A 72,089-nucleotide genomic window follows, 5' to 3' on the forward strand; every position below is an offset into this window, starting at 1 on the left:
TAGTTACAGCAGCAATGGCAGGTCAGAGGAGGCAAAGTGAAACAAAATAATTATTCTTTCAATAAAATCGTTTTCAATTTATTTTCTGTTTTGTGGTTTTTATTGATCTTATTGCATCAAAAGTTAGGATTAACGTGCATGGGAAAAATGCAAAATGAAGCACAGCTCACAACAGATTGTGGATTCGAACTATGTTTTCCCCCTGGTCACTTTGAGTTGGCGTGCAAATCTAATGGTAAGACTTTTTTTTTTTTTGCCTGGTGGTTAGTTTTCCCCAAAAAGCCAGTTTTACATGATCCACCACCAGTGTTCTTGTTTCGGTTCATTTTCTCTCTTTCACCTCCAACAACAGCACATAGTTTGAAAAATGAAAGATAAAAATACACTATATACTGTGCAAATCCAGTAAAATGCCAAACGACGAAAAAACTATCACTCACAGTGAGACCTGTCTGGTCATGGGTGGCCCTGATATTTTTAGATCCCTAATGACTCATAAAACATTTTGATAAAACTGGACTTTGGTCGAAATCCCTTGACTTTTCTTTAGTCTTAATTCAAAACTAATTAAAGTGCTTTATCTTCTATCAGGCGTTCATTTGCTTCATACATTGTTTAATCGTACTGCACTTGTGCAGACATAAGTTAAGAAAATTAATCAAGCAGAGGAAAAGTTACATCAAAGGAATCCAAATAATTGAGAAACAAATCAAATTAAAAGGTTAAAAAAAATCCATCCAAATTAAAATTATTTTCAAAATGACTTCTGAATATTTGTAAACGTTTTTTTTTAGATTCTGTCTGTTATTAAAATTTGCCCTAAAGCATCAATTAAGCATACACCAATTTCAGACGATCTCCTGCATTGTGTGGACATAGGGGGTTTTAGGAGGTTGGCCATTTCCTTAATTTGAAGCCAATATTTTCCACTGATCACATCTCCCACTGGAGCATTGTTTTCTTGACGACAAGGGCATATTGTACAACAACATCAACAACAACAACAACAACAACAACAACAAAATAACCATAAAACAAGAGTGGACTCCAAACAAACTATGATCGGTGCACACCAGTGCACCAGTGACTCCCCATTTCACTCCTTGGCCTTCAGTAGTAGGCTGAATCGATCCAACACTTAAAAATTATCTTTTTGCCAAAAAAGTTTTACTGCAACTACAGCTTTGACACATGTAAAATAAGGCATCAATAATAACCTCATACAATTGTAAAATATTTAGAACCAGAGCCACATTTTACTCACCAAATATCCCTTTTATTTGAGCACAAAATCCATCCTATCGTTCCTCAGACAAATGTATACCACTGTCGTACACATTCTGTGTGTTTTAGTTCCATCAAGAAATTGTTTTAATCACCATTAAAGCTAATGCTGAAAGTTGAACGAGACCTGTTTTACTTGTGGCATGTTTTTATTTTTCCGATTCAAGGCTGAAGAAGTCAGTTCAACAGAAGCAGAGAACTCCTTTCCCAAGTTCCACTAGCGGGTGCTGGCCCTGTCAACTCGAAATCTGATTGACTGAACCAACAGCTTCATTGACACTGTTGTTATGCCTCAGGGCCTTGTGTAGTCCTCTAGATATATTTCTGACCCTGGCGACATATAATGGCTTAAATGTGATTGGTTACATACTTGAATATAAAAGTACACATCTGAAAGCAGCTCAACCAGGAGAGGGACAATGAAAGGAACCTAACATTTAATAATATGGAATTATTAAATATGTATTTATTGACACAATATAATTAACATCACATGATTCTGATATTTTTTAGGCCACCATAAAAGGACTTGCAGGTCCTAAAGCCAACCACTGGTAAACACAGCCATATGTGTAGCCTGAGTTAAATATTCCATTAATATCTTAAATCGTATTTGCTGTAGACAACTTATCACTCGGGAAATATACTGTAACATTAATGAGGGTTGGATTTCATAAATGCTGTGCATATTGACTAATTCTCAGGTTCAAAGTCTGAATTGTATAATTTAGAATAAGTCAATTTAGCAAATCTGTTCTTCGGTTTATCCCATATTTTCAGTCTTTTCCATTTAAGCTGGGAAAGTCTGGGGAAGTCCTAGCACAGGCAGCAACCCACCTTTCACCTGACGTCAACCAGAATAAGCTTAAAACCCTTCCAAACAGGCGGTCTTGCTGCTGAAGCTCAGTGTGAGATGTTGTGAGAAGCTGAACGTCGGATGCAGGCAAGGTTGAGGAGCTGTCCAGGCTTCACTACGCTGATTGTCTCATCTGTCTCGGCCAAGTCAGCAGGACGTGACAGCCGCCTGCTCTATTCTACCCACATACCACTTGGCTTGGCATGACCTGTCCAAGCACAACCTCTACCATAACTCCATCCTCAATTTTGCAGAATTTTGGCCAATAATTTTGCTGTGATTTTGCATTTTACTATATGTTCAAGCAGTTATTTAGTTTTACTATATTGCTATATTTTTAGCTGGAAAAAAAAAAAAAAAAAAAAAAAAAAAATATATATATATATATATATATATATATATATATATATATATATATATATATATATATATATATATATATGTATATATATATATACAGGTATAAATGCATGTTACAGTTACAAGGGTGTTCGCTGGAAGAAAGCAGAGATACTAAACAATGTTTTATGCAAAGATAAAATTGGGCAATTTGGCAGCACACTAGACAAGGTCTAACAGCACACTGGTTAAAAATAATCCTTCTGTAAATATGCATTTTGGAGCTGCACAGCATCTCTTTGACTGTCTTTCAGGTTGCTTGGTTGATTTGGTTACTGCATCTCCATGCCTGTCATTCGCTGAGATATTGTACATCAAACAGTTGTATGTTTTTCTCTCTGCGGGGTCAGAATAAAATCATGTTTGGTTTGTTGTAGAACATGAAATATTATTTTGTGGACTGTTTCCCTTGTCAAAAAGCTGACAATAATATTACAATTTGTTTTTTGTTCTGCTTGTGTCAAGTTGCATGAAAACAGTCCCGTTGCCTGGTGCATATATTAATAAGAACATCTACAAACATGAGGCATGGACAAAGATTGGATACTAGTTCAACATTGCATATTTAGGAGCACAATTGTCTTTCATAAGGGAGTTGCTGTAACTCATTGGACTGTTTACATGAGTGAGGTCACATGGTGAGGTTCATGGCTTGTGAAGTAGATTTGAAATTTATGAGCCAAACAGAGCGGCACATTTATCATTAAGCAGCAGCCTTGCATTAAAAAAAAGTAAATTGGAATTTTCTGACATGATGTGTGAAGCAGAGCTTTCTTTTTGTGTTCTACCTTTGTTTCATACTAATCATTTTCTTTAAGTGTAGGTGGTTTTTAACGTGAAACACAAGTAACATTCCTAATATTCTGAAATATATAATACAATACATATATATGTATACACACACATATAAAGACATAGTAGTATTTATTCAAATAAAACGCTAAGAGTATTTAAAAGAAAGTATCAAATTAAGTAGATCTTTTAGCAACAGATTTGTCATATATCTTTGGATACTGCTCTTGTGCAGACATAAATGAAGAAACTTAATCAAGCATAGGAAAAGTTACATAATATGAGTACGAATGAATGAAAACTTTTATTTTGAACATTAAAATAAAAACAGGACAAAAACAATGAGTCAAAAACAAAATAATGTCACATAACATGTTCGAAAAGGGGTAGTCAGAAGCAGATGCTTATTTTCCCTATCCCTTCATCTTCCCTATTAAATACATTTTACAAATCCACCTTTCCGCTTGTGTCTAATACAACAAAATCTCATGGATATACTTATTACATAGGTATGATATCAACAATTATAATAATTAAAATAATCACATATTTTATACACTACTCTTAGTAATACCCATCCCTCAACGTCATAATGTGCCTAGTTACCAAATGTCACTGCGGCACCAATGATAACAACAATAATAAAAGTAAACCTAATGTTTATAATAACAGTTCTGATTTAATAATAGCAACAATAACAAGTTAACCATAGTTTTAATCGCAGTATTTCCAATCTCCATCATATCCCATTTTCTTCATCCCTGTATTTCCTTAGTAACGCTTTTTGTATTTGAACACATGGATAGTTGGACATTGTTTGATCTCATCTCGTAAATTATTCCAAAGTTTGACTCCACCCACAGACAATTGAATTCACACAAATAATTAATAAATAATCAAACTAAAAGGGTAAAAAAATCCATCCAATAGCCGAGAGTTTTTTTACAGCAAGTGTAATGTTGTGTAAGATAAAAAACTAGTTTTATAAATGAGCTTGTCCCACTCAGCAACAAACAAGAACATATTAAGTCTTGATGCACATTGACCAGATTCGTTCTCAATCAGCACCTGACATATTTTGAAAGTTGGGGTAAATTTTAAGTGGTTCACGTTAGACATGTTTTAGTTTAAAAAAATGGACGTATACAATTGTACCATTCCACTGTTAGGTTTTTTTTTTTTTAGTATAAACTGTTGTAGCTCCGAATGGAAGGCAGTGTGTATCAGTGGCGAAACATTTTCTGCACATGTTTTTTGCAGGTCCATCTAACAGCAAAGTAATATTTGCAGTTTTGGTGACATGCTGTTTAATGTACTGCACCTAAGGAGCTAATGAGCTACGTAACCAGCACAGCCATGTTAGCGTTGCACTTTTCTCCATTAATGTTTGGTCGCTTGTCAAACAAGCTGAGGTGCAGTGGCAAACAGGTGTTCATGTTTGTATGCAAGCAGGAATTTTTAGTAAGAAAGGACGATTAACTTAGTCTGAGGCTCAGTCCAATCATCTTCTTTCTTCACTATGCCCTTGAAAATTAAGCCATGCACCTGTCAACTTCAGCCAATTGTTCCTCTTATTAATTATTACTTATTAAGCAAAAATAAACCTTGCAAACTTAACACAGCACCTATTAACTCACAGCAAGACAGACTATGTAGAAAGCATGAGAATATTAGCAATCTACATAGACGTTGTAGTCTGCTACCAGTGACCGAGACGATCCGGATTTGAGCCAAAATGGGCAAGATGAGATTTGTCCGACTAAAAATGATTTTCTTTTAAATGTGGACTTTTTTTCTTCTACAAAAAATGTAATACCACATTCACAATTTGAAATGATACAAAAAATGTATGAAATTCAGGTAAAAATGTATTTAGTTAAAAGGAATTAAGTGTTTTCTTGCACCTTGCGCATACATGATATTACAGTAATCCCTTGTTTTTCATGGGAGTTTAAGTCCAAAAAAGACCCCTTATTGGTAAAAATCTATGTAGTGGAATTTGTATGTTTTTAATTATTAAATAATTTCTTATACATTGAAAACAAACAAACAAACAAAACTGTCACGAGGCGTGGTGGAGTGGAAGGGGTGACCGGACCGGAACGGAGGCAGGAGGCAGGAAGGGAGAACTCAATTGCGTAACGATCCAAAACTTTTATTCACCAAAATAAAAGTTGTCCAAAACTCTGGGACATGACAAAACAAACAGTTGTTTCTTCCAACTCAACTAAACAGGACAAGGCATAACAGAACGGACAATGTTTAAAACTAAAACAGGACAAGGCATAACAGACCGGGGAATGTGTATATATAATGAGCCAGCACCCGCAAAGCCCACAATCCAGCCTTAAATAGCAGACACGCGATTAGTTGAACTGCTTCAGCTGGTGCCCAGGGGGCGGGGCACACCGGTCGCCAAGGCGACCATGACAGAGCCCCCCCTTTAAGGGACAGCTCCCGAGGTCCCAAAATGAAAAAATTACTACCTCGCGCCCCGGAATGGTTCGACGCTCACGGTTGGGGCAACCCCGCTCCCTCCTCTGAACACGCAGGAACGGGGAGAGGCAGGCGCCATCTGCGTCGGGCGGATCGGAATCGGCGCTCGGCAGGGGGGGTCCAGCAGGCAAACTGAACCGGCGAACACGAGGACAGACAGAATCAGAACCGGCGAACACGGAGGACAGACAGAATCAGAACCGGCGAACACGGAGGACAGACAGAATCAGAACCGGCAAACACGGAGGACAGACGGAATCAGAACCGGCAAACACGGAGGACAGACGGAATCAGAACCGGCAAACACGGAGGACAGACGGAATCAGAACCGGCAAACACGGAGGACAGACGGAATCAGAACCGGCAAACACGGAGGACAGACGGAATCAGAACCGGCAAACACGGAGGACAGACGGAATCAGAACCGGCAAACACTGAGGACAGACGGAATCAGAACCGGCAAACACAGAGGACAGACGGAATCAGAACCGGCAAACACAGAGGACAGACAGAATCAGAACCGGCAAACAGGCGAGAAACAAAATCAGAAACGGCAAACAGGCGAGAAACAAAATCAGAACCGCCAAACAGGCGAGTCAGAATCGGAACCGGCAAAAACAGGCGAGTCAGAATCGGAACCGGCAAAAACAAGCGAGTCAAAATCAGAACCGACAAAACAAGCGAGTCAAAATCAGAACCGACAAAACAAACGAGTCAAAATCAGAACCGGCAAAACAGGAGCAGCAGAGTCGGACTGGCAGGCAGCAGAGTCGGAGTCGGACTGGCAGGCAGCAGAGTCGGACTGGCAGGCAGCAGAGTCGTACTGGCAAGCAGCCAAGTCGGAGTCGACCCGGCAGGCAGCCAAGTCGGATTCGGCCCGGCAGGCAGCGGAGTCGGAGTCACCCGGCAGGCAGCGGAGTCGGAGTCGGCCCGGCAGGCAGCGGAGTCGGAGTCGGCCCGGCAGGCAGCGGAGTCGGAGTCGGCCCGGCAGGCAGCGGAGTCGAAGTCGGCCCGGCAGGCAGCGGAGTCGGAGTCGGCCCGGCAGGCAGAGGAGTCGGCCCGACGGGCAGCGCAGTCGGAGTCGGCCCGACGGGCAGCGGAGTCGGAGTCGGACTGGCACGCAGGGGAGACGGAATAGCAGGCAATCGGCACGGGAGTCGGGCAGGCAGGCATGAGAGTCGAACAGGCAGGCGTCAATTCTTCCCGGGACCCCATTCGAGGCACAGCAATGGCCACGACGGGCGGGGCCGTGGTTCGAACGGGCAGGGAAGGTTACCTCAGTGGGCGCTTGCCAAACTGCGTTCTCCAGCTCTCCCCAAGTCGCGCTGGGATCGTTCGCTGAGTTCTAGTCGAGGCTGGCTCATTCTGTCACGAGGCGAGGTGGAAGGGGGCTGTCACGAGGCGTGGTGGAGTGGAAGGGTTGACCGGACCGGAACGGAGGCAGGAGGCAGGAAGGGAGAACTCAATTGCGTACCGATCCAAAACTTTTATTCACAAAAATAAAAGTTGTCCAAAACTCTGGGACATGACAAAACAAACAGTTGTTTCTTCCAACTCAACTAAACAGGACAAGGCATAACAGAACGGACAATGTTTAAAACTAAAACAGGACAAGGCATAACAGACCGGGGAATGTGTATATATAATGAGCCAGCACCCGCAAAGCCCACAATCCAGCCTTAAATAGCAGACAAGCGATTAGTTGAACTGCTTCAGCTGGTGCCCAGGGGGCGGGGCACACCGGTCGCCAAGGCGACCATGACAAAAACAAGAAACACCATTTACAAACCGAGTGTTTGTTAAACAAATAAAATAGCTGTTCTTTATAATTATTTTTCATTTTTTTCTTTCAATTTACAAATCACTTCTGGAATGTCAAATAATAATTTTAAAAATACTCTTTCTGCTATATTACACTATTGATTCCAAAGTAGGAGTGTAAACGAATTTAGGACACCATTCACTCTTTTACTTCAGATAATATTTAGAAGCCACAATGCGGACTTAGATGGAAAGCAAAAATGTCACGTAAAAATATTAATGTGACAAGAACTTTACAAACAGCAAATAAAAGCAACATAATTTGGATTTTTAAAAAATGTTTTACACAAATTTCTTTTGCACTGTAGAATTATAATTTTAGAAATAGTCTTGCTTTTTAATTGCACTATTGATTTTAAACAGGGTTGAAAGGGATTTACGGAGACTATACAATTTTCTTTTTTACTTCAGATGATAATCTTTATCCATCAAATGGACTTTATTTGAAAACAAAAGTATGGCGTAAAAATGCTTTTACTTTCCTTTATTATGTCGAGAAGCCCAACTTTGATAGAGAAACAAAGCATCTTTTTCTGGCTTTTGGGCCTGGCCGCAGTTGCTTTTGTCAGTCCAGAGCATTTTGTTGACATAATGGCATTTAGAAAAACTTAAAATTAAAAAAGATTTACGATTACATAATGTAGGTGTGCACGTAGGTGTACAAATTAGACCACAACGTTTATGACAGACAGGCAGACACAGGCAAAAAAGGAGCTGTTTACCCAATAAGAATGCAGAACACAATGCGATGCTAATGCGTGAAGTAGCGGAAACCATAATACAGTAAGGGATTACTCTATAACAACTACCGTAAATTCAGGACTATAAGCCGCTACTTTTTTCCCAAACGTTCAACCCTGCGGCTTATTCAATGATGCGGCCAATTTATGTAATTTTTCTAACAGCGGCCAGCGGCGCTCGAGTACAAAAGGTAAGATTTAGACCGGTGGAATATATGCGCTGAGGACTTCCTAGCTTGTGCACAATTTAAATTAGCGTGGACATATCCTCATCATGCAAATTGCAAAAAGAAAGGCACATGACGCAGCTTTCGAGCTAAAATCAATCGAGCAGTCCGACAAAGAAGGAAACAGAGCTACTGCAAGTAAACTTCACTTTGCGAGTGTGTTGCTAGCGTGTTTTTGAATAAGGGAGCGTGGGACGACGTCTATATGTCAAAGTCTTTTTCCCATACTGCGGAAGACGACTTTGATGACGTCAAAGGGGGAAGATGAGGACGGTTAACTGTGATTTCTATAAGTACCGTATATTTTTTTTAACAGACCTGTTGCGTGATCCTAGTAGCATTTTGCTATCCTTCACAGGCACGGTTTGGGATGAAAGTTATTAAAGCTTTGAAAACTCTCTCGGTGTACCGTCTTTCTTTGTAAATATGTGTAACCATGTATAATATGTATTTGCAACTGTATATTTTAGTAATGTAATTGTTTTAGAGACTCTTTCTGATATGTTTTCCACGGGCGAATCAAAAAGAAGGGGCGAAAACAACGGGGGCTGATGGGGAGTGGAGTAAAGGTGAGACGTGTTTGTGGACGCAGCGGACAATAGTGGATATATATTTTTCCCACCCTTACCTCTGGAAATATACATTTTTTTCCTTGGATTATTTTCAACAGGACCCGGGCTCTGCAGGTCTGCATCAAACCTTAAGTACCGGTATCATATTCCGTTCATTATATTGTGGTTTTTGGACTGTGTACTTTGTATTCAGTTACTATCGCGGGACTCAAAGTTGGGTTTGGGTTAATTTTGTGATTGAGTTACATATTTTAATGCTGGCGCATGCGGCTTATGTACAGTTGCGGCTTGTGTAAGTACAAAAGCGGTTATCCTCTTAAAATTTGGTGGGTGTGGCTTATAATCAGGTGTGCTATATAGTCCGGAATTTACAGTAAATACAATCAGAAAATGGGTTGAATTCAGACAACAATTTGATGTAGCAGGTGTTCCTTATATTGTGACCAAAAAGTGCACAAGTAAGGCACTTTTCCAACAAACAGTAATCCTGCTACTCATTGATTAGAGCAGAAGATCATGCTCGCCACTTGGTGTCTATTAACTGTAACAATTTTCTTGAGACCCCATTCTACCCCAGGCCAGCTTCCAACCTCTTCCCTAATTGCATTGATTTTTATAAGCGTAAATCTCACTGTGTCACACTCTGTTCTACTAGGCATGATGTACTGCTCCAGCCTGTGTAGCCGCTTCCAAATTTGCAGGCTGAAAATTGGGGTGAAAAAACGATTGTGGAATGATAAATGGTTAAATTAATGAATGGCTAAATGCATGCTAATTGTTTAATTGGTCACCCAATCTATATAAGATAATTTATAAATTAAATGAGTTGCAAACTTTATTGATTAAATGTGACAATGAATTATGTGGCTGAATAACCGATTTGCAATTTTGCCAATTAAATTTGCTCCTTAAAGTGCAGGGTTTGTAAGTGTATGCTATTTCTATTTTTCATGGTTCCTGGCAGTTTGAAATGCTAATGATGACTTTGACACATTCGTTTGTGTTACTTGTATGTTTTCATCATATAGGTAGTCATTTATAGGTCACAAGGGCTACTAGGTTCATACTGCAGAGAAATCAGATTATTTTGCAAAAACGTGTTCTGTATCCGATCCGTTAAAGTCCTTCTGAATGGCGCAAATGTGATATTTTTTTTAACACGAGACCCAGGCAACATTCATATGTGGTCCTAAATCCGATGCATATCTAATATTTTGAAATGCGACTTCTGTATGAACGACCGAGGTGTATTCATGCGACTTGCACCTAATAGAGAGGGGGAAGGAAGCGTAAAACTCAATGTCTATGGCGGATGAAAACAAGGAACGCATTTAATGGAGGGAAAGTGAGGATTTGGGTTCATTTAATATTTGGCGGGACAACTCTGTTGAGCCTCCGGAAGAAAAAAACTTTCAGATTGCTAGATACGCTACGCTGTTAGCATCCATGAGTACTTCCTTAAATAATGAGCAAAATGCGTGTAACGGCAGGTGTCCTCTTCTGCCGCATGCAGGACACTTGTCACGTTCACACAAGAGACGTATAGATTCAGATTCAGATTCAGATTCAGATCTACTTTATTGTCATTCTAGTACACGTGTATACAGAACAAAATGTCGATACATCTGACCCGCCCAGTTTCCTTGAATGTACAGATATAAGTAAAAGTTGTATTGTATTATGGCTACGTATAGTATTTTACCATAGTGCCGATAGTGCAAGAGGAGTAGCTAACCAGATGTGCAAAATGGGCAGTCAGGTTAACTAGTCAGGTAAACAGTAACATTAACACTGTAACAATAACGCTGTAAGTACAATAGTGCAGAGAGCAATTGTGCAAGGAGTGGCAAGCTATAAAGAACTGCCAGCAGTGCAAAAAGTCAAATTAGCAGCCGTTTAGATTTAGGTTAACTACCAGTATATGTTAGATTGACCATTTAACAGTCTAATGGCCAGGGGGACTAGACTACTGCGGAACCTGGTGGTCCTGCACCGCACACTGCAGTACCTCTTCCCAGAGGCTAGCAGAGTGAACAGTCCATGATGGGGGTGAGAGGGGTCCCCGATAATGTTCTTAGCATGGGATAGGCAGCGCTTCTGGCCAATGTCCTGAATGGAGGGAAGTGTAGTCCCGATTATTTTCTCTGCTGTCCTCGTTACCCTCCTCACACTACCCCAGTCGGTAGCGCTGCAGCCTCCACACCACACAGAGATACAGCTGGTCAGGATACTCTCTATGGTGCCCCTGTAGAATGCGATGAGGGAAGGTCGGGGCAGGTGGGCTCTCCTCATCCTCCGCAGGAAGTACAGGCGTTGCTGTGCCCTCTTAACCAGTGATGCAGTGTTCACGGACCAGGTGAGTTTGTTTGTAATGTGCACCCCTAGGAACTTGATACTGCTGACAACCTCCACAGCCTTGTTGTTGATGCAAAGTGGGGCATGGTTGGGCTGGTTTTTCCTAAAGTCGACAATGATCTCTTTAGTTTTGTCAACATTCAGGACCAGGCTGTTGTCCCTGCACCAGCCCACCAACTGCTCCACCTCCTCTCTGTAGGCCAGGTCGTTGTCGTCCCTGATGAGGCCCACCACTGTTGTGTCGTCAGCATACTTCACGATGTGGTTTGTGGCGGACCTAGGGACGCAGTCGTGTGTCATCAAGGTGAACAGCAAGGGGCTCAGGACACAGCCTTGGGGGGAGCCCGTGCTGAGGTAGATGACATCTGAGATGTTCTGACCTATCCGCACTGATTGGGGTCTGTCACTGAGGAAGTCCAGCAGCCAGTTCCGCAGGGGGGTGTTGAAACCCAGGAGTCTCATTTTGTCTACCAGATGTTGTGGGATGATGGTGTTGAATGCTGGACTGAAGTCCAGGAACAGCATCCGCACATGGGTGTTCTTCTCCTCTAGGTGTGTCAGGCTCAGGTGAAGCGCAGAGGAGATGGCATCCCTGGTGGAGCGGTTTGTCCGGTAGGCAAACTGAAAGGGGTCGAATGAGGAGGGGAGACTGGAGGTGATGTGCTCTTTAACCAGTCTCTCAAAGCACTTCATTATGATAGGAGTTAGTGCAACGGGCCGGTAATCGTTGAATGATAAGATCTGGGGTTTCTTTGGCACTGGGATGATGTTGGCAATTTTGAAGCATGATGGTACTTTGGCTTGGTCTAGCGAGGTGTTGAAAATGTCTGTTAGTACACAAGCCAGCTGATCGGCGCACTCCCTAAGTATCTGCCCCGGAATGTTGTCCGGGCCTGGAGCTTTCCTTGTGTTGACCCCTCTCAGGGTCTTTCTCACGTCAGTTGAGTCCAGGTGGAGTGCTCTTTCGTCCTGATTTGGAACCGCTTTCGCTGCAGGGGTGCCGTTTTGTGCCTCGAACCTTCCAAAGAATTTGTTGAGGTCATTCACGTCACACGTAGCGTACAAGTCACATTTAGTCGGAAATGTGAACAATCTCACAAAAGCATCGGATTCCACCCAAAAATCGGAATTGAGCATCAAGCTCTGCAATATGAACCTGGCCATGCATCATCAGCAGGTATGGAAAAAAAAATAGATTCATACAATGATCATTATCTTTACATTTTTTTTAACAGAACTGTACCTAGAGTAACTTTTTTCTCGTATTACTAAATATGTTCCACCCTATCTTATTCATTACATTGTTATTAAATATTATTATTAAAGCTTTTTCATTATATTTTGAGGTTGTCAACGTATGTCCAACTATTTGCAGACAAGATCAATTCCACCCTTTTTTTACCTGTATTTTTTACTGTATTTTTCAGCCTGACGTTCTCCCTGGAGCAATTAACCTTGTCGCTGAGGAGTGAAACATTAAAATTGATGTACTTAGGGTTGTCTTTTTTTTTTAAGACCTAACTGAATATAAGTGGACAAAAATGGAAAATATTGATCTATAAAAGTGATTTCAAAGACCCAAGTAATGTGGCATGTAAGCAAGATTAGCAGGTAATTTATGTTTACCATTTTGCCTTACCTGCCCATTCACTTTCTATAAAGCTGCTTTCTTTAACAAAGTCTTCAGTGACTTACTCTCCTGAGAGAATAGGAACTGTCTGGAACAGAGTAAAGTGATGTGTAAAAAAATATAAAACTCAAAAACATATAAAGATGTCTTCCCCAGAAGTCTCACTGTCTCTGTAAGTAAATGAGCAGTAAAGGTAGCTTAAAGGCCATTCTGTTAATAAACTGGAATTATTGTCCAGGTGGTAAACATTCCATTGTCCTCAGAGAGGAACGCTCTTTTGCCAATGTTAACGGTGTCTGTCGCGAGGTTAAATGTGTAGCTCATGGTTGTGTTTTTGTTCAGGTTTTTGTGCTTTCTTGGAGGAGATGAAGTGTAATGGGGAGAATGCCAGTAGCAATGTCTTCAAACGTAGCTTATTCTGTGCTGCCAAGCATGATTTACGATGAAAATGGGAGGTGGAGTTAAGGGGGATATCTCTGACATAATTTTCTTACTTTTACTTTCCTATATTGTTTAAAAATAGTTTACCACTGTAATCGACAGGGCACTTGATTTGCAAACATTTTGTTTGAAGAGGTTGCAAAAGCATGTTTTCCGAACAAGCAACTGGTTTGATAGAAAAGAGGGCAAATAGAGATCAAAAAGGTTCGTGGGAATAGTCAAGGCATATTTTAATATTTTAAAATATGGTTCATCTTTTAAAACTTTAAAAGTGTTTTGTAAAGTCTTAAACATGTTGGAAAAATGAATATAGGGCTTTATACACAAAATACACTTTTCTTGTACAATAATCCCTTGATGTTTTGCGGTTTACTTTCAACAGTTTCAGTACTTTCCGGATTCTCATGGTGCATTTGTTTTACAGCAGACAACACACAGGTTATCATGGGGGAGGAGGGCTGTGTGTGTGTGTGTGTGTGTGTGTGTGTGTGTGTGTGTGTGTGTGTGTGTGTGTGTGTGTGTGTGTGTGTGTTTGGTAGGCATGATTGTCTGTATGCGCGACTGTGATAGGGTAGTGTATGCTATCAGTCAAAAAGCTGGAGTAGGTGAGCGCAAAGTCCACCACCTAAAACACTTAATGGCCACAGCTTTTATTTAAACAGCACGTCACGAGCTGCTCGTTACATTGAAAACAAATTCATAACTAATTGGACTCTGAAGAAAGTCAGATGATTGCAAAGCAGTGCTGATCACCAGCGGGTGGTCCGTGAATTGTCATTGAGTCCGGGAAGATACTGAGGTACCCATGCTAAGCCTGCATCTCACCAACGCCGTTACAGGTGAAACAGAAGAACTGGAGCTACAACTCACGGGAAACTGCTTCATTCTTGATGTTTGTATTTTAATCGGCACAGAGAACTGTCTCAATTTGAGGATTCAGATGCTAGTGTGAAGAATGAACACATGTATGTACGGTAATGTAAAATCAATATCGGTTCCATTAATCAGTTTGAAAACAATGGAACAACATATATTTCTTTACCTCCATTACCGATAAAAGAATAATGTAGAAAGGTTAATAGTTGCTCATTAACTATCTTTCTAATTCATTGAGCGAGCTACCAAAGGTTGTTCCTTTCGCATTCAACAGGATGTAAATGGTATTAAAATGATGAAAAGGAAAGAGTGAACATACTGCAGGTAAGAAAAATCACAGGAAGTGTTTGAAAGTTTTGATTTCTATTGAAGGTTTTTTTGGCACAATTAGGTGAAAAGAGCGGTCATTAGTAAGACATTTCTCTTATGTTTTACTTTTATATGGCTTTATAGAATATTTAAATCTGGCCATTTTGTACAGAACTGTCCTCAGAAATGGTTTATTCTGTTCCAAGAAAACTCCGAAGTGTACGTTTTTCAATTGAAAAGCTTAATTATTAGGTCGTAAACATTCCATAAAGGTAAAAAAACGTTTTTAAAAAAAATGAAAAAATTGGACATTTTTTTTTCCTACATGAAAGCGTCTTATCTGTAAGCAAGAATGTCTGTTTGCCATTACAAAATCACCTGTGTTGAGATTCAAATCATTTTTTCAGTGGCATTTCCCTTTGTGGCAGGGCCATTGGAAAATGAGAATGTCAATTCCACAGTAAGATTGAGTCTAAAATCCTAAAACGGGGTACAAACAGCCCAAAATGTGACAGTCTACATAAATATTGTATGAAAAAAGAATAACCTCAAGATGCAAAGAATCTAAGAAGAAAACATAAGAAAACTAGAGACTGGAAGTTGCAAAGAAGTGGTGAGTCAGCTTGTCTTTGGGGCACTTTTTACATCCAGGGTAACCTACTTGACTGCCTGTGAAAGAATGTGGTTAGATCTAAACTACTTTCTACAGACAAATAGACAAACATTGGAAAATAACAACATTTCCTGGAAAGCCCAAGTTAGACACAAAGCAACATCTCCGAAAGCTTTGCAGGGAAAAACATTACTGGATGAGGACACACTCCGTACTTTGGACTGTACCATGGTCCTTTCATACTTGACATATCCTGGTGAATTGTGTGGATCAAAATATAGTGGGACCATCAGTTACTGTACAAAAACAAGCACTTGGCATACGCACGAGCTGTTTCTGCGGTCTAAGATCTTCAGGAAATTTCAGGATCTTGTCAAATATAATACATTTAGAATCTTATTTAACAAAATGTTGCCCATAAATGTACCGAAAATGTTTGAAATTGAAGAAAGGGCTCATAATTTAAAAGGATATAGATAATTTGGAATGAAATTTGAAAAACGCATAAAGGCTTTTATATGTCTTTACGTAGTGTGAAACCAGGGGTCAGCAACCTTTTCGGTGTGGAGTGCCACTTTTAAATTTCCTTGTAAATCAGTGTGCCACACCAAAATTAATGACTCGCACATTTTTTTTTTATATCCAACTGAGCTGTCGTTTTACACTAGTCCAAATATACAACATGGATAGACATCGAAATTGTGTAACTGACCTATTTATCTAGCACTATTCTTCATCAATAAACTAAAAAATGAATGTGAGCAACGCGTGGAAAGGCCTGTAGACATCCATGACTTCAACAGTTCGACCACAAGAATCAACCATTCTTCATCAACAATGAACTACAATCAAAAAACAAGTGATATGGACAGCTACCATACAATTCACCAATGAAATCTTATCGCAGAAAATATCAAATTGAAACATATACGCACACGCACACGCACAAACACACACACACACACACACACACACACACTTTGTGCCAGGCCCTCCTCTTGACGTTCAACACTTCTGGCTGACATGGGAATGTGCTTTATTCTTGTTTTTGATTGTCTATTTGCTAGGCAAGGCACCAAACAAAACATCCAAATTGGAAAAGAACGCTTTTTTAATATATACTCATTAAGTAAAAGATTTTCCATGCCACGCTATGCAGTGAGCAATGGCGTTTTTAGCAGTGACAATGGTTTTTAGGGTCTGTGTTTGTTTGGCGTACCTGGACACAGCTTGTTTTAATGTCTCCGCCTTGTCAGACTCGTCCTTGAATTCATGTTCATGATTCGTTACGTATTGACAATTAACACTTGATGTGCGAGGTACAACTCTCTCGAGGCATAATGCACAAACAGCACGGTCATTTTTTGCACAAAGCCCCAGTCATTACCCACGCTGTCTGAAAAGAACAACATTTTTGTCGCTGGAGGAGCCGTCATGATTCATTCGTTTATCGCGCGCATGTTTTTCGTTGGCTGGGTTAAAACACGGATTTCTCCTCCTCACCTCTGCGCTGCGCAGACACACGTTCACAAACGGAGCAGAGGAGGGCCGCGACCGTAAAGCCTCTTAAAGACACACGCGCAACTGAAAATGTCTAAATTTCAGGTAAATGCGCTTAAAAAAAGAATCATTGTTATTTTTCCATGTGCTCGTGTACCACTAGTTAACCCCTCACGTGCCACAGCTGGCACATGTGTCATAGGTTGGTCTGAGCTAACAACTGAAACAAATCATAATCACAGGTTTAAACTACTTTAATACGTTTTAGTAAATTTCACATGTGTACAGAAACTGCCTGAAATTAATTAATAAATAAAATTGAGTACGTTTTGTTATCAAAACGAAATTTACAAGTTACAAATTACATTACCATTATATTTCATATGTGCACTCAATCGAAAGAAAATCAACTTGTGTTTTCTTGACATTTTCAGTAAAAAAAAAGCATGCCTACTTCAATGCTTCATGGACTCGCTGACTTAAAGTGTATTTGTACCTGTCAAATTGATTCCCATGCCAGGTTAAGAACAAGAGTAGTAACCAAAGTTACAGCGCTTCTGATAAAAAAACGAGGTCAAGGTATTCTTTATTTCGCTGAGTGCCGCAGAAGCACGGCCACTTGGGATATCGCCACTCGCTATATAGGACATCAGCTTGCTAAAACACCCAAATGCGCCTCTATAATCATGGCTTGAAAGCTCTTGCTGGTACAAATCAAGCACCCCGAGGCTTACATCATGCGACTCGAGGCCTAAGAGGTAATAGCATGAAATATAGATACAGAGGTGACAGATGTTTACATGACTTGCGAGACGGCATTGAGACACTACGCAGTGGCTCCCTTCATTGGAGAGGAACCTGATGAGGAATAGAGGAAGAAGATGTTGTGATAAAGGAGGTGCTTTGCCAGTGTTTGCTGGCAGATCATTAGGGCTCCTCTTTAACTCAACCCTCAGTGACAATCTATTGCTCTCTTCCCCTGTCAGTGAGTCATTATGGTCTGATCATTAGTGACATTGCCACATGCCCATCACTCAGGTCACTGCCATATTGGCAGATGAACGGCCCTTGTCCAGACCTACTCATCTCCGTTCTTAAGACAGGAGCGATGGGGGAATGTTCTCTCTGCATCTAAAGCGTTCAGTCAAAATGGCCTTACATTAACATTGTTAATGTATCATTATTGCTTTCTGGTGTTATTGAGGATTAAATGGCTTTTAGAAAAATTGTATTTGCCAAACTATAAAGCACACCCCCCAAAAAAATAGTCCCTTGTAGTATACACGCAGAATGGTCTGGCTTTGTTTAGTGATTTTTTTTTTTTCATTGGGAGTGCCTTGACACCAAACTTAGCTTAAGACCCTCTAGGAGAAGATTGCATTCAGTTGCTTGTAGTGGTCGATGGTCATGAGCTGCTGAACCCAAATTTGGCTGCTAAAGGGCGATAGAGAACCGATAAAAGCAGACCACAAAAAAGAAGATATTTATTGATTTTGTCGGTATTTATTGGGAAAATCTTAACAGAAAAGGTGGCTAAAGACACTTGTTAAAGCCTACAACTGTTTGGATTTTCACGGACATAGGTTTAGCTGTTTCGGCGCCTATAAGTCACATACAAACACACACACACACACACACACACACACACACACACACACACACACACACACACACACACACACAAAAATCAGGATTTTTAAAGTAGTTAAGACTAGATTTAGATTAAATTTAGACCAATGTGTTGATTGATTGGTCAACAGGTATCGCTGATTAAAAACGCGAAGCATAGCATGCAAAGGGAATTAAACGCTGATCACGGAAGCAAGGGCGCCAGCATTTTACCATTACACCAGCTGTATCGCACTATTTTTATCTACGGTACTAGAAACCCTTAGTTGCATGAAGCATTCTTATAGGTTAAACAGTCTCTCCATGTCTTCACTTGTGTGTCAATAACCTCTCAGTTGAATATGTGTATGTACTTAAAAGAGTATATATAGCACTTTCTGCACTTTCTGTTTTTCGCAACATTATTAACAGGCACGTGCAGAAGTGAAGAGACTTTTTTAATGTTTCGTTCACTATGAGTAAAATCAGTGTGATAATGAGATAAGCTGTAATGCCTTTTCATATGTCATCTCTACCAGGACCAGTAGGTGGTCGAGTGGAAAAGTGTTGGTGCCCTCACCGCCATGACCCTTGTTTGAATCCCGTTGCATACTATTTATTGTGCTATATGCCAGTAATGATTATCTATAAATCGATCAACGCTCAAATATAGAAGTAAACTGTAAAACTTAGTGGAGTAACGGAAACATTTGAATACTGTATTCATTTCCAATGTTCTTCATCGTATTGTGTGGTATATAAATGAGGCGTACCAGGTAATAAAGTGCACTTTCAAATTTCTGATAAATTTGGGGTTTTTAGGTGCACCTTATATTCCAGAAATTATAGTAATCGAATGTATTTTGTTGTATAAAATATTAATCTTTGCATTCATTGTTAATAGTTGCTATCACATAGATGTAATTATGCTGAAGTGCCGTTTGGCACTATTAGAAACAACTACAATAATATTACACAAATTATCAAACAAACTTGGTGTATGAATATAAAAAAAAAATGTGTGCCCTTTAAAACTGATTTTCAGGAAATAAAAGCAAATAAAGTAGCCAAAATTTCTGCATTTAATTGAAATTATTGTCTTTTTTTTCTTTAAATGGTCTAGTTTGTTTGTTATTATTTTTTACAGCATCTCGTTGGATTTTTCTCTAAAAATAGTAACTGCTGTACTATACTACTACTAATAATAATATTTAAAAATAAAAACAATGGAAATACACACTCAGGAGATTCATTTTTGAGGCAGATTATTTGGCTCTTTCAGAGTATTATTTTCTTATCCTACTGTTTTTTATAGTGAAAGAAAACCATACTAAAACCAAACAAGTTTATTCATTTCTTGCATATCATAGTCATTTTACTAAAATTATTCTTAAAATATATCTTAAAATAGGTAGAAGAAAAGTATCAGCCTAATTATCTGCAAGTGGAGGAGTGCATCATTTGAAATGTTTTTTTTGTTTGTTTTGTTTTTACACAATTTGGATAAATATTTTCCCCTCAATTTTCTAACATGAAATTTTGCAAACTAATGGATTAAAATAAAGAAACAACACTCGCTAAAGACAGGAAAACAAAATGCAGAAGTTGAATTTCGAATAGTACAAGTTTTGATATGTTTTCTGAGTTATAAACTGAAAAGTACTGATGACAGGTAAAAGTTGTAGGTCAGTTTGTCTAAGTGGGATAGCTGTGTGTGTCACGGTTGCCATGGCGCCCAATTTGTGCCAGCTGCGGCTCGTTGACAGATTGGCTTCCCTTCTGTTTAAGCTCAGTACTCTCACTCACCCTTTGTCAGTCCATCAACGAACCTCTGCACCCGCCAGGCGTGGGTTTTGACTCTGTCCGGTTTCCCCTTTGTGTGTCCTGTCCGGTTTCAATCCCTTCTGTTTCGTCCTGTTTTGATTTCAGTCTCTGGTCTCCAGTGTCTGGTATCGTGCCCGTCATTCTCGTCCTGTCTGATATATGTCTCCAGTCTCCTATATCTGTTAGCAATCCTTTCAATCCCATTCTGTCCGGTATCAACATCATCTAACGATCTCATTGGTCTCTTGCTTTCTGTTGTTCCACGCCAGACTTCTGTCTTTCTTCTTTTGCCCGGCGATCGCCGAATCAAAGGTGTTTTTGTGTTAACGTGCATGGCTGCCCCATTTCTCGTAAAATAAAAGCTCGTGTGAGAAACATCACACATTTGGGTTCTCTTCCTGTTCCGGTTCCTGACAGCGTGTTTAAAAGACCAAACTGTTCATGCAAACTCCTGATATCTTATGATGGATATACAGTAATACGACAATGAATTGCAATGAGCAGAAAATAAAAAGCAGGGGGTTACATGCAAACATCAGCTGAGTAAATTTTAATTTGCTGCATCTTTAATCCACAATTTCACATTTAACATTGATTATAATTAAACGGTACATGAGTAAAGAACCAAAAACCAATGCATACTTGGTTAGCCTGCCATACCACAAGCGGCATAAGAAGTAATTAGTTTGAACATAATCTTTGCGTTATGATTGATTTCATGCAAGGAAATGTCGCACGGCTCAAAGCCGTTTTGAGACGTTTTAACCAGAATAGTGATGCTTGGCCTCTGCTCCGTGACCTGTAAATAATAGATAAATCAATTTTCTTGACTAAAACACTAAATAATAAAGCAATGCTATTTCTATCATTGATGGGTTTTTTTGCGGTCTTGATTGTTGACTTCACTTAGTACAAATCAGCATTGCAAAACACCAGGCCATTTTTCAATTAGAAGGTCCAGATGTTTTTGGAGGCTCCAGTACACACAGGCAGTTGTGAGGAATGCTTTATCCGAGTTGTAATAATCAGTAGAACATCAGCTCCGGGCTCCATTTGTATACTCATGTTTTATTCCAGCCTTCTTTCTAATGCACGGCTTAATTATAGCCAGCGCAGACAATGCCAGACCCCCATAGCTCTGAATGTATTAGTGCGCTGTGTGAAGCTGCAACCATCAAACCCGGTTCCCCCCACCACCACATCACACGCTCATCTCTCCTCTTGCACAATAAAATGGATCGCGCATAATGATATTACATGAGTAAAGTGTAGCAGCCTTCTATTTTATAGAACACATTGAAAGTCCAGTTGTAAAACAAAGGGTTCAGCGTTTTGTCTTACAACACAGAATCCTTCACAGAGAGATTTGTAAATATTTGATGAAACCTTATTGGCAGTGCGCTTCATTGAATTTGGCATTCGGGTGATTAGTTTTATCCTGACTTTAGAACATGGAAACAAGCTAAATAGGTAAACAACAATTATCATGCAGGGCTTGTATTGACTTACAAATAAAACAAATAATCATGTAAGTCTCGTGAAAGGGTCTCAAACTCATGGCCCGGGGCCCAATTGTAGCCCCAGGATGATAGTTTGAGGCCCCAGCTTTAATATGAAAGTTAAAGGGACAGTGTGTATAATGTCTCCACCTGATGTCGCTGTATTTTATTGTGCCACCAAAAATGAATGCTCAACGTGATCAAAACACCCCTTATTCACTTTTGAAAAGAAGATAACTAAGAAAAAAAGAAGACACACATATTTAAAAAAAGAAATAAAGGACAAAAAAAGAAAAATGAAAAAAAACATGACAAAAAAGCAATAAGTCAAAAAGTAAAACTCACAAAAAAGGAAAAGAAAAATGAAAAAAGGGAAAAAGGAAAAAAAAGAAAATGGCAATTTGTATTTCTCTTTATTTCCGCTTTCATTTTTCTTTCCTTATTCTTTCTCCGTCACTATTTCCTTTTTTGTCTTTATTTTCCCATTATTTCCGTTTTATTACCGTTTGTCTTTCTTTGAGAAAAAAAATCGGAGGGTGGTTTTTGCTCGCTTCAGTCTCTGTGGTCTGTAGTCTTCCCTGGACTAATCTTTGCTTGCACTACACATTAAAGGGACATCTAGTGGACACTGTCTCTTTGAGATTAGCAGAACGTTTTTTTCAGCACTGTTTTTGTGGAAATTCCCATTTGTCCCTACCTCACTGGGTTCCTAGCTACAGCGGCCCCCAACTCAATAGAGTTTGAGACCCCTGGTCTAGTGGCATTTATGAGAATCAGTTAAAAAACTAAGAAAGATTGACATTGCTGTTTTTTAGATCAATACTACTATGAGTACTGACCTTTATGTTAGTAACCAATACCTACTACTGTATTAATATTTATTGTTAATCTGTCTGACTTGTGTCTGTTAGGTTTCCCATTCATAAACTACTGGTGTCAGGTCTCATCACCATAACTGTATAATGAAGCACGGCTGGCTTTATCCTCAATAACTGTCATTAGTACGCCTACCTTTCAAGGTAAAACACTTTGATTCTCTCAAAAACTCAAACCGAAGTATCTCTCGTTTGTTATGTTTCTGCCCCATTCATTTGTGGCTGTGTTGCCCTTAAGGCAATCATTTATTTTTCTTTAACAAATAATTGTGTTTAAAATATAATAAAACATTTCAAAGTTATTACAAGTTCATTAAAGGGTGTTTACCATAAATAATACCTATTCATTTGAGCTTTTAGTAAAACGTAAACAAATATTCACACCATGGATTATTTAATGGTTGCATGTCCAATCCGTCTCCATCCATGTTGAAGGATTAACAAGGCAAACCATAAGTTTTGTAAGTGTTTTTTGATGTCTAAACAACTGTATTGAGTGTTGGTTCAGACGCATGTGAATTTTATGCACTTTATTTTTGCGAACATATTGGTAGATGTTCCCAATGAACTGCACTGTATCGTTGCAGTTTTCACCATCAGGGGAAGTACATTAAAGATTCAATTACAAGTCCCCTGTGGTCCCCGTCCTTTTTTAACTGTTTAACTCTGTGTCATATTGATGACAATACAGTATCTTTTAAAGACATTTGTTATTTACTTAATGTAACACCACACATACCAGTACATACAGCTGTTCTTTTAAAGTAGCGAAAGCATCTAAGAAATTGCCATATTTATGAAACTGTGAAAGCAACACCTAGCAGTTTTGCCTGTCTTTCCCTGTTGCCGCGCATTGTTTTGACATACGGCTAGCATTGCTAAAACAAGCATGACCACACTACTGATATGTACTTGAGATAAGGCTATAGTTAAGTAGACAATTAAAACAAGGAGGGAAGACATCAATGAATTTTGAACTTCAGGGAGAACAGGAGAGTACTATACAAAATAACGCTCTGAATACCAAATTCAAATTATGTTCTAAAAGCAATCCCCAGATCCCTTTGTTTTTATTATATCTCAGAGGATACAAAAAGCACACCCTAAAGGCTGTGGAAATTAAGGAACAGCAAAACAATTTGCTAGTCTCATCTCATCTCATCTCATTAGCTGTACTGCTTATCCCTATTAGGGTTGCGGTGGGGCTCGAGCCCATCCCAGCCATCTCAGGCAGGGGACACCCTGAACTGGTTGCCAGCCAATCGCAGCAATTTGGTAGTAGTGATGATTATTTAAACGGTGCATAATAGTCAAAATAACAAACTGGCTTCATATGAAATGTCTTTTGCAAGTGTCTACTATTAAATTTATGAAGGGGACATGTTAAATTTACAAATGTAACTGATCAATCTAACCTTTTAAACAGCCACAGGGTGAAAATTATACATTTAAATTGTGTTCGCCTGAAGAAAATGCATGACTACCATAGTTTGAGGTTGATATTTTTCTACTGGCGTTACCTGTTTGCTTAAAGCAGCAGTGCATATAATTTATCTGTGTAGTAATTTTTATTGCAACATCAATTGAAGCCTGGTCATTCTGTAAGGGGATTACCTCATGTGCGGTCCCTTCTCAAGGTTTCTTCATTTTCCTCATGTTGAGGTTTTTGAGTTTTTCCTTGCCCTCATGTAGGTTTTAGATCAGGGGGTTGTGCAATAATGTGGTTTGCAATAATCTGTGGTGTGTGCAGCCCTTTGAGACTCTTTGTGATTAAGGGCTATACAAATAAACATGACTTGACTTGAATCGCCACATAGTGGTAAAAATAAACTGTCATTAATTTAAATTATTATCAAAAAACAAGAACTAACATACAAACGTGCAATTTTTAAAAATACTTGTTAGTCGACAAATTTGCATTTATTTATTGTTATTTAGTTGAGGCTCAAAGCACGGCGGTGCAGTGGTTAGCGCAGAGGTGGCGAACAAGTTTGTCAGAAGGACCAGAACAGAACAGGAAACCCCAGAGCGTTAGTTACAGTTCTTTATTTAGGGAAGCGTACAGGGCTAGCGGGAGACGCTGAGCCAAGAGGTAGAATGACGTGCACGCCGTAGCACCTCTCTCGTAGGCGGCCGTTCCCCAAAGACGCGCTCTTCCCGTGAGGTGATTAATGGCAAACGCTACCTTAGCTGCTTCAGTGGCAAAGTTGCGTGGCTGGAGATCAAATATGAACCTACAATTTACTATGAACGGGCGGATCTGAGAGGGATCTCCCCCAAACTTCTCTGGAGCGCCCACCCGTGGCTCAGCGAATCCAGCGCCGAACAAACCGGGAGAGGGCGGGGCAGGATTTCGCCACCCGGACCCCGAAGGAGCGCTGTCGGTGTCTGGCACCGATGAAGCGGCTTGTTGGACCATTGTTTGCGAGAGGTTTGACCAGTCTTGATGTAGCCAATCCAATTCAAGCCGTTGCTGACTCACTTGCTGAGCCAGATTGGCGACATCGTAAGCGGCTTGCCGAACTGCATTTTTTGCAGAAGAAATATGCTGCTGGTCCTGGCTTTCGTAGTCGTCAGAGGGCAAATGTACGAACGCGGGGTCCATTCTGGTCTGAGGATTCTGTCAGAAGGACCAGAACAGAACAGGAAACCCCAGAGCGTTCGTTACCGTTCTTTATTTAGGGAAGCGTACAGGGCTAGCGGGAGACGCGATGGCTGTCGGACGTCAGCAGCGTAGCCGTGAAGACAGCTTCGGAACACGTAGCCAATCGGAGTGCGGAAGTCTAGCAGGTCAAGTTTACCGGGACTGGAGAGAAGATCGTAGCGTGGGACGGAAGCAGGTCGGATCGGAGGCAGGCAGAAACAGGTAAACAGATCAAGACGGAACAGGTAATCAGGAGAGTCATACAGGGAACAAACGTAATCCTCAGACCAAGAGGTCTCAGCATAGCGTGCTTAAAAAGGGAACATAAACCATTCAGAAGGCGTCCACGTGATAGCTCCAGGTGACTCTAGTTAGCAAGCACGACAAAGTTTGACACGAAGAGCCGACATTTTTAACTGTGAGAGTCAAAGAGTCACACCACGCACTTGAGACTGTCTTTTTACCTGTCCTTTCAAGGTGCTCAATTTTTGCTTGCGTAGTTCAGTACCTTTGGGGAATTCCGTGTCAACATTAGCATGGGCTGTGCTAAAATGACACTGAAGATTTGAAGTCTTGAAATGGGATATTATGGTACTGCATAATAAACAGTGATTTGCCATTCCGTTCAACAAAAAAGTAAGCATCTTCCCATTCTTCCTGAAATGCCCTGTGTTCATCTTTATATTTCCGTTTCGCTTTGCATTTTGCCATTTTGACCATGAGGGTAACAGTCTGCACGCTCATGAAATGTTTACTTAATTTCCCGGCATTAGACGTAACCTACACAGATGATTGGCAGTCAGTTATGCATTAAAAACAACAAATCTGTTAAATTAATTTCAACATAATATTTATTATTTGTTATTAACTTTTTAAGGGAAAAAACTAAACATGAAACTAGGCAACGAGCTCGGTTAGCGCGTGTGCAGCACAGTTCTGAGGCCATGAGATAAAACCTGCTTGTGTGGAGTTTGCATGTTCTCCCCGTGCTTGCGTTGGTTTACTCCGGGCACTCCGGTTTCTCCCACATTCCAAAAAAATGCATGTCAGGTTAATTGGCCTGTCCAAATTTTCCTTTGGTGGTAATGAGCGAGTGTATTGTCTGTCTCTGTTTGCCCTGCGACTGGCTGGCAACCAGTTCAGGGTGTGCCCTGCCTACTGCCCGAGGATGGCTGGGATGGGCTCCAGCACCCCCGCGACCCTACCGAAGATAAGCGGTGCAGATAATGGATGGAAGGATAGATAGTTGAGGCTCAGCTAGAGGGGGCTAACGTGATTAGCTGCCATCTTGCTTGTTATTGTTCCTCTTTTATTATTTTTGCTGTTTTTTCTTACCTTTTTTTCCCTTTTTTCTTCTCTCTTTCCTCACTTTTTCTTTAACTTTCACGTTTTTACATTACATTTCATTTTTCTTTTTTTCTTTTCTTTTTTCTCATTTATTACAATTTCATTTTATTTCTTCCTCTCTCTTTTCATTCTTATTTGCACTCTTTTTTTTACGTACTTATTTTTCAGAGGCTATTCAAAAATTGAGAAGGAAATGTTGCAGTTTAGCCACTTTAAGTCTACGTAGTTTGTATCCTTCTTTTTAGTTGCATGACACAATACAGTGACATCAAGTGCTTAAATATTACATACTATCCCTTTAATGTATTTGCTCTGGCTACTTAATAAAAAAAATCGAACACAAATGCATTCTGGCATCCCATACTTGGAGAGGTCACAAGCCCCGTTCTAAAACAGCGAATCCTCAAACACTCCTCCCCCCACACACACATATACACACACACAACAATGACAGTAAAAGCTGCCCAGCGCGAAAGAAATATTCTTATTTAGATGACGGCTCGGCGAGGGCTCCAGAAGTGAAAAATACGATGTGGTGCGAAGCGCATTGAGTGCGACTCGGATGCTGGCCGCTTTGCAGAAAGGCAATCAGATCTGGCAGTGGTGTGTAAAGATACTTATCTGCCTGGAGAGGATCTCAACACCATCTTTCTGGAAAAAATGGATATCAATGCTGACAACGGCGTGTCAGTGCTGTATATTCACAACATCTGATCTCAATAGGGTGAAGTCCTTTCAAAATGGTGGAAAAATGAAGAGATATTCCAAAGTAAAAGGCCATATTGTGTGATGTGTATAAACTCTCAAGCAGAGCTGAACATAAGGGCGCGGGTAGGTCAGACTTTTTAGCATTGCTCACCAAACGAAAATTACTATATGTATATATATATATAAATACTACTAGAGGAAAACTACAGGAATGTCTAACTGAGAGCTTAAATATAGGGACCTAATATATAATTTTGCTTTCTTTATGAAAAGAAAGAAAGCCATCTGCTGCTATTCTATCAGTGCCTCCCTCATGTCCCTTTCCTCCCATGGTTTGTATGTGCCTTGCCATAAGTGTATTTGGTTTGTAACTTTATTTGCTACCTTTTTTATTATGTTTTTATATTATTTTAACCAGTGAGTGTGTCCATATATTTGGTGTTCCAAGTCGTTGGGTTGGAATAGGAAGGGGTTTATTATCATATTGTACTCTGAATTCAAATAGTAGTTTTAGTGACAATTCACTTGCTAAAAACTGCTACATTTTGATTTGGTTTGGCAATACATATTGCAGTAAAGTACCACTACAACAATACTATGAAACAAAATACTACTACCGAAATACGACAAAAATACCACGACTGAAATACTACTAATTATTTTCACCAATACAAAAAAAAAACACTACACTAATACAACAAAAAATACTACAAAAGTAAGTATAAAATTAGGTGCTCAAACAGGGACATAATATATTATTATGCTTTTATTGGGAGTGTTTTAAAGCCAATTTGATGACAATATTATAACACATATTGTATTACTATTTAAAAACAAATATAAAAACATATAATATTTACATGTCTGTATGTATATTTATGCATAAATGTAAATGTGAAATACTGGATAGGTCTCTGGAGCATTGGCCAAATTTTTTAAACCCGATTCGGCCCTGGCTTCAAAAGTTTTCCCCCTCACTGCTGATTCCCAGTTTCTTGCCAGAAATGTTGTGGGTAATGTTGTTTCACAAACGTTCTGCCATTTTTTTAAATCTCAAAATAAATATGCCAATTGTGTTTGCTCCTCTTGACATTTATGAATCCAGTGTCAAAACAAACTACGTTAACCCTTGGGGATTCGAGAAATATGACAATACTCTACTAAAGAGATATTTTGGCAGCGACAAAAGCACTCTTGGAGACGCTATTCCTGCAAACGTAGAATTATTGCCCAAGCGGTGAAATGACTTCAGAATTTCAGCGTGCAGTGTTAATCAGATTTTCCCACTGGAGCTGTAGTTCATTGTCATTGCTAATGGAGCTTCCTCTGCAGGTTGTTGCTCTTCACTAAATTAGCGTGAAGTCTTATCCCCAAAACATTGACTAATACTGCACTTAATCTTCGAAACTCTCAACTCCGGTGAAAAATCTCATTCGGAATGACACTGATGCATCGGAGCTCTCCCAAGGATTGCATTCATCACGTTGCTGACAAAATTAATCTCGACAGACTCCAACCAAATTACACCTGAGTTCACACCCACAGCTAACCACAACATTTAAATAATAGATCGTATTTATCAATGATATCAAAATGTTTTAAGGTGCGATTTTGTCATGTCCATTTGCAAAAGGACATATTTATAACAAGGAACAAATGTCATGTTCAATGTCTCTGACTCGGGATACACGGAAAGTTAGCTTAATTTAAAATCTGACGTATAATGAAAAAAAAAAAATCCTCTAATTTACACTCGCTCTTGATAATAAAATTAGTCCGGATCCTGAAGATTGTCCAAACTCTGAGGTAAGAGAAGTAAATGTTGTGTTTTCTTAACATGATAATGGCATGAAAAATACCCATCTTTAGTGCTGCTGAGCCAAAACAGACACACGCTATTTATCTTCCAAATGAACCCATTTTTCACCATTAATTAAAAGACGTTGAGATGAAGGAGAACATGGATGAAGGAGAGCAATTGTTTCGGATGCCAATGGTCATTCATTTCGCTTTGGCTTCTGAAAGACGAGCCTTGTATGAACACAGTACGGGTGTGAGATGGGATTGTTTGCATTGTGCTCACATGTCACACGATTTAAAGTCTTCTCCTGAGTGATGTGGAGGCAGGAAAGCCAGTGCCTTACCTGTCATCATTGAAATATAAAATTGAAAAAATGTTCAGAGGTCATGGGTTTGAACCCAGTTACTAGCCTTCCTGTGCGGAGTTTGCATGTTCTCCACAAGCTTCCTTGGGTTTCCTCCGGGTACTCCCACATTCCAAAAACATGCATTTCAGGTTAATAGGCCAGTCCAAATTGTCCCTAGGTGTGAATGAGCGAGTGAGTTGTATGTCTCTGTGTGCACTGCAACTGCCTGGCAACCAGTTCAGGGTATCCCATGCCTACTGCCTGAAGATAGCTGGGGTGGGCTCCAGCACCCCTGCGACCCTACTGAGAAAAAGTGGTACAGATAATGTATGGATGTTAAATGGTGATTTGTATTCAATGTTTAGGTTATTTCTAAACTAACATCACAATTTGTGTATGTTTTTTTTCATAATCACTGAATTATCACTGAATATGATGAACACAATCAGTATGTAATGTATTACTGTGCTGAGCAGATGCAGAGTGACACATGCAATTCTCTAGTCTCCAGGCTGAGGGCGATAGTGAGACCAAAGATTGTGATTTGGCGCACACCTCAGCCCCAAACAATAGAACAATATCTTACCATCACCATCCTAAACAAGCGGGAAAAACTCGCTAAAACATATATAGCTTGCCAGTTGCATTGAAATATGGGCACTTGTATTGCACTTGCTAAATGTTATCCCACTACTTTTCTTTGCACAATTGTTAAAATGCACAATTTTTTAATGCACTATTATCCCAATTTAAGCCAGCTTCCAACAATAACCTTGTAAATATTGTTTTATATACATGGCAGAGTTGGCACCAGTCCAAATGTTGTCATCCCAGTTCTTTTTCCGTCTTCCTCTCCTTACCCCTTGAACTGTGCAATGGAGAATGATCTTGGCCAGTTCTGATAATCTTGGGACGTGACCATATCACTAAATTTTCCCTCTGCGCAGAGTTGGCAACAGTTCTTTGCAGCGTCCAATGTGCCCTCTGATGGTGTTGCGCAACGTTGATTCCTGTAGCATCACATCTCCGTGGCCTGGATTTTCTTTTCCCCTTTTGTTGTGAGAGGAAGCGTAGAGGAAAATGGAAGTAACCAGCGCTTGCATGAGTCTGCTCTTTGATTTAATTGCTATGTTCTTGTCCCTCCAGATGGGTTTAAGTCCGGCAAGTGCAGCTGTGGTTTGATCGAACTTAGCCACGATTTTCTGGTTCCGGCCCCTCTTCTGATAGGAATGCTCCAATTTATTTAAATTTGGTGTTAGGTTTTAGCTCTCTGTGGTCAATAGTGATTTTTGTGGTTATACCTTGGGGATTGTTTTTTATCTGTGCTGATTTCCATCTCATACTGGCTTCATGATTTTTTTTTATTGGCATACATTTTCCCTAATAAAGCAAGATTACCTATTACCTGTGATTTTTTTTTTTACAAAAAAGAGCTGCACATAGACTTAATTAATAGTTTAAGCAGTCAGCAAGAAGCTGCTGACGGGCGGGATACGGCGGTCCCTAGTGACTCCTTGGCTCTTTTAAAAAAATGTTTGATAATGGAAAATTATATGGTTTCTGTGGGAGTACAAATATGACATAAACAGGATATATAAACAGTTTTGGATGCTTGTTTTTGTGGCTCCCAATTTTTTTGGGCTCGTTTAATATTTTGGGTTGCCAACCCATGGGTTAAGGTGAAACATTAATCCATCCATCCATCCATCCATTATTTGCACAGTTTATCCTCAGTAGGGTAGCAGGGGTGCTGAAGCCCATTCCAGCTATCTTCGGGCATTGGGCAAGGGACACCCTAAACTGGTTGCCGGCCAGTTGCAGGGCACACAGAGACAGACAACTCACTAGCTCATTCACACCTTGGGACAATTTGGCCTGGACAATTGACCTGACATGCATGTTTTTGGGAATGTGGGAAGAAGCCGTAGTGCCCGGAGGAAACTCAAGCAAGCATGTAGAGAGCATAAAAAATCCACACAGGAAGGTACAATCTCATGACTTCAGAACTGTGCCGCACACGCGATAACCACTGCGCTGCCGTGCTGCCTAAGGTAAAACAATAAAACCTTATTTTCCTTTTTATTTTAATTCTTTTAATTACCATAAATTCCGGACTATAAGCCGCTACTTTTTTCCCAAATGTTCAGCCCTGCGGCTTATCCGGTGAAGCGGCCAATTCATGTCATTTTTCAAACGGCCGCTCATGACGAGGAAGACTTCAACTTCTTAGATTATGCAAAAATTGTCTATATGACTAAGGGTCTTTCAGACGCCTCTCATAGCGACAATTATAGAGAGGAAGATGAGGACGGTATACCGTGAAATTATCAATAACAGTATGCTTCTTTAACAGATACGTTTGATACGTTTGATACGTTGCGTGCGTGTTCATAGTAGCATGTTGGTACCTTTCAAAGGCACGGTTTGGGATGAAAGTTATATTATTATTATTAAAGCTTTGAAAACTCTCTCTGGTGTACCTTCTTTCTTTGTAAATAAGTGTAACCATGTATAATATGTATTTGCAACTGTATATTTTTGTAATGTATTTATCTGTATTTATTTGAGACACTTATGCTGATTTTCACGAGCGAATAAGAAAGAAGGGGCGGAGCAAACGCGGGCTGATGGGAACTGGGGACGGGTAAAGGTGAGTGTTTGTGAACGCAGGAGACAATAGTGGATATATATTTTTCCCACCCTTACCTTTGGAAATATACACTTTTTCTTCCTTGGATTACTTTTAAAGGTTACCCCGACTCTGTGGGTCTGCATCAAATCATAAGTATCATGCTCTGTCCACTCCACGCATTGGTCCGGTATTGCAGTATCACTGGGAAATATGCAATTGTGGATGTGCTTGGTGGCTGTTGAGATTGTCGTGTTTGTTTTGCTGCTGTTGGTGTCGGTGGATTTGTCCAGACCGAGGACAATCGACTTTGGCTTGGACGGATCTATTGACACTAACAAAGATGTTATATAATGAAATTGTGAATATGCTTGATTGCTAATAAGATTTTCGAGAGGGTTTGTTCAAACCTCACTTTGTGTTTGCTGTTAAAAACGTAATATTGGAATATAATATTGTGAATGTGCTCAATTGCTGTTGAGATTGTCATGATTGTTTTCTGTTTTTAGTGTCAATAAATTTGTTCAAACCAAAAAATAGCCATGATCTTTGATTTTTGCATTTCGGAGATGGATTAAGAGCTTGCTCTGTCCACTCCACGCATCGGCCCGGTATTGCAGTACCTCCGGGAACGGTGCATTCGCAATGATCGCAGCAAGGCTTTAGGGCTCGGACCTTAGCTTGGCCTCTTGGCTAAGAGTAAGTGTCCCGGCTCCTAGGCTTTGTAGCGTATTTTGACCTGACCGATTACGGATAATGAATAACGAAGACAGAACAATAACCCTTAAAAACCCCCATCTGTGTTTTGCTGCTGTTGGTTGTTGGTGTCGGTGGATTTGTTCAGACCGAGGATAATCGACTTTGGCCTGGACGGATCTATTGACACTAACAAAGATGTTATATAATGAAATTGTGAATATGTTTGATTGCTAATAAGATTTTCGAGAAGGTTTGTTCAAACCTCACTTTGTGTTTGCTGTTAAAAACATAATATTGGAATATAATATTGTGAATGTGCTTAATTGCTGTTGAGATTGTCATGATTGTTTTCTGTTTTTAGTGTCAATAAATTTGTTCAAACCAAAAAAATATCTTTTTCGAGGTTTGTTCAAACCTCACTTTGTGTTTGCTGTTAAAAACGTCATATTAGAATATAATGTTGTGAATGTGCTTAATTGCTGTTGAGATTGTCATGATTGTTTTCTGTTTTTAGTGTTAATAAATTTGTTCAAACCCCAAAAAAAAAATACATATCTTTGATAGTTCCACGGCCATTTGGCCAGGACTTTGACTCAATTCCTTAAATGGGAGCAAGTGTCTCGGCCTATTGGCTTTGAAATGTATCATGAAATGACTAATAAAAGATAGTGAACGATTGATAAAGAATATATATCAAATACATTTTAGAAAATCCCCCCGTCAACAGAATAGTTCATTCAAAAAACATCCATTATTTACTGTGGGCGCATGCGGCTAATATACCGGTGCGGCTTGTGTATGTACTAAGTCGGTTTTCCTCCCGAAATGCGGTGGGTGCGGCTTATAATCAGGTGCGACTTATAGTCCGGAATTTACGGTATGTATTTCTTTCTTTACCTGCTAGACAAATACTGAATAAGATGTAGGTTTATTTATTTGTAAGTCTGACTGTTTCTTCAGCAGAAATGAACCTCACAGAACATCACTGCTTCTCTTTACAATTTAAGTCACGGGTCACAATGGGTTGAAAAATTTAGTTAATGGGCCAGGACAGGAGGAAAAAAAAAGATTATTTTTGTATAATAATAATAATAATAATTTCCTTTGTATTGTCATTCTTTGTAAGAACGAAATCTGCTGATATATAGTCTCTAATCCGATACTTCAGCAATACATGAAGAAAACAAAGGCACATGTGTGGGTGATACAAAACAACACATTTTCACTAGTAGAATTTTAGTTATCAATATATGTAGTGTCATTATATTTTCACTGATTGCCTTTGGAATGCCGGATTGATCAGCCTGCCGGGTCCCATGTGGCCCACAACCGTAGTTTGCCCACCCCTGATCTATAAGGGCAGAAACAGGTATGTTTATAAAAAAAGAATTCTCTCTGTATTCACTCACAACAACATTTTTTCCATGATAGTCTTGAAAGTGTGGGCATGTCAAACTAATTAATAAGAGAATAGCATTTCACAAATCATCCCTTTAATTAGTTGGATGGTCGCCGCTTGCAAACAATGAAACAGGGGTGGGGGAACAAGCCGGAGCGAGGGCGGAGGAATAAGGAGGGCCGGGGGCTGTCTCAGTGTTTGGGAAGGCTGGGGAGGAAGCTGGCGCGAGGGGACCCACACAGTCAGTGCCGCCCCAGGCAGCCTGCACAGCACACCAAGGTGCCGCTGGCAGCTGGAGTCCTTCTCCAGCTGCTTGCAACAAAATTTCAATTCATCATATTAATTCTTCAGGCTTTAAATTTGCATAAAAAATACAAAAAAATATATAATTATAGTAATTAGATGTGTATTACAATTTGTATTGATTGGTATCATTTTTGCTGTTTTAATTATAGTCTACAAAATACCAGTTTTAAAAGAAAAGTCAATGATTTAAGTGTAAGGTTGCACAACATATTTTGTCGAAAATAAATTAGTTTCATGTACATATCAAATAAATCTGTGGACTTTACTCATTTCTAGTGCTTTTTAAAGGTAATGTACTGAATTTAGAATGATGGACTCGTTGCTGCCATCTCATGGCTTCTGTCATCATTGCAGCCCTAGTCAGTTTGTTCATGATGCAGGTGCTGGTATGTGCATTTCTTAGATTAACTCGAATAAACTCTTTTTTTTTACATCTTTCATGGAGTTTGGGTTGATTTTTTAACTTTACTTGAAGCAGGACTTTTCTTACTTTTGCCATGTTCATGCTACACTAACAATTATAAACAAAACAAAAAATGCAGGAAAAAGCATCACTCACTCTCCAGCACTCCCCCAGTCCCCATTCCTCCTACTTAAAGTATTTCCTCCAAACAGCTTTCCTAAAAGTAAAATAAAAGCAGAAAGACACAGAGCAAAAAAAAAGCATGAGGGCTTTTTGAACTCAGTTGGGTATTGATAACACATACTAAATAGAGAAAATTTAACTCTCAACTTTTTAAAGACATCTCAAACGCACCCCAACTTTGATGATCATTTGCGCACAGTATTTTTCAAATCTTTCCACAAAACTCTATACGATTGAGGTCCGGACTTGGGCTTGGCCCATCTAAAATCTTTATATTTTTAGTTTTAAACCATTCCTCTGTAGATTTTGCCATATTTTTAGGGTCGTTGTCCTGCTGGAAGATGAACCTGCTCCCCATTCTCAGGCATCTTGCTGACTCAAACTGATTTTCTTCCAGAATCAACCTGTATTTGGCTCCATCCTTCTTCCCATCAACCATAACAATCTTCCCAGTCCCTGCTGAAGAAAAAAAAAATGATGTTGCCACAACCATGTTTTACAGTGGGGCTGGTGTTTTAGGAGTGATACGCAGTGTCACTCTTCCGCCAAATGTAATGCTTTGCATTTAGTCAAAAATATTCCATTTTAGTCCAAGCTGACCAGAACACCTTATTCCACGTGTACTTTGTGTCTCCCATGTGGCTTCTTGCAAACAACAAATGGCCCTTAATATGGTTTTCTTTCAGAAAAGGCTTTCTCCTTGCCACGATTCCACACAAGGCAGATGTATTCAGTGTATCACTAATGGCAATTTTATGCAAATATTGTCCCACCTCAGTTGTGTATGCCTACAGGATATCCGATGTGTCATGGGTCCCTTGGTCGCCTCTCTGATTAGTTTTCTTCTTGTTTGGGCCAAAGGTTTTTAGGGACGGCCAGGTCTTGGTAGGGTTTTTTGCCAGACACAATCCATGTCTTGCCGTGTGTTCAACTTCCGGGATTCGGACTGAGTATTTAAATGAAGAAAAAAAAGAGTTCAAGAGAGCAGTTCAGTTGAGGGCTTTTATTACAAAGTTACAAACAAAATAAAACTGATTATTTCCTGGGCCTGTTGATCAGGATGAGGTCATCCCTCAAAATGGTAACGAAAAAAATAGCTCGCCACTGTTTTGTACGAAAGGGGTGTGGATTCACACAACAAAATGGAAAATTAAAATTTCCTAGGCAAAGTAAGAGGGTCATATCTTCACAAGAGACCTATACTAAGACTAGACACACAGGTAGAAAAGCACCGAAGGAAATAAAGGATACATTGAAACAAATGAATACAGCAAGTTAATACTTTATTCAAATTTGTGGATAAACATATTGTGCATTTATAACAAATAAATAAATGGTGTAATTGTCAAAGTAATGATGTGATGATTGAATAATAAAGCAAATAGAAGTGGAAAACTGATTACATAATCATGGGCATATTTTAACGATATGACAGTTTGCAGTGCTTTTATGCCCTCTCCATTTTGATATGTTTGCTCTCACAATGCTCTTTGAGATGCGTACATTTTGTGAAAACTTTTTGTATCCCATTTCTCTTTTGAACTTGTTCCCAATTTGATCCTGAAACTGCCCAGTGTGCTCTTTATATTCATAATGCTGCCTGTTCTACAGTGTCTGCTTTCACAGACCTCTCAGCCCATTACAGATCAGTTGCATTTAAGGTGAGACTTAATCTATCTATCTATCTATCTATCTATCTATCTATCTATCTATCTATCTATCTATCTATCTATCTATCTATCTATCTATCTATCTATCTATCTATCTATCTATCTATCTATCTATCTATCTATCTATCTATCTATCTATCTATCTATCTATCTATCTATCTATCTATCTATCTATCTATCTATCTATCTATCTATCTATCTATCTATCTATCTATCTATCTATCTATCTATCTATCTATCTATCTATCTATCTATCTATCTATCTATCTATCTATCTATCTATCTATCTATCTATCTATCTATCTATCCATCTAATGCACTCTGTCTGTAATTGTTAGTCATTGAAGTCGACATTGGATCATTCGGGACAATCAGAATTTCTGGAGTCAATTGGCTGAGCTGAGAGATCAGAGGTAAATATTTTTCCAAAACCTACTTTCATTTTTTTCATCGTAATGATAACATAAATTGTTCAAATAATTTGATTCTATTCTTTGATTGTGCCTCACATGTTGTTGATCCTTAGAAAACTTTTTCAGTCTTTTAGCTTTAAGTTCAAAGCATGAAATGTGGCAATATGACTAAAGGTATTTAGGGGTGATAACATACTTCTGCTAGGCACTGTATACCATGGTATGGTATCTCTTAATGTATTTTTAAATCCAATGTGCCATATAGTCCAGTGCGTCTTGTATTTGAAAAACACATGTCAAAAGACTATTTTTGGGGGGTCCGCCTTTAAGTGTTGAAAATACAGTATTATTTAAAATATGTAGTCTAGTTCCAGAGGGCCCATTAGAAGAACTTCTAACTTGAAACATTTTTGAAAATTAATGTATGGTCATCGTTTGAGAGTCAAATATTAACATTTGCAGCCTTTATTTAACCACTTTCCTTTCCTTTTTCTGATATAATGAGACACATTTATTTCATAATTACACATGTAGCGCATTGTTAGAATTCATGTGTGTGAAGGAGCTCCCCTTCTTTTTCTCAAGACTGAGGTTGCACGGTGCCTGTTATCAATTTTCAATGATTTAAACGGGTGAAGTTCTTTTTCCTCTTATCTGATCTTTTAAAGGGCAATGAAAAGGCCCATCTTTTCATTGAGACCCATCCTCAATCACTGTTAATGTTAGCCCCATGTACACATAAGAGGGCTGATAAAGAATCATTAGTCTCGTTAATGGAATCAGTGCCCAATCCCTCCATCCTTTTCCATTGAAAAGCTCTCCTTATTTCAAAGTTGTTCTGCTTTATTAAAGCTCATTACCATTTCCCTTTTAATAAGCACTCTTTAAAGTCATTACCTGCAGTGGAGTTAAAGGCTCGCCTATTAAAAGGTTACTTTAATGTGAAAAATGTCCTCGCGATATACTCAAGTTAATTACTATTGGATACTGGTTTTGTTTTAATTTAATACCTAAACCTTAATGAAAGGTATGTTGCTCCACAATAAAGAAAGATGAAAAGAAAAAAACGGTTCCCATTCATATAGAATTTTTTTGTTATCTCTTGTCATATATCGTCGTCACTAATTAACATTTTCGCTTCTTTTAATTACAGCAGCCCCATGTTGTGAGGAATAGCAATGGACACTTACTTTCCTTGTTTAATGGCAATGGAAAGATTTTTTTGTCAACCTACCCCTACGGCCTCCTAAAACTTCCTATTTGCAAACAATCTTTTTCAATTGAGATATTAATCTTGATTTAATTATTTAATAAAAAATAATTATTTAATACAACAGCAAAACTAAAGAGCTAGATTATGTAATTTATCTTATGTCAGATATGTTGTCATATGAGTCTGTTTTTATTTTACTAAAGATGTATAATTATAATACTTAATTACTCACTTACTTACTTTAATATACATTTTTTGTTTGTGTATAAGTTTATTATTTACTTTATTGTTTAATAAGTCAAGTCAAGTTACGATTATTTGTATATCCCTTATTCACAAGTCTCAAAGGTCTGCACAAAACACAGACTATTACAAACAACAGACTATTTTTACACCACCCCCTGATCTAAACCTTACATGAGGGCAAGGAAAAACTCAAAACCTCAGCATGAGGAAAATGAAAAACTTGAGAAGGGACAGCACATGAGGGAACCACCCCTACCAAGATGACCAAGCTACAATGAATGTTGCAATACACAAACATCGTCAACATGAAACAGGCCATTCTTAAGCTATAAAATACTAGTGTTTTTTTAAGTCTAGATTTAAATAGTTACACTGAGGTTGCAGATAGAATCTCAGAGGGCAGAGCATTCTAAGGCACTGGGGCTCAAATGGAGAACGCTCTCAAACCTGTGGATATATTCTTGGGATCACATTTTCCAAGTGAACCTTTCGAACCGAAAATATGGTTGAAGCATATTTTTGTATAATGACAATAGAACGGAGGCAGCACGGCAGCGCAGTGGTTAGCGCATGTGTGGCACAGTTCTGAGGTCGTGAGATCAAACCATCCTGTGAGGAGTTTGCATGTTCTCCCCGTGCTTCCATGAGTTTCGCCCGTCTTGAAGTGAAGCCACTGTCCTGTGATAAAGAGGAGTTCTGGGAATTCCGAGCCTATTCGCTGACGTGTCATTCAGACACAACTCTGTACGGTCTCACGCAAATACTACCTACAAGTGGAATTGATTAAACACCTTGTTATTTTTTTAAGATTAAAAAAAGAAAAATTAAAAGAAGTAGTGTTGCAGTGATGTACAGTATGGTAAGGCAGGTGGGTCAGAGCCAACAACATATAGAAATATAAAATTAGAAATAAATATACTGGTCAAATGTCTTTAGTAGGGCAGCACCGCGGCTCAGTGGTTAGCGCATCCATCGCACAGTGTTGAGGTTATGGAACGAGCCTTCATGTGCGGTGTTTTCAAGTTCTCCCCGTTCTTGCGTGAGTATCTTACGGGCACTCCGGTTTCCTCCCACATTCCCTAAAACTTGCATGTCAGGCAAAATTGTTCCTAGGTGTGAATGAGTGAGTGAGTTGTCTATCTCTGTTTGCCCTGCGACTGGCTGGCAACCAGTTCAAGGTGTCCCCTGCCCACTGCCAGCACACAGCTGGGATGGGCTCCAGCACCCCCGCCACCCTACTGAGGATAATCGGTGTAGATAATGGATCGATGGATGGACAACAGACTCTTAAAATCACATTTTAAAATGACAGGGAGCCAAAGTTGGTTAGCTGAAATCAGGGTAAAGTGATTAAACTTTTGTCTTAGTTAAAAGCTTTGCTGTTGCATTTTGTGCCAGGTGCAGGCTCTTGATGCTCGATTATGGGCGACTGGAGAGTCTTATAGTACAGTAATCAAAACGGGATGTAACAAACGCTGGGATTATAAACTTTCATCAGACTGAGAAGGAATAGGGCAAATTTTAGAAATGTTGCGAAGATGGAAAAAAGCTGTTCTATTAATTTTCTTAACGTGTATCTGGTAGGACAACATTAGGGTCTAAAGTGACACCTAGATTTTTGCCTGAGTCACTCTGGATGATATGACATTTGTCAATGTTCAGAGAAGTGCTTGAGAACAAATCACGGCATTCAGATGGATCATCCATATTTTTATCGCAGTGAAAGGGTTTTGTAATTTACACAATTAAGTGGGGCATATGCCTCCATTGGAAGATACAGTGAGTTTCATCTGCATAGCAATGTAATCTGATATTATACTTGCTAATCATATCACCTAACAGAAGGATATACATGCTGAAAAGAAGGGAATCGAGTACTGAGCCCTGCAGGACGTCACAGGTAACGCTAAAGGGTTCAGAGGTCCATCCATCCATCTATTATCTGCTTATCCTCATCAGTAGGGTCGCAGGGGTGCTGAAGCCCATTCCAGCCATCTTCAGGCAGTGGGCAGGGGACACCTTGAACTGGTTTCCAGCCAGTCGCAGGGCACACTGAGACGGACAACTCACTTGCTCATTCACACTTAGGGACAATTTGGACCAGCCAATTAATCTGACATGCATGTCTTTAGAATGTGGGAGGAAACTGGAGTGCCCGGAGAACATGCACAGGAATGTTTGATCCCATGACCTCAGAACCGTGACACACACGTGCCAACAACCGCCATATATATATATATATATATATATATATATATATATATATATATATATATATATATATATATATATATATATATATATATATATATATATATATATATATATATATATATATATATATATATATATATATATATATATATATTGAACTTTATGACCTTTTCCCACATTTCTCACTTCAAACATAAAGATATAAAACTGTAATTTCTTGTGAAGCATCAACAATAAGTGGGACACAATCATGAAGTGGAACACACTTCATTGGATATTTTAAACTTTTTTAACAAATGAACAACAACAAAACTGGGTGTGCGAAATTATTCAGCTCCTTTACTTTCAGTGTAGCAAACTGTGTCCAGAAGTTCAGTGAGGATCTCTGAATGATTCAATGTTGATCTAAATGATGAACGATGACAAATGGAATCCGCCTGTGTGTAATAAAGTCTCTGTATAAATGCACCTGCACTATGATAGTCTCAGAGGTCTGTTTAAAGCACAGACAGCATCATGAAGAACGAGGAACACACCAGGCAGGTCCGAGATACTGTTGTGGAGAAGTTTAAAGCTGGATTTGGATACAAAAATATTTCTCAAGCTCTAAACATCCCAATGAGCACTGTGCAAGCAATAATATTTAAATGGAAGGAGTATCAGACCACTGCAAATTTACCAAGATTGGGCCGTCCCGCTAAACTTTCAGCTCATACAAGGAGAAAACTTATCAGAGATGCAGCCAAGGGGCCCATGATCACTCTGGATGAACTACAGAGGTCTACTGCTGGTGATGTTTGTGATGATGGTGAAAATGAAACAAAAACTTGATAATTGGGTATGCAAAAACATAGAATTGAATTTTTATAAGGACGAAAAACAGACATGTACTGAACAACTCATAGTTAGGGAAGACAAGTGGGAGCTTGATGCTGGCCAAAGCTCTTCGTTCTTGTCTTATTAATGCACGGTTTAGGCTACTTAGCATTGGATGGTCCTGCTGCCTGTGGGCGGACCCACTCAAGCAGCAGGTCCAGAGATACTCAGTATGATGGACAACACACACCATAAAACAGTGAGTTGTCACCATGAGCAACTATGAGAGTTATTGTTATTATAATACATATCCTTATTTTATAGTATACTGAAAAAGTATGGAGACACCAATGATTATAATGATGACGGTGAAATAGTGATAGTGAGGATAAAGATGATGAGGAGACCGTGCATCCACAGAACCCATGTACATTTGTATATCCATAAGGTGTTTCTTAGATGTAAATGCAATTGTAGTTTTGTTTTTATCACTTTCAAAATAAAGTGACATTCATTCATTCATTCATTCATTTATTCATTGATAATAATTTAAACAATCGAGCAACAAAGGCATAAGTAAGTGAGAAAACGAAATACTGTACTAAATTATATAACATATGACGGCTTGTTTCATGTGATATTGTCTTTTAGGGGCACACATTTGCCTCCAGTGAGAGTTAAAAACTCATTGTGAACTCCTCAAAAGCAAAATTGAGTTGTCAGCTAATCTGCAATAATGGGGTGCTTTCCAGCTCGTATTCCACTTGAGGTCTTGGGGTCTCTTGATGAAAGATGACCTTTTTGTTTTATATGGTTTGCATTTTCATGTCGAAAATGGGACTTTGTGAGCACTCAATTAACTACACACAGGGTTTGCACACCTTTTTCATGACCAAATCAAAGCCCTTTTAAGGCCTTTTAAAATATTATTCCAATTCCTCCAGTAACATAAAAATAATAAATCTGATGTAAATCATGTATTTTGCAGATTCATAAAAATCTCTGTGAATTACATCCATCCATCCATTATCTGCACCGCTTATCCTCAGTAGGGTCACGGAGGTGATGGAGCCCATCCCAGCTACCTTCGGGCAGTGGGCAAGGGACATTCTGAACTTGTTGCCAGCCAGTCTCAGGGCAGACAGAGACAGACAATTCGCTCGCTCATTCACACCTAGGGACAATTTGGACCGGCCAATTAATCTGACATGCATGTTTTTGGAATGCGGGAGGAAACCGCAGTGCCCGGAGGAAACCCACGCAAGCACGGGGAGAACATGCAAACTCCTCACAGGAGGTTCCATCTCATGACCTCAGAAGGGACAGTTCTGAGACAAAAGAACACGCGCTAACCACTACCCCACCGTGCTGCCCCCTGTGATTTACATATGCATTTTTAATCTTGTGTGTGCATTTAGAAGACATATGAATTTTAAGTAAATCGTGTATATGGCTGCGGCTGCATCGGCTCGCTACAACGGGTCAGGTGTATCGACATTTCGTTCTGTGTACATTGTTACAAAGAATGACAATACAAAGGAAATTATTATTATTATTATTATTATATATTTGTGGATCGTTATATCATATGATATGTTTGAGAGAAATCTCCCCCCATATAGGTGTTGGGTAAAATGACATTCAAAGCTTACATTTAGAGCTTACATTTTTCAGTTGCAGGAAACTCTTCCTATTACAATTTTCCTCTGGGAAACACTACCTTATTTTTCTCCATGACCCATACACAAATGCCCATTATTGATATGGTACATATTTTGTGCACTGATGCAGATTTCATATTACCCTGTTTAAGTGTAACATGCCCCCGTCCTATTCGGCACAACCCATAGAGGGTGATGACGCTATACAAACGAATGCCATATAAACTAATTCCATACAAACTAATGTCTGCTGCTGTTTATCATTAATGAAGAAATATAATCAAGCCAAAGAGAGCAAATTCAGAGTCATTTTTGTGAAACATGGCAAAAATTGTAGGCATTTTACAAGAAGTTTACCCAAATGTTTAGCACTTTTCACTCCTTGAAAACACAACAGTAAAATTCAAGCATTTTTAAGGGATTTTAAGCACTCGTACGAGCACTGTACACATTCTCAAAACTATAACGGTAAAATTTGACCCTTTTTTGTGGCTGTACAATGTAGTGCAACCAAAATCTAATGCTATAAGGAACAAAACAAACTAGTGAGACTCATCGTGACCAAACCCACACTTTTTCTTTCTCATTTTTTTGCTCAATAGATTTTAGGTCTTTGGAGGTACCCTCAGCAGCAAGATGACGGAGAATCATGTCATGTTGTGTGAACGTTAGTTCATGTAGTCTTACTTATTATTTAAATCAATATTGTTTAAACAAATGGAAGTTTTTTTTTTACCACTAGGAGGCCGCAAAAAAGGGGTTTTTGAGCCTCTTTGGAGCTTGGAGATACTTTTTTTTAAGCTGGTATGCGTAAAAGCCCACCAGTTTGATATCCTTTTCCAAAAGAGCGACTCATTGGATTTAATTTGAATTGATATGTCTTAATTGTGAAACATGGTATGCAAATGGATTAGACATGGCACTCCAAGGTTTACATGTCATAAAGACTTTAAAGAGGGAAAAAAGGTGTTACAATAATAGTGCAATAAAAAACGAATAGTGCATTGCAACGGTAGCGCAATGAAAAGTGCAATAATATGTTATCATGTTATTAACAATATTTTAACTATGTTATTATTATGTTGTTACCAAGTCGATATTAATAGACAAAGGGTTAAGATAGGCTGAGTCCACCACTAAAGAATCAACCTTGTAAATGAAGGAAAAAAACAACACGAATCAAATAAGTATTTAAGTACATTGATCATGTCATATAATTTTCTATGCCAGTTAAAAATAAATTTCAAAATTGTCTAGAACATCACAATGACTTGTCAGTAGGTTACTTGGGTGCTCTTAACGGGTAACTGGTGCCAACAGGCACAATGTTGGTGACCCCTGTGCTAAATATTACATACTGTGCTTTTAAGAAGAGTGAGCTGTGTATACAAAAGTAAATCTGCGATAGAACAAAAGCATTTAACACATTCAAAGGGTCTAATGGATAGTTTTTCTTTGTGTTATGCATGTGTTGCAATTACAGTTCTGGAATACTGAAAGCTGTGCAATTTGAGCGATTCATAAATCACCACCAAAAAAAAAATAATGGCCTTACTTTGATATCATTTCCCAAACTAAATCCACTACTAATTGGTAAGAAGCAAAACCACATTCCAGACAGAGAAAATAATAAATGTTCACAATGCTTCACTTTAATTCTTCCAGCTGCGAAGGACGTGGCATCCATGGCCAGAATTAATGTGAACCACATTAGCATTTATCAGTGATTCGTTTCCCTATCTCCTAAGGTCATGTGGCTTTAACAGGAGTCTTAAGTAAGACTCATGTGCGAGTAAATGACCCATTTCATAAATTCCGTAGCATCGTCAGGGAAACGCTAGCTACTAAATGTCACAAACCGGCAGGTTGTCTCATCCTTTTGTCTTGGCAAAATTCTTTGAAAATGAAGCTAAGAACCAAGGGCTTTTATTTTACAAAAAGGCTTTGAAGCTTATACAAATATATTCTGTGGTGTTAACGATGTACGTGAAAGGCCCCGCGCCTTTCAGACGTGTGACACATAGAGTCTGTTTTTTGAAATTAAATCTAAGTTCAACAAGATTCTATAAACATAGACGAAGAAAAAAATGTTGGCTGTTGGCCCAATCACTTTGGTGGATGACCGCCCACTAGCGAATCATAGTTTGTGAAACCGGTGACGATTCCCAAGGTCCGCTAGAAGGCGTTTATATCCTAAACCAACAACTGATGTTACCGTACTGTTAGATTTTAAATATATTAAAAATGTACCGTTTACCAAATTGTTCAAATTAGTTATCTGACTCCATTAACCAAACACATTCTGGATTCACCTAACAATGCGCGCTCGTTTCTTGATTGGAAAAGATAGACAAGAATAGCCGACGTTTTCACACGGGGGCAGATCTAATTTCTTAAATAATTCAGCTAAGTGAACTCCATCAAATATAGGGCCGAATTAGCCGAATTAGTGTCGCTCGAGTCTCTGTCAAGACTCCTCCCATGGGCGTGCCAGGATAGCCCCCTTGCCTCGATGTCTGAAATGGTCAAAACATCCCAAGCGTTTCTACGTCACCAGGGCCGTCTGCATCGAGAAGTGCTGATTATCTCATCAGCCCTTTATCCCAGTTCCCCGCTGTTCCAGTAAACATCATTCTTTACTAGGTTGCATTGACTTCGCCCCACAGCTCAGCCAGTGAATATCTTTTGCATTTAAATGTAATTTTTATTTGATCGTGCAAAATCCTTTATAGTCAAATGAATAAAATCCTTCAGTACGCGGCCTTCGGGATTTCTGAGCCGAGCAACACTTAATGGCTAAAATGTGATTGGTTAAAAGCGTATATATAAAAGCACTCATCCAGTAGCAGTTCAACCAGAAAAAAACAATTAAAAAATGTGAAAGACATTTTGGAATTATCTAATAAGTATTGATGGACACATTTAATTGAAATTCAGATATTTCTACCCAGCAGAGAAGGCCTTGCAGGCCCTGGAGGCCTGCCTCTAGCAGCTATCAAAAACTAGGAATTAGACATTGAAGGAATGTTCCACCAAATTTTGATACGTTTCCCTGTCTCCTAAGGTCAAGTGGCTTCAACAGGAGTCTTAAGTCAGACCTGTGTGTGAGTCAATGACTTATATCATAAAGTCCTTAGCATCGACAGGGGGACACTGGCCACTAAATAGAGGTCGTCTCATCCTTTTGTCTCGGAAAAATGCTCTAAAACGAGAGCGAAGTATCCGTGCCGAGTTATACCGAGGGCTTGGTTTTACAAGAACGCTTTGAAGCTTAAACAAATATATTCCGTGGTGTCAACAACGTACGCCTGAACGGGACTTAAGACGACATGGACCGGCGCAGGAGCATTCGATGGACGGCACGCTTGACAGTTTATTTGCACAACTTCAATGTATCTTTGAAGAGTGGAGGTCGGCCACTGTCAGAGAAAGGATGGACAGGCGACTCCCAGCAAGGCGCGTCACGATGAAAAGATACAACAATTGCTCCTTGATCAAGAGCGTCGAGACGCTCTCCAGCAATGGCTTTTAAGATCAAATATCTGGACTGAAAATTGGCTGCGGCGCAAACGCGTGCGGGGAAAGGCTTCATAAATATTGGATTGTATGTTTCATATGAACGGGACGTGTTCACCTGAAGCCGTTTGAAGGAAGCTGACAATTAAGTGTTATCCTAAGACTTCATTGATGTTAAAAATAAAGACATTTCTTCTAGCTTTTATTAAAAGTAAAGTCTGACTGCTGAGAAGCACGTGATCACCTTCAGACTTTCATTTTGTTTTCAGGCTTCGTATCTGCTAAGGACCAGAAAGAGACAGGTATTTCTGAGTGTAGTCACTGCAGTCATTTGAAGAAATCCTTTGAGTCGAGGATTTAATATTGTTGATGTTACACGGGTTCATGCGATGGGATTGAACAACCCTCTCCACACCCAAAAAAGACAATCTCAATTGCTTTTTGCCAAAATGGCATACCTGTCATCCACAACCAAATGGTCCAATTATTAATGCTGGCAATTCCCCTTATTAAGTGATAACAAACGCAACGTGGTATTTGCTCACAGAAAGACAATATTAGCAATATACGAGGAGGTTGTCGTCTGCAACTAGTGTCCAAGAAAATCCTGATTAGAGCAAAAATGAGCATGACACGCTTGGTCTTTTTTGTTAATTTCCCACACAAAATTTGTTATACGGCATACACAAATTAAAATGTTCAAAAACCGAATAAAATGGAGGGAAAACATATAAGTTGACAGGTATGCAATTTGACATTGTGCGTAACTATGTCACTTAATAGCTATGTCTACAAACAAGTGTGTGCACTGTGTGTATTTTATTTTTCTCATATTTTCTATGCATTACATTAATATAACTGGTAAAGTCTGAAAAATAATTCTGCAAATGAGCAAAATTATCAAATGTGGCAAATAATTGTGTGCCTCTAAGGTAGTGGTCTCAAACTAGCAGCTTGCAGGCCCTTTGCGGCCCTTAATACGATAGGGTGTGGCCCGTGCCATAATATTAAAAAAATATTGCTAGAGCGGCCCGTGTGTGGTTGGTAAGGATGCTAACTAGTTAGGCAGAGCTGAAAATTAACCCAATAATGTTTGAGATCTATGTACGTCCGCCCAGCAATATAATTAATACATCCGTCAGCTCTGTTTTCATCCAATGAGAACACGAGACAGACGACAGCCCTGCCTTTTTTTGTATTACACACAATGCATTGCATAATAGCGGCTTCAACATCTAGATGTGTATTGAATTGACGGGAACCCAAACAAACATTATTTGTTCTACAGTAAGTGTTTTGTTTTTATTTCACCGCTGTATTTTTGTAAATTTTATTTATTTTTGTAAATTTTATTTGCTAGGTCACTCATTTGTCCTCTATATACCATTATCTCTCAAATTTCTGTTTCTATCTCTATGTGTAGTTGGTACAAGGCATTTGACTTTGTCATAGATCGCCAGTATTTTGCATCCACCGTTAAAAGGTTTTTAGCGTCTTTGGACATCTTGATCCCATTAATTTAACTCTGTATGTAATAGTTGTGACCCAATTATATTATCTTTTGAAACAACTTTGCATTATAATGAAGAAATGATCTGGCAATGCTATCAGGAGTAGTTACTAAAGAGTAACTACGGTGAGCGTGGCTTAACACTGTAGGATCTATCAATTGGCGAGCTACCTCCTGATGTGAACCATAGCCGTGTGTACAATCACAGAAGAAAACTTTTAAGATATTAGCATATTCTGATGGTTTTTTTTTGCAAATTATGAGAAAAATATCTTATTTAAATTGAATGCGAACCAAGGGGCTACCTACCTACCTACCTACCTACTTACCTACCTACCGACTTACCTACCTACTTACCTACCCAACTACCTACTGACCTACCTACCTACTTACCTACCTACCTAGTGAATTACCTGCCAACCAACCAACCAACATACCTACCGACCGACTGACCTACCTACTTTCCCACATAACTACCTAACTACCCGCCTACCTACTTGCCTACCCACCTACCTACTTACCTATCCACCTACCTTTAAAACAACTAACATACCTAGCCACCTACATGCCCATCTACTTACCTACCTACCTACCTACCTACCTACCTACCTACCAACTGACTGACTGACCGGCTGACCTACCTACCCACCTACCCACCTACCCACCTACCGACCTACCAACCTACCTACCTACCTATCTACCTACCTACCTACCTTCCTACCTAGCTACCTACCTAACTACCTACCTAACTACCTACTTACCCATTGTTGCAATATTGAAATTTGTCACCACACATTTATTTAGACTTTAATATCTATGTTAATTTACTTGTAATTAAAGCACCTTATGACTATCCATGTATTTCAATGAAGTACTGTAATTAATTATCTTGTGTTGATGTCTCAATATATCAACTTATTTTGGTCAAGTAATAGCTTGTTCCCTGGGATGGGCTTTTAGTTTTGAAAGACCACTTGCAAATTCAGTATGAGCCGGTCTGAACAGGACTGGGGTGAGAATTCTTTCTTGGGGGGTTTCCAATTATTCAAGACTTGGTTCTTTCATACAACACCCATTTCCTATATAAAAAAAAACTATAGTCAGACATTTTGTTGATGCTTTTTGCAAAGGACTCCGAGCTCTGTATTTACACGCCGAGCATAGAAGTCTCGCGACCCGGATGTTGATCAAAACACTTGGAGGAGAAAACGCTCTCCGTTTTCACAACCTACATACTTACCTACAAAATGATGTCTGATATCATGATGATGTACATTTCACTTGAATGGGAATACAGTAAAAAAATATATTCAATGTAGGCTATAATAGAAAAACTAGTATAACTTTATTGTTCTATTGGCAGATAATCTTGCTCTTTAGAATATATATATTTAATTTTTTTGACCACACTTGTTAGATGTTTTTTCTCCTGATGTATCTGTATCACATCCTCCTACCTTGCATCTCCACCATGCAAAATGTCTCGTAAAAAACAATATTTTCAACAAAATACACCAATCATATAGTAAAATAATGAAATATCATAAAATTAAAAACAGCACAATAGTCCGCAAATAGAATCTTTTTTGAGCTAGCATTTAATTCATGCTTCTAATGCTTGAGACAACGGCAGTAGCTCAGGAGGTAGAGCGATCGTTTTAGGATTAAGGGATCCCAGTTCGAATCCCGGCTTGTCCGTGTTACATGTCGAAGTGTCCTTGGGTAAGACATTGAACCCCCGATTACCCTCAATAAGCAGGTTAGCGCCTTACATGGCTGCACAGATCACGGCCGCTATTGGGAAATGTGAAGCACAATGTAAAGCGCTTTGGGAAGTCATTAACTTGAAAAGCACTATATAAATGCAGATCATTTCAGATCATTTACAACCTTCACCTACTAACTGTTTGTGATAAGAATTTAATGGGAATTGGATAAGCTTTACTTGTACATAAAACAGTACAGTATACACGCGTAGTGTATACTGTCTTCAGGCACAAGGAAATGTGCGTCGCTAAAGCAACAAAGTCATCACTATCCTCGGCGCGTGTCGCCTCATGCTGATGAATGGAAAGCCCTGCCAGATTACTTGATTTGATAAGCAGTACAACCCATCGGAAACATAATACATCACAAATTGTTTTGTCAACAATTTATGATAGCATTTATCAAATGACCATCGCAGTGGGTTGAGTTATGGTGTCATAGCTGGCATAATGTCAATACTCAAGCTGAACAGAGGGCAGCTTGGCCGCAGTGATTTAGACACGGTAAACTGTGACCTCTTTGCACGATTTCTATCCTCATTAGTTTGTCGGAAACTCATTTAAGAAGGGGAAGATGGTCTAAATTACTCTAACTTTTAATTTTAGGAATGTAATTCTTATCAGCAAATTCTGAGATTCGTTTTCATTATCTAGCTGTTGGTATTATATTTCTGGTATTTTATTAAATATTTCATGGGACAGTGCGTAGCACATTTGAAAACTAGATGTCGCTGTGTTGTGTACTGCAGGGGGTTAGAAACCCTAAAGAGCTGTAACAGACCAAAAAAAAATAAATAAATAACTAAAAATAATAAATAACTTGCTTGGGTTCATAAAAAATGTGTTTTGTGTTAAGATAAAAGGTTAATTATACATTACTGTTAGTCATCCAATATTTAATACATATTGTAAGGAAAAAGATCACGCCTAAAAATTCACAGCGCTAGACACTTTTTTCCCCAGGCGTTTCATGAAGAATTAAATTAAAGCAGGGGAAAACGAAAGGCAAAAAGAGAAAAGGAGAGGCATTAAGTAGAAAGTAAATAAAAAAAGCAAATAGCGAAAATGTGAAGGATAAAATTAAAAAGGAAGAAAAACTAAAAAGCAAGAAAAAATAAGTAATAAAACAGAGAATCGCCAAAAAAAGTACAAGGAAAAATAGACAAGGGGGGAAAGGAAAAACAGATAACACAGAAAAAGAAAGAAAAAAGAGAAAAAGAAAAAAAGAAAGAAAAAAACACAAGAGTAAAAGGAAAAAAGAAAGAAAACAACTGAAAGGAAAGAGAAAAGAGGGAAAAAAGAGGAAAAAAAATCAAATGCAAGAAAAGACAAAAAAAGAAAAAGAAAAAAGGGAAAAAGACAGATTTTCAGTATTGGGGGTAGCCTCTGCAGCAAGATGGTGGAAAATCATGTCAACTCCCTCTAGGTGAGCTTCATGTTATGACAGATGAATACAAAGTTTTCAACCAAAGACTATTTAAAAAAATGCAAGTATATCTCATTTTTACTTCAAATCTCTGTACATATTTTGGACAAAATTTGTTTTTATCTACCTCTAAAAAGCTCTAAATTGTACACACTGTCCCATTGACTGACACTTAAGTATATTTCTTACACTTTTTGTCGTTCTTAATATTATTTTAATTAAAATTGCAACACATAAGTCAAGCATTTTGGTGCACTTTACGTCCAGAAAAACCTAAATTATATTGCAAGCTATGCAAGTTAATAAATGGCATATCACAATAAGCAATTATACATGTTTCCATTGATGCATCAACGCACAGGAATCAATGGAATATTGAAAATGTAAGCCCTCCTAATGTGATTATGTCTCTCGTTGTTTGAGATTTATGGCCCTTCTTTTGAACATTTCTGTTTGCCAATCCCAAAACTTCCCACAGCCACTACATAGAGCCTTATTAACACTCCCGCTTCCGGTTTTATGTGAGAGTGATATCATGTAAAGGAACTTGGTATTTTAGAAGAAAGAGAAGACAAGAATGAGTAATACAATTTGAAAGATTATATTTTACTACAAAGAAGAGTAAATCTTTACAACCCCTTTCAGATTTGTAGTTGCCTTTTACTGGTAAACACCTGTTATGGGACCAAACAGCAACCTAAAATAACTTAATTTTACCTAATGAAAACTAGTTTTATTTATGTAGAGTGTTAAAGAAAAATTAAGTTAATGACCAAAAAGAGTTGAACGAGTCACTGTCAAGGAAACATACTTTTTAACATTTGCCAAATTCGATTAAACTTTACTTTTTAAAATAAAGTCAACTGTGCAAAATCAGGAGATTGAATTATACATAGTGTTATAAAATAATCAATTCAGTGTTCAGACAGACTTGAAAGAGTAGCTGGTGAGAAAATACACAACATAAACCTTTTTAACAAGTATTACAATCTTAGTACAGTTGTAGAATAGTTTTTCTTCCTTCGCATGTTCTTTTTTATATCCAGTTTATGAGAGTGAGGTCGGTCAAAATAAGAAAGGGATATGAGCAGTTTCTTTGAAGGCTTTATTCACAGAATATTCTGGGCATAAATGAGCAACGTGCATCGGCTGTAGAGATTCTTAAATGCCATGGCTGATTTGGTTAACATCTCTATCATACAATGGGCCGTCCATAAACTCATTACAAACCATAATACTAATTATTAAAGGGGTACCCGAGTAGAATAGAGGACTGTTCTATTGACTATAGCCTTGTCACGTTAGGAGACATCTTGTTTGAAACCCTTAACATTTGCCTGAGGAAAGCAATCACATTTTGTTTGCAAGGATGAATCCTGGACTTCGTTTAATGTGATCTTGTGTGCTGGCACTCTGGAATATGCTTGTTTAAACATCTGCCTGTGAACTGAAATGGATGATTTCTGCCTCTCATTGAGTACTCCTATCAAAGAAGTAAAGTGAAAGACCTAATCATAGAATTTCAGGCCACTTGTTACTAAATAGTAAAACACAACTGAAATTACTTAATTCCAACTAAATAAATGAAAGACATATATATAATTATGGCTAAATGTGGGCAGTAACATATTTCAGTACTACAACAATAAAAAATCACAAATTGAAACATAATTCATGTAAAGTTTACTGAAACATTTCTGGATTTGACCACACCAAATCTGAGAGCTGTGGTCCCCAGATAATGTCAAACACACACATGAACATTTTCAATCACTCTCGCTGAGCATCATCTTCAAGCGCCAACTCAACTCTTGTAAGAATAATTTGCGACCCCTTTGTGGACAGTAAAATTGTGGGAAATGCTGCGCCCTTAACTTCTCACTTAATCTGCATTACTCTCATCACAACAGAGCAAGCCACTCCATCAGTAAATGCTAATCTTCTAATTAACAAGCTAATTAGGCAATTACAGCTTTGCTGAAGGATGCCTAAATGAAATATGACAACACAGTCACTTTGTACAGCACCTGTGGGTCTTTTCAGATGTCACGATGAGAAGCATGATGACAAAGTGTCGTCTGCACATTCCTGCACGCTTCTGCTTGCTCACTCTCGCTTAACGTGCGCTCTTTCTGTTGTGAAGCCGACCTGCTACATTTTAATGACATTTGCAAGGAGGCATGTGGGTTTTAGAGCGCAAGCATGAGGAATAGCTGCAAACGGTGAAAGGCGCTGTCTCGGGCTCCCAAGAACATTTGAACTACCAGTGCCAGACTATTTCGAGTCAGGAGCTGTCACATACCGAAATGAATTATGTTGACACTGGGCTGAAAACAATAGTGAACGGGCCCGCGATCCAATGCGATGAAGAATCATGCTCTGCAACAGAAGAGAAGAGCTGGGCTGGGTACCTTTGAGCCCTCTGTGACAGGTATGTGGTGTGACTTGACAGCTCAGCATTTCAATGATAAATGCAGCAGTCTTGGGACTCCTGTTCACTAAACTCAAGAGTGGCTTGCTCTTGTACTTCAAGGTCAAGCAAATGAACCGTGGTAACTGTTAACGACTTTTCTTTTTGTCGGCATAGGGAATTTTAGGTATATGCTTTTTCGCAAAAGTCTGTGTCTGACTGTGCTGTGTATTAATCAATTGTCAATTTTAGACAAGAACCCTAGAAAAAAAATCTGCAACATGTACAAAATGCTGTAGTGAGGCGTTTAACTAAAGACAAGAAAGTTTAATCACATTACCCCGATTTTAGCTAACCTGCATTGGCTCCCTGTTAGCTTAAGATGTGATTTGAGGGTTCTGTTGGTAGTATACAAAATTATGCATGTACTTGTTTCCTCATATCTTTCAGATTTAATTCCTATGTTCTGGTCCGGAGCCTTTGCTCTGAAAATGGTGGTCCACTAGTGATCCCAAGAGACAATAAGAGATCTGCAGGTTCGAAAGGGTTCTCCATTTAGGCCCCGGTGCTGTGGAATGCTCTTACCCCCCTTTGATTCAATCTGCAACCTGCTTAAAAGACACTTTTAATCTATAGCATATAAATAACCCATATTTTATGTTGACAATATCTGTGTATTATTTGTTATTGCAACATCCATTGCAGCTTGGTCATCCTGGAAGTGGGATTACCTCATGTGTGGTCCCTTCTCAAGGTTTCTTCATTTTCCTTATGTTGAGGTTTTTGAGTTTTTCCTTGCCCTCATGTAGGTTTTAGATCAGGGGATGGTGTAATAATAGTATGTGGTTTGCAATAATCTGTGGTCTGTGCAGCCCTTTGAGACTCTTTGTGATTAGGGGCTATACAAATACACATGTCTTGAATTGACTCCACATTAAGTTTGGTATTTTCAGGCTATTGGCAATGTAAGGGTTTTACTATACAATTTTTAAAATCATAACATGCATCATGTTCAGTTTTCCTTGTTTCTTATGCCATTCCGCTCCCCCAACTTGATCTGTGTTGTCCAGGCGTGGCTTGTAGTCTTGTCAGTGAATGTCGAATTAGTACCCCACTTTACTATTGCGTTGTTTGAAATCATCCATTTATAATATACAATGACTACCCGGCCTACAAAGCAAATAGGCGGAATCCTGTTCAGTTTTAAGTTCCAGCTTAAGTTGTTGTATGTTGACTATAGGCCATTTGGCAATATTTTCACTTTATATTGTTCTATGGTTTGTATACATCAAAGCTGATTTTGAATCCAGTATTTTACCTCTATTTTATATTTATATACAAAATCAACAGTAGGTGTGGTGGCCATCGTCAACTTCTCCAAAACACGATCGCAGTGCATTGTGGGTTATGCAGCACAAAGTATCGTCCATTGCTTGTTCACTGTATTTTGCAGTCGGTTATGGATATTTTATCATTCACTACAAAGTGAATGGGATTAATTTGAATAACACTACAAAATATAAAGATTATTTACAGTACTTCACTACGGTACGTCCGTGATAGGGGGATCATATTGAACATAGCCTCTGTGTCTCTGTGCATTTGTATGTTTACATGCAAGGAAAAGTCAATCTGAAATTGGAATTCCATTTTTCCCCCCAAAAATCAGAAAAAAATCTTTTACATAATTAGAGACACAAGTCAGTGACCAGACATGGGTATTAACGAGTTAAAATCACATACATTTACTTGTGCAAGTTTTGTGACATTTTGCACTTCTGGGAGTATTTTTAAATACCTATACTTTTTACTTTTACTTAGGTAGATTTGTGAAGAAGAAACGGTATGCTAACGGTATGTTAGCCTACATTGGATGCAATACCAAGTAACTTAAATCCCTTCCACGTAAATATGCACATTTCTCTGGATCCTTTGCCTGCTTTTTTTCTCTCTGTCTGTCCCCTGAGTGAGAACCACTGTGGAGCCCAAGCACGCCTCGTTTAAAGGAGGAGCATCAATTACTTAAATGAATTATTGTGATTTTATTTACTTTACCTTTTCAAAATGTTAATGTTTTATTTTTCTTAGCGCATGCTCAGTTTTATTGAGCTCTATTTGTTGGCCAGGTAAGGGGACCGTTAGGCACCTTTTTTTTTTTTTTCCCAATCCTCAAAATAATCAGAAATTAGGTTTCTAAACGGCATTTCTTTGAAAACAATTAAACATTCCTCAATCTTTATTTATGGAGTAGCAGAGTTAAACCTGAGGCAGTATCATAGAACAGACTTTCTCTACAGGATGTGCTAGATCCAACTTGATCATTTTGACAATCGTCTAATATAGATACATACAGCATGTGTTGTGTTCATTAGAAGGTTTATGTAAGGCCTTTGAATTTGTGTGGCCGGTGAATTTTATTTTTTTTTTATTTTTTGGGGGGGTCCAATATGGCTATTTAAACATTTTGGGGTATCAACCTCTGAGCTTGCTTGTTGTTCTGCCTGCAAAGTCTGTTAAAAGAAGTACCTGGGTTTTAAATGTGCTGGTTGTGCTTAATGTACTTTTATATTTATACTATTAGAAGCTTATTGTTCATAAAATTATTCGAATTTACCTTGATTATTTTAATCTATTTCTAATTAAACATAATGTATTGTAAATTGAAAGAACTTTGATGATTTGATAATCTGATTGAACGGTTGTTAATCAAATCAATAAATAAGATATTGCTACAGTTACTCATTACTTGAGTAGTTTTTTTCAGCGAGTGTTTTTTTACTTTTACTTAAGAAATGATTTTGATGACTACTTCTTACTTCTATTTGAGTCATATTATTCTAAAGTAACAGTACTTTTACTTAAGTAATTGTTTTGCCTACTTTACCCACCCCCTCTGCTAGTGGCTTATTTGGAATAAGCTGATCAGGATCCAGGCTGGAGCCCAATCATTATGTAAAAACAATGTTTCCACATTTAATAATAATAATAATTTCCTTGTATTGTCATTCTGTGTAACAATGTACACAGAACGAAATGTCGATTGCACCTGACCCGTTGTAGCGAGCCGATGCAGCCGCAGCCAACAGAGGGCGCCGCCGACCACTTTTTAAGTCTTAGGAATGACTCGGCCGGGGCGCGAACCACCGACCTCCCAGTCTCAAAGCGGGCGCCTTACCATCTAGGCTATATACATGTTTGGATAAATCTTTGTTATTTTGCTGGAAAGACAGGAAATCTATTGAAAATGTTGCAAATACATCAACTAATTCAAATGAGGTTTGTTTACCAAATTAGCATGTATAATTTAATTGTTAAATTGTTAAATCTACTGAATGTAGCTGTCCATGTCACAACAAATTTGTGTTGGATTTGGTCTTTATTTGTTTGTCGAATTGTACCTTGTTTTCATTAATCCAACTATGTTTTTGACTACACCCCCCATCTATAGTTCCTGTTACCCCCGATCTGGGTACCACAATCAGTGGCCCAATATTGCGATAAGATCATTATTCACAACATGAATGATACATATCTTTCCCAATATTTTTGTCTAAAGTATAAATAACAGACTCACTGGCACAGTCCTCTCCATTGACTAAATGCTTCTCATTTGAATACAGAAGTATCTCTTCTTTCAAATGTCTCTATATAAAAAAGTTTCAGGTTACAAAGTACCTGAATAGAATAATATTGCCCCTGATTACAAAATCAAAACTACAGTACAGTACACGCTGCCATTTGCCATTCCTAGAGTTCTACCTGGCAACTCATGCACATGCATGAAACTACTTGAAGTCGCGGGCCGTATTGAGTTGAAATATTTGGCCAAGGACAGATCCTGGAGATCTATCCCATTTTTTTCATGGATGACAATTTTGACTGGCCAATTAACCTGACATGCATGTTTTTTGGAATGTGGGAGAAAACCGGAGTGCCCGGAAGAAACCCACGCAAGCACGGGGAGAACATGCAAACTCCGCTTAGGAAGGTTGGTAGTTGGATTTGAACCCATGACCTCAGAACTGTGCCACACACGCACTAACCACTGCATGCCCTTTGTAGTATTTTTGTAATATTTTAATAGGACTTTTGTAGCATTACTGTCATTTTATTCATATTGCATTACTGGAGATATTTATGCAAAAGTATTTTTGTAGTATTTCTGCTGTAGTATGTTTGTAGTATTTCTATCGTGATATTTCTGCAGTATTATTTTGGTAGGAATCTGTCATAACATTTATGTAGTAAAAGTTGTTTTATTAAAGTATTATTGTAGTGGTATTTTTGCAGGATTACTCTACACGTATGTTTGTGGTCTTACATTACTGTTTGTGTAGTATTATCATAGTAGCATGTTCTCACAATTTACATAGCAGCATTTTGTGGTATTTTAGTATTTTGATAATGTTACTTAATTGTAGTTTTGTAGCATTTATGTTGTAGAATTTCTGTTTTGTAGTAAGCATTATCTCCGGACAGAAGAGCAGTTTCAGTGACAGACTGCTGTCACTGTCTTGTACTACGGACAGACTGAAGAGATCTTTTCTTCCTCATGCCATGAGGCTCTTTAACTCCACCCGGCAGAGTAAAGGCCCACATTAAACCACACCACCTACATTGGATATTACCGAATCTTACTGCATTATGTATTCTGTATTCTGTGTAGCACTATTTAGTTACTCTATATAACATGCTAAAGTGGGCATTTGCACGTCACACTGGGTATTTGTATATTGTATTATTTTGGCTTTATTATTGTATTGTTCTCAGCTCAGGGATGCTGCTGGAAATGTGAATTTCCCTTAGGGGATGAATAAAGTATCTATCTATCTATCTATCTATCTATCTATCTATCTATCTATCTATCTATCTATCTATCTATCTATCTATCTATCTATCTATCTATCTATCTATCTATCTATCTATCTATCTATCTATCTATCTATCTATCTATCTATCTATCTATCTATCTATCTATCTATCTATCTATCTATCTATCTATCTATCTATCTATCTATCTATCTATCTATCTATCTATCTATCTATCTATCTATCTATCTATCTATCTACCGGAGTTGTATTTATGTAGTCTTTCAAAAGTCATTTTTTTCTTTTCAGAATTAAATGAAACTAATATATTTGGTCCCTGTTTTATTCACTAAATTGTATATATAGTTTTGTAGTGATATAATTGTATTTACATTGTATTTCTGTAGTAGTGCTTTTGTGGTTAACATACAAAGGCACCATGGGGACAACGTTGGCACCCAAAAAACATTTTCATTAGTAGTACTTTATTTCATACTAGGTATATTGTCTTTATCTTTTGACCATTTTAGTTTGGCTGGCTGGATGAAAAACTTGACTGCAAATAGTTCACCCACCCTGCTTTGAATTGTCTGTGTTTTAAACCAAAGTATAAACATATTTTCTTAAATGTAGCGGTAGGGGGAGGGAGAGGCATCTGCATTCCCCCTAATGAACATCTCACATTCTACTAAATGTTTAGCCCCCCAAAGAACCCCTGAAGTAATGTACAGTAGCCATTTGCTAGCCGCCTTGCATCCTACAGCTCAACAACGTGTCTGCTGCCATAGCAACTGCGGAGGAGCACAGAGCAGCGCCGCCTGCTTTGTGCAATGGATGTCGCTCTTAGCAACGACCAATCACAAGTTGCCATTCTTTCCCCTTTTTTTCTTCTCTTCACGCAGGGGCAGTGTGAAGATGGAGGGATTTAGTGGGTGGGCTTTGGCCATCATGCATTTGCCAAGCAATAGGACGTGGGCGTCGTCACTCTTGCTCCTTCTAGACGTGGATTGGTGGAGCTCACTTCATTTTGCAATCATATAAACATGTGAGCCAAAGCTTTAGCAGGAGAATGTGCAGCTCTACATCAAACTGCATAAAAGTCTCGTTATGTATTTGCCTGACCGGCTTACAAGGGTAAATCTTGATTATAATACGCGCATAGCAGCAAGAGGACGCCTTCCTGCAAAGACTGTGCTTTCATCACTATAATCAGCCGCCTAACTACTCGCTCGTAACATTTTGGGCTTTTTTCGCTGCTCGGGTGAGAGAAGTGACAGGAGAGGAGACCCCTCCTCTACTGGGCGGGGCGTGCATTTCATTTTGTATTTTGCGTGTGTATATTTTTTCCCTCTCCCCCCTCGTGTTGCCTGCTCTGACACGTCTGCACTGAGTGAGTGGCATTGGCACACTGTCAATCGCTCACTATCAAACAACATAAAACACACACAGGCTAAGGCTGCACCTCATAAATTTTAGCAAGGCACGGTTGTTTTTTATTTTATTTTTGGCGCATCGCTTTATAATACAGCGCTGTGTTCATGTTATTTCCCGATTCGTTTTTCTTTTTTACTAAGCACAACTTTTTGTGCATTTTTATTTAGACTATTTCGGACACCAGCATCTCTTATTTTTGCTGACTTTGTTTATTTTCCTTTCTAATAATTTGGATATTTTTGTCTTCCGATGAGGATCTTCGTGGACATTTTTGCGAGGAGATGCAACGGAAATCCCAAGAAGAGCACCAATAAATGAGAGATCACCAAAGGAGCAATTGTGTCCAAACCCGTCAAATATCACATCAACGGAGAAGATACATTGACGTGAAGCTTCGCGGCGGAAAAGATGGACAACCTTTGACAGTTGAAGTTTGGCATGAAATGTGCATTTTAATGCAATATCCTTCACCAGCCGATTCCCGTTTTGCTACTTTGGACTGCGCGTAAAAGCTACTTCGGAACCGTGCGTAAAAAGACACGCGTCAACTTGGACACATCTTTTGTATGTCCATTTTTTGTTTTAAAACAAAACGTCTGTGCGTCGGACCACGCTGCCGTGCACCTTTTATTGTCTCCAGCACTTGTTCTAGCCCTTTTCGTATATGAGTTTTTCAATTTGTGTCGCTCAGTGCACGGACTCTTTAGCAGCTCCGATGGACGATCAAGCCCGGATCATGCAGTCGATCGGCGGCGTCAGTTTGTCCGGGCACTCGGTGCAAGGGGGCATGGCCCTCCCACCTCCGCACGGGCACGACGGAACGGACGGGGACGCGCGAAAACAAGACATCGGCGACATCCTTCATCAAATAATGACCATAACTGATCAAAGTCTGGACGAGGCGCAAGCAAAGTTGGTTGTTTTTTGATGATTTTCTAACTTGTAAATTTTACCCCCTTCTGCATAATATTAATCATCATTATTAATAGTATTGTGATTAGGACATATACGTATCAACCTCAGCCAAATGCTCCCCTTAATGATGATTACAATTGCCCTTATTAAACGATAGTAAATTTTACTCGCAGCAAGACGGACTATGTAGAATAAAAACAAAGTTAATTTGTGTAAACACGTCCTTTTTACTTATCAAATAAACACAAACAATTATTTCAGCATTTGTTTTAGTTCTTTCTTCAGTTGCGGTAATTTGTATATATATATATATATATATATATATATATATATATATATATATATAAAGACAAGACAATATATATATATATATATATATATATATATATATATATATATATATATGTTGATGTAGAAAAAGTTATACGGCAGACACAATTTCAAATGATTTAACATTTTTAAAATACGGGGAAAACGTATACGTTGACATGTATGTTAATATTATTATAAACCAAAAAATATGCCCTCCACCCGGCACAAGAACAAACTCGGATGCGTTTAATGACAATGGCAATGATCAGGTGCATTTAACGCCTCATAAAGCTTAAGCACATGATAAGCTTGTCACAATGGAGACAACCGTTTTTAATTGAAATGATTGTCTGTGAACACAAAACAGACCGGATATGTGTTAAAAAAAAGTCTTTAAATAGCAGAAAAACAACTTGAAATATCTGAAGAGATATCGTTGAATACATCCGTCACATTGGCAATTGTTTGACCAAATACCTGTTCAGTTGCTTTTAGATATTTTTCTAAACTAATCATCATAAATACAGCAGGTGGGACATATCAGTGTACTTATATGAATTATTTTTTTCTTGTCTTATACGGAAACAGGAAACATGGACTGAATTGTCACAGAATGAAACCAGCACTCTTCAGCGTTCTCTGTGAAATTAAAGAAAAAACAGGTAAGCTTTCTATTTTTCCCCATGTCCAACCAACCAAACAGTGAAATGTTGAAGTAAAAGTGGATGTGCAAAATGATTGTACGCAATTTTTCTCTCGGTGCATCGATGACAGTCTGCCATCCAGGTTACCCGGGACCTTTGTCCATTGTAATCAATCAGCCATTTAAATAGGGTGTATTATTTTGTAAACATCCTCATAGTGTATGGATATTTGTCCAAATGGTAACTTCTTGTAGAAAAACAAAAACAAAAAACCCCCAAAAAAAACAAGCACTGTGTGTGTTTCAGATTTTAAATCCCACATACATATCGCATACATTGTCTATTTTTTAATTTTTCATGGCAATTATGCTCTTTGACAATGTGCAATTGAGGATTTTCTTTTACAACACTTCTAAAACACTTGCAAAAATAAATAAGATATTGCACATTTTTAATATTAATACAAATTAATGTAAAATTAAGCATGTACATTAAGCTTTTATGGTTACTATGGCAGTATTTCAATAAAACTCTATGCATGGATGAAATAGTTGGCACTTTTATTGATGTTGTCACTTATATTATCCCCATAAACCAAAAGTTTAGTTGGTCACAAGGCACGTTAGAAGAGCATCTTCTCTACATATGCATTCCATTTTTGAAAACACACAAATTGAAAGCATACCAAAATAAGCAGTAGTACATTTCACAAAGGATAAACGCACCGTCTCTATATATTTATTCCATTTTTGAACCGTCACACTTCAAAACACACACCAAAAGAATCAGAAGTAGATGTCACAAAGGAAAAAAAATATAGTTACAAATGTTGTTGAGACTGCACCTGAAGAAAAAAAAAATCGGACTGTTTTGCTATTGAAACCTGTAATAGTAAAACAACACCTAAACAAATTGGCATCAGAAGAAAACAACGATGTGGGTTCAGAGTCATTTTAGCTCCCGATAACTTGTCAGATTTGTGACCTTTGTGCATTTTATGAGGAAATTGGCTCCGGGGAGATCATAAAAGTTTATGAACTCCCCCACTCTGTTCCCCCCCACTCAGGTGCCGGTCACAGAAGCAGTGAGAGGGTCTGCATTTGAGCCGAGGGGCTCGGCTTTTGTCGCCTGTTAGGTCGATGCAACAGACAAACAAATTAAAGGGAGATGTAGTGTTTTTTGTTGTAGTTTTTTTTTAGTTTTTTTTAATGGATTGAATTGTCTCTATTGTCATTGATATCAGTGTTGTGAAAACATTGGATGTAACAAGATTAGACATTGCACTCCACATGTAAAGAGACTTTGAAGAGAAAAGTAAGATAAAAGACTGTCAGGATAAAAGGGCAAACATAGGTACAAGTAGTGCTTAGTGACTGAATTAAATTATAATAATTGTGCAATTGTTTAAAGAATAGTGCATCATAACAGTAGTGCAAGGACAAGTAGTAGAATAACAATTTTGCTTAATATGTCTTTTCTTCATTGCTTAGTAACCTTGTTTCGTTGGCCAGTTTGGAATGTTTCTGCTTTGAAATGAGTGGCACAGCCTAAAGCAAGCAAACCGATTTACAAAAATAAACAAAAGGTGACGGGAAAAGAAGGCAAATGTTGTTTTGTGTAGTCGCAGACTGCGAATGTGCATGCAGTGGAACCTGCTTTGGAATCACTGACAGAGCTCAGCTGGCGTGGTGGCCTTGTTGACCGCCTTGTTATTGCAGCACACAGTGCACCTTTCACTAGCCCGCCGAGCATCGCTCAGAGGGATTCCTCAGCCCTTTTCATGTCTCCTCAAATGGCGAGCGGGGAGGGGATTGGGGCTTCGGGTTCGCCTGGGGAATGAGCTTTTATGCTGGTACAAAAACTGCAGATTTTCGGATCCGGAGCAAAGTCCTCGCATTGAATTTGTAAACTTTTTTAAAGTTGCATTTGAGTGGAGGAGTGTCAAAAAAAAAATGAGACATAACTTTTTGACGCTCCTGTTTTTGTCGAGCGCTAGCATTTTTCCTGCATCACTAATGGGCTGCAAGTATTAATTCACTTTGATATGCTAATCAAGCATTATGCAGGAAATGAGATTAAGTGGCAGCATGAAGTCATTTGCCTGTCACTAAATTTAGTGTTTTTTGCACACACCCCACCACCCCTTACACACACACTCAATCCTCTCATTTTTGTCTTCACCGTACAAAAAAAAAGTTTAAACCTGACCTGAAATAATTTATTCTCAATTATATGAAATCTATTTGGCCGCCAGCTGTAGACAGCATTCACAGAAAATTACCTGCCATTCAGATGAGTTCTGCGGTCTATCCAAACCTGCCGGCAATTCCCCCGCCTCGCGTTCATGCTCGGAAGAGAAGCTCGCAGAGGCGGCAGCAGCGGGAGAGGCAAGAATAACAAAGGTGAAAGATTACCTCCATATGGTATTTCTGACCAGGAAGAGAGAGGTTTTGTTGCAGGACTCCTCTCTGAAGTGAGGTTTAATCAATAGAAAGAGATTACAGAGAACTATTACAGGCTAAATCACAGAGCGCCAGAGAGAGTCTTAGTCCTCTCCACAGCTCTCTTAGCTGCCATTGCGCCGCTTTGGCTGCGTATTGACTTGTTGTTGTGCTGACCTTTGACTCTTCAGGTCCCCAAAACGCGATTGAGTTAGCTGAATTTGTTTCTCCAAATTCTGCGGTATGTTGACAAAGCTAGAGATGTTAATCAGTAGTAGCATGTTATGAAGGGAAAATTGTGTTAACTGAATACAGGACAAGATGAGGTTGTAATTACAAAGAAGGTGCACGGAAAGCACAACCTGCAGCAAATGGAGTAAGGAGTGAAGCATTTCTGAAATCTAACGGGAGCGCCAATTTCAATGTTACCTATTGAGGCAGCTCATTTCAATTGCTTTGTCGTCATGATCAATGCACAATGTTTATTGTTTTTCTGCACCTCAGATGCTTAAATTTGACTTTTGATGCCTTTTGTTCTCAGAGCACATGGGCACTTCAACAGTCAGAAATTAGGGCGTCAATGAAGTAAAAACCCTTTTTTTCAATCAATTATGTCTACTGGTCGACAACTTTTCAGTTTGAAAACTAATTTTCTTATGTATTATTTGTTTTGAAACATTGTTTCAATAAATGAAGAACACGCAAGCCCCAATATATATATATATATATATATATATATATATATATATATATATATATATATATATATATATATATATATATATATATATATATATATATATATATATATATGTATATATATATATATATATATATATATATATATATATATATATATATGTATATATATATATATATATATATATATATATATATATATATATATATATATATATATATATATATATATATATATATATATATATATATATATATATATATATATATATATATATATATATGTATATGTATATACACACACGTATACAACGTAACATATTTTGAATATTGTTTACATATTTATGGATTATTCCTAAGTCTATTAAAATGCTAATACAATTGAAATATATGTTTCTTATGTTGCTAAAAATGCTTTAACATTTATAACTAAATAACAAATTGATAATGGAAATAACAAAATAAACATAAACAAGACTTAGACTGAGCAACATTAGGGAACTATTTTTTTTCTATCTTTCAATTATTTTGCTTGAGGTACACTGTAGTGCTTTCATCCAAACTCTTACTCGCAATTAACCCTCGAGCATTTTGAACATCAACGAGGAATTCATTTTTTACACACACTTTTGACTCCGTCAGAAATGAATCCATAATAGTGATTTACCAAAGAGATCAGTTCTGAGCAACTGTAATAGTATATTTTTGTAAAGAGTAGATTATTTTTTTACTCATGAATCGAGATAGTCTTTAATGTTCATTAAAATAAAAATGCCAATTAAATTGTTTTTAAAACCATGGTGTATGATGTTCATGAAGAACATTAAAACTAGAATGCAATACAATAAAAATCAAACATGTATATTTTAAAAGGAAAATACTACATACATTCTGTGTTATTGTATTTTCTTTAGCTCACATCAGAAATCAAAGTAACGCTTTGATTTTACATTTCTTCAACCATTGTACACCCTTAAATGTGCTTCCATTTTTAGCTTACTCTGCTTTTGTGCCACGTGCACACAGGAGAGAACAGCAAGCTATTCAGCACCAAAGACAATTGACTTTGGCTTTTTTTGTCCGCGGGAGCTCGAGTGATGCGGCTGTACTGCCTAGATAGCGTCAAGGCCAATGGTTGGCGCATGCACAGCATGGTTCCAGACTGGCTTCAATGGGCTGCATTTGCTTCCTCTGCTAGCACACAAAGCAACCCACCGTCAGATATAGCGATTATTTCTACAGTAGGGTTGCAACAACGAATGAGTAAAATCGATGAAAATCGATTTCTAAAAGCGTTGGCTACTAATGTATTAATTTATTCATTATGTTGTATGATTTATGAGCCATTAAGCAATGTGCCATTGCATTATGTTGTGAAGTTGTAGATCTTAGTACCACTTTGAACCACCAGAGGACACTTTGAGACTGTTTTTATCAAGTATCTTACATTTTGAAATATATTTTTTTTATTTAACATTGCGTCATTACAAACCAAATTGTCTTGAAACAGTCAAAGGTAACACTTTTCAAGGAAACAGAAAGGGCTGCAAAAATACAGCGAACAAAATCTGAAAATACATTAACAAATTAATAAAGTTAAAAAAATAATAATGACACCCGCAACTCAACACAAGGGGCAGATTTGTAAAGGGACATTGTGTAATATAGATAGATAGATAGATAGATAGATAGATACTTTGTTCATCCCCGAAGGGAAATTCACATTTCCAGCAGCAGTACTTCCTAGTGGCAAAAATACAAGAACTATCATACCAATGTTAATCTTTATAGAGAGTCATAGGTAGAGAAATGTGTATTTCTTTTATAGTGAAATCCATACCTAGTAGTTGCTGCCATGTTTGTCTGAACCCCGCTGCTTTGCTGTGCTCATTTGCATTCGACAATTCAGTGCCATCCAGTGGTCAAATATTACACAATTTACTTAAAACCATTTTATTTATAATTTGCAAGTTGGGAATGTTCTAAGATTTGCTTGTCAAAATAATATCAATAGGGTTTCCATTTTTGATATTTTGTTGTTGATACAAATTTTGCTACACATAAAATAAAATGTATTGCCTTTTTAGTTTTTGTTTTGTATGATGAGTCCAAATTTTATATCATTTTTGCATAAGTTGGTCAGAAAAAAATATCTTACATATTTGCAAGTGTATAGCATACATTTGTATGTATTTCTGTTTGTTGTTATGTTATTTGACAAACACTTGTTTTTTAATTGTCTTATAGAATATTCTGTTGTTTTGCAGTAGTTTTCTATCCGTCCAAAACTGCAATATTTGAATAAAGAGTAGAAAATATGCTTTTTAAAAAATCGGAAGCATCGATTAATCAAAACAAAAACAAAAAAACTCGATCGATTATTAATATAATCGTTAGTTAAAGTCCTATTCTGCAGCCTCCCCATCAGGATACTCTGATGAGACAAAGAGAGTCAGTTGCAAAAACAAGACCAAGGATATGTATCCGTTTTCGTTCATGGAGCTCTATATCTTTGTCTTGTGGCTGTTGGTATCTTTGCAACTGACATGCTTTTGCACCACAATCCAGCAACATTTCCCCATCCTATCTTGCACAAGTTTCTCCCTAATTCTCTTTCTCACCTTCATCCCTGTCGCTTGGAGCGTTTTTTTTTGTTTTTTTTTGGAAGGGCGTCGGCGCGATCAACAGCTCATAATTGTTTTTTGCACATACGTTATGCAAATGACTCTTTATGGCAACCGGCATAACAATTAGCATCCTCCAACAATATTTTAGTAGGTTAATTGCAAGATTTCTGAATTGTATGTATGAGCTGTTAATTAGGCATGACAGAGGTGCTGAAATGCTTATCTTCAGGCACTGGCAGGCAGCAGAGGCTGCTTGGGATGCAAAACGGGAGGATTGATTGAAATGAGTTAACAGCGTGCCTCGATTCATGTTCTGACTCCATGCACTAGCTTTCCAAAGTTGAAAAGAAAATGTAAACATTTAATTGAGAAAGCAGACCTTCAGGATTTGACCCTAGTAAAAAAAAAAAAAAAGAAAAAAAGAAAGTTGCTGACTTGATCGAAAAAGTACCCAAAACAGACTGAATCTAAGATAGTATTTTTTGTACACAGATATAAACAAATTATAATCATGTATTTATTTATATTTTCATGAGCATTTTACTTTAACCAACATTTATTTTCTCACAGTTTGCTCAAATGTAATGACTGGTCCGTAGGACAGACTTAATAATAAAAACATTAGTTATATTTATGGAAACAAGGTTACTATACATTTCTGGGAATACTGAAAATCATAAAATCATTGTTACACATATGTGCCTGCAACAATGGGTCACAAAATATATATACATAAGAAAATCAACTTATGTTATAGAACCCATTGTAGGACAATATTGTCGGGCCTACCATTAACAATCAGATTAAACTACATGTTAGCGTACTGACTTTCCTATGGCTTTTTTTAATTTATGTTCCTGGTTTCTTGCATGTCTCTCAGTAGGTGAGCCGGTATGCATCATATACAGTACTGAGCACAGAGAATCGCTATATTCTACAAATATGGTTGTAGTGAGCCTGGCACGTAGGAAAGTAAGTCCTCTCTCAGTAATGACTCTGCTATTTATAGGTCCCTATTTCATTAGGTCTAGTGTTTCCTCTTGGGACAATAGACACCGTGATGTTCATTTACTCTGTACACATTACATGCGGACAACTAAATGAGCCATCATTTGTGAGTGCAGGCATGTTGCAACCATTTGGGTAGTCCTTGGCTGTCACTCTTCTGACTTGCATCGAAGGTGTGCGTTTTATTTTCTAAGCGACATGAAATAAGCGGGAGTGGGTCACAAATGGAATCGTCCTCTATGTGGATTAAGTTGATCAAATGGTCTGGGTTGATTTACACAACAACATTTTTCAAGTTGTTATTAACAAATGACAAAATGTATCTTTCCTAAAACAACATTACTCATGTTTTTGGGGTTGTCCACAGAATTTATAGTTATTTGGTAAAGTACTAAACCAATACTGTGTTTGAGGGTGTTATAAACAAATTGTATTTCTTTCTCATTTTTTTCCATGACAACTATAGATATTAAAATATTTACTTTGCATGCAGTGAATAAGTTGTACTTTATTTAGGGCCTTCTTGTGGTTAAAAAAAGATTGATTGAAAAAAAATAAATAAAAATACATTTAATTTTAATCATACTCGTGGGTCAGGAAAGTAACATATATTTTAAAGCTTGAGCCTAAGGGAAGCTGACACAATTGTACGCAATCTTGCTGGAACGGGTACCCAAAAAATCTGGGCTGAGCAAAAAAATGACAATTTAAATTGTGTGTTTTGGTCACTTTTATTCTCCATAGTTTGTATTCTGACTTGAACTGTTTAGCACTTATTTTTGGTTAGACTACATTTTGATTTTTTTTTTAAGTCTTATGTCAAAAGGACCAGTTTTGGGGGGTACTAGTGCAAATCTACCCATTAAACTAGGTCAAGTTATCATACATAGTGGGTAGGTTTGACCTTAGGTAATGTTTTTGACCAGACAGTTTTATAGTGCAAGCAATAGCAGCTCCAATTCAAAATAATTTTGTAAGTCTCTGTTTTCTCAGAATAGAATCTTTCTACATAACAACAACCCAAAACACTCAGTTATTTCCTTCATTTGCAAGGCAGAACATGAAGACTTTCCCCTCAGTGCTGCATCACTGAGCATGCCCCAACATTAGAATGATGTATCGACGGCAGAAAGAGGAAAAAGTCGGCAATGCAATGAAATTTTAATCAGCGTCTTCTGCCGCTTTAATAAGGCAAATAATTCTTATTGGCTGCCGTGTTAAGATTTCTAATATTTAATTCATAACAAACCTTGCATTATTCTGTGCTCAAGTTGAGCTTCACACCGCCGCTGCCTTCCAGGAGGCAACTGTGGGGAAAATGAAGTGCACACTTCGCGCTTTTCAATATGAGTCCAGGGCAGCTACTATTAAACTGTTTTGATGTCGTCTCCTGGAATAAAATATGCATATAACACCTTTAATTAACTATTGTACCGAGGAGACTGTGATGACCTCAGTCGCTTGATCAGCGCATAAACACGGACTGTCCTGCCTTTGTAATATAATCAGCTGTCAGTAAGGTATAACCACTGACCATCTATGCTGCACCGTGCGCAAGTGCGCACACCCCAGACATTTTCAGCACACAAAATATATCCGCTCATAAAAGTCAGTGCTTGAAATTGTGAAATTGATGCATTTGAAAATTCTGCTAAAATTACAATGCCTGTGGTTAAAAACAACACCGGTTTCTCATTTTGAAGTCATCGCCTGCGCAGTTAGATTACGAAGCTGTGTGATTTGACCTGGAGAAAGCTATAAATGCCTTAATAAGCTCATGGTTAGATTATTGCAATGCACTTTATGTTGGCGTCTCCAAGTTGTCTTGCAGTCGCTTTCAACTTGTGCAAAATGCTGCTGCCCGTCTTTTAAACAACAGCAGCAGACGCGCGTATATCTTTCCTTTTTTTTAATTAGCTTCATTAGCTCCACATCTATTTTAGAATGGATTTTAAACTTTCAGTGTTTTTTTTAAAGCTCATAATTGTTTTTCTCCATTCTATTCATCTTTTTTAACCATTCACAATCCTGGTAGAGTTTTGAGTTCCAAGGACCAACTTGTGCTAGAAGTTCCCAGCTCAAAGCATAAACGCAGGGGTGACCGAGCCTTTTCTGTTGCTGCCAACAGGCTCTGGAATCAGCTCCCAGTCAAGTTTTGTCTTATTTCAGACGTAAGCCTCTTTAAATCAAGGCTAAAAACACATTTCTTTAGAATGGCTTTTAATACCCAGTAGTTCGAGGACACTTTTATTTTAAGGTATCTCATTTGTTAGTGTTGTATTTAATGTTTTTATTGTTTCAGTTTTTTGTTTGTTTTTACTTATTGTTTCTCTGTTATCACTGTAAAGCACTTTGGTACACCCAAAGGAATGTTGTCAAGGGTTGTATAGATAAAGTACATTTACATTTACTTACCTACATACGTAAATGTTGCTGCGCAAGTTTCTGTCTCTTTTAAGAGAAGTTGCTCTTTCTGCTTGGCTCACTGAAAAGTGACAGCTCTTTTGGCTCCCAAACGGCTTTCCAGATTGTCTTTGTTCCTTTAATCTATATATTACTAGTTATTACTGTATGTAACCTCATGCACAATGTGACTTAATAATGGGGAAATTATAAAGCAAAAAAGCACAAAAATTATAAAAGAATAAAAAAGAAGATACCAATAAAATAAAAGAGGTAAAATGTGAAAAACGAAGAAAAATGAAAATCAAGAAAAAAAAAGTAGAAAGCATTCAAAGATACACAAGAAACCAAGAAAAAGAAAAGGGGCAGGAGATAGAGCGCTCATATAAAGACCGTGAGGTAGCAGGTTTGATTTTTCGCTCTCTGTGTTAAATGTTGATGTGTCCTTGCACAAGACCCTATTACCTAAAAAAGGAAGAATAAAAATCACCAAAAAAAGAATTAAAAAGAGGGGTTTTTGGACACCCTGTATATCAAGTCAACTTTTTGAGCAACACTGTACGTCCTCTAAAAAGAGTGTTTAAATACTCTTCTCTATTGTGCAACCAACTAAATCCACCAAATGTTAGTAATATGTAACAAAAGATACTTTGTTAAAAGTGGAAATCTCATATAAAAGTTATTTTAAAGAACTGAAGTTTGTGGGCCCTGAAAGCTTCCTAATAGTGCATTAGTCAATAAATTATACTGTGAC

At 38.2% G+C, this 72,089-nt stretch overlaps 1 protein-coding gene and 1 non-coding gene across 8 annotated transcripts in view; both read left to right on the forward strand.

Annotated features, from left to right (window-relative positions):
* Positions 1 to 32,654: 32,654 nt before the first annotated feature.
* Positions 32,655 to 32,837, forward strand: LOC148365030 (U2 spliceosomal RNA). Its single transcript, XR_015850598.1, has one exon. It is a non-coding gene; the product is annotated as a U2 spliceosomal RNA (small nuclear RNA).
* A 27,050-nt stretch (positions 32,838 to 59,887) lies between these two features.
* The window catches only part of pbx3b (pre-B-cell leukemia homeobox 3b), a 112,506-nt gene continuing 100,304 nt past the window's right edge, over positions 59,888 to 72,089 (forward strand). Inside the window, exons 1-2 of one of the 7 annotated variants that reach the window (XM_088335410.1) lie at positions 59,888 to 61,198; positions 62,096 to 62,175. In XM_088335410.1, coding sequence (XP_088191536.1) covers positions 60,951 to 61,198; positions 62,096 to 62,175 — 328 coding nt within the window. In that variant the 5' untranslated portion in view covers positions 59,888 to 60,950. The remainder of the gene's footprint in view (positions 61,199 to 62,095; positions 62,176 to 72,089) is intronic. The other 6 variants (XM_088335412.1, XM_088335414.1, XM_088335411.1 and 3 more) reach the window with 6 other exon arrangements.

This window comes from Urocampus carinirostris, chromosome 5 (assembly GCF_059441175.1).
Source record: "Urocampus carinirostris isolate Australia breed hairy pipefish chromosome 5, RoL_Ucar_1.0, whole genome shotgun sequence".
NCBI classification, from domain to species: domain Eukaryota; kingdom Metazoa; phylum Chordata; class Actinopteri; order Syngnathiformes; family Syngnathidae; genus Urocampus; species Urocampus carinirostris.